The sequence below is a fragment of the Malus sylvestris genome, chromosome 14 (genome assembly GCF_916048215.2).
Source record: "Malus sylvestris chromosome 14, drMalSylv7.2, whole genome shotgun sequence".
NCBI lineage: Eukaryota > Viridiplantae > Streptophyta > Magnoliopsida > Rosales > Rosaceae > Malus > Malus sylvestris.
Genome location: NC_062273.1, coordinates 6657355 through 6729443, shown reverse-complemented (window position 1 = coordinate 6729443; position 72089 = coordinate 6657355). Strand labels below are relative to the sequence as shown.

Sequence of the window (72089 nt, the reverse complement as noted above, 5' to 3'; positions counted from 1 at the left end):
AAGCTTCTCCGGTGATATCATGCAACCTATGGGGAGTATACATTTACCTTTCACCATTGGTACATGCCCTTACACAGCTACCATTATCACTAACTTCCTGGTGGTTGATTGCCCAACGACATACAATGTTATCTTCGGACGCACAGACATCAATGATCTCAAGGCCATGGTATCCACACATATGTTGTTGATGAAATTTCCAACCCCTTATCGCAATGGTTACATCATAGGAGATTAACTTAGTGCACGATCATGTTACAACACTTCGGTCAAGCAACAACACTTGCCTGTGCACAAGGAAACTCTTTCCATACATGACCAAGTCATAAAGACCAGCCCAGACGAAGCCAACTTGGATCTTCATGGTGGCAACAGTCAACCCGACGATCCTCGAGATGACTCTTTCACCCAGCAAACACAAGCTGCTGAAGAGTTGGAGAAGATCTCTATCTCAAAAGATTATCCGGATTGCATGGTGAAGATTGGCACCACCTTGTCACCACCCATTCGGTTGGCATTGATCTCTTTTTTGCAAGAGAACACTGAGGTCTTCGCCTGGTCATACGAGGACATGCCAGGCATATCTCTCGATATCATCTGTCATCACTTAAGTATTAACCCCAAGACCAAGCCAATGAGACAGAAGCGAAGATCCTATGATGTTGAACGGTACGAGGCAATGAAGGCAGAAGTTGAAAAACTCAAAGGCATAGGCTTTGTCCACGAAGTCAATTATCCAACGTGGGTAGCAAATGTTGTCGTTGTTAAGAATAATCCGACCAAGGAAAGTCTCCTGCTTCAAAAGGTCTTGTGGAGAATGTATGTCGATTACACCGACCTAAATAAAGGATAACTTTCCTCTTCCTCTCATAGACAGACTTATAGACTCTACGGTAGGGTGTGAATTCCTGAGCTTCATGGATGCTTACTTAGGATACAACCAAATCCTCATGAACCCTCTAAACCAAGAACACACAGCCTTCACTATTGACAAAGGACTATATTGTTATAAAGTCATGCCCTTCGGCCTAAAGAATGCAGGAGCGACTTATCAGAGATTGGTCAATTCAATGTTCGCCGAACAGATTGGGAAGAGCATAGAAGTTTACGTTGATGATATGCTAATTAAGAGTAAACATGCTGACCAACACATCACCAACCTATCTGAAACTTTCACCATTCTGAAGAGGTATTGAATGAGGTTGAACCCCAACAAATGTGTCTTCGGCGTAGGCTCTGGCAAATTCTTAGGCTTTATGATAAGCCAACGAGGCACTGAGGCTAATCCCGAGAAGATTAAAGTAATCCTCGACATGAAGGAACTGGTAACTTCAAAAGACATCTAAAGCCTTACTGGCAAGGTGGCAGCCTTAACTAGGTTCATCTCTAAGGCCACAGACAGATATGCTCATTTCTTCAAAGCACTTAAGGGAAGTAAGAAGTACATTACATTGACTGATGAATATGCTGATGCATTCAAGAACCTCAAAGATTACATGAATAAAGCCCATCTGCTCTCCAAACCTGAGGTTGGTGACACTCTCATTATCTATCTGTCAGTATCGGCTTCAACAGTAAGTTCCGTTCTTATTCGAAATGATGGTAATGTCGAATGGCCTGTCTACTACGCTAGCAAAACTTTACAAGATGTAGAGACATGATACTCCAACATTGAGATATTGTCTCTAGCATTAGTCATGTCTGCTAAAAAACTTCACCCTTACTTCCAAGCATACTCCATCATCGTGCTTACCAATCATCATCTTCGACAGATACTCCAAAGTCTTGACACTTCCGGGCGAATGATCAAATAGGCGATAGCATTGGGTGAGTTTGACATCTCCTACCAACCAAAGCCAGCTGAGAAGGGCCAAGCAGTGGTAGACTTCATCGCCGACTTCACATATCCTGTTGACATTGTTTCTACGCCTAAAGAAATGGTTTCATTACCCTCGGAAGCTCAGAAAATAGAACCAATAGGCCCAGCATGGAGTCTATATGTTGATGGCTCGTCCAACCAATAGGGTTGTGGAACAGGACTAGTCCTTACGACCCTTGACAAAGTGGCGATGGAGTATGCTCTTCGTTTTAAATTCAAGGCGTCGAACAATGAGGCCGAATATGAAGCCCTCTTAGCAGGCTTACGTTTGGCCAAACACCTTGGGGTTAAACAAATTGATATCTTCAGTGACTCCCAATTTGTGGTTAACTAGGTCACCAACAACTTTGACGCTAATGATAGCTCCATGGCAGCATATCTGACACAAACACAATTGTTGCTCAAGCACTTCCACTACCAGATCACCCAAATTCCTCGAGCGGTAAACAGTCATGCAGATGCTTTGGCTCGCTTCGCCTCAGCGGTGAAAGACAAGATTAGGAGAAAAATTCAGGTCGAATTGTTGGCAGCACCAAGCACCATGGCTGCGGAAGTGTGTAACTTACAATAGGGGGATAGTTGGATTACCCCAATTTATAGATTCCTTGCTCATGGCACCCTTCCAAATGACAAAGTCCAAGCTAAGCAGACTCGATACAAGGCTACCCGTTACTTGATCATTAATGACCAACCCTACAAGTGGGGTTTTAACCTACCATACCTAAGATGCTTTACGCCCGCAGAGGCGGAAACTGTCATTCGGGAAATACATGAAAGAGTCTGCAGAGATCATGCTGGATCTCGATCCCTAGCACACAAGGCTTTTTGCCAAGGATATTACTGGCCAACATTCCACCAAGATGCCATCAGAATATCCCACTCATGTGATAAGTGTCAACGCTACGCAACTATTGCTCACTCCCCTCCCGAGCTGCTCACTCCTATGATCAGCCCTTGGCCCTTCGCCCAATGGGGACTTGATTTGATCGGCCTAATGCCTACAGGGAAGGGCAAGGTTCGCTATGCAATCGTTGCAGTTGACTACTTCACAAAGTGGGCCGAAGTAGAACCCTTGGCAACCATTACTGAGGCAAAAATAGAAGACTTCGTATGGAATAACATCCTTTGCAGATTCGGCATTCCCAATGCGATAGTCACTGATAACGGGCGACAGTTCAACAACAATAAGTTCAGGATGTTCTGCTCTAAGTTCAACATCAACTTATGTTTTGCCTCCCCAGCTCATCCCGAGTCTAATGGATAAGTTGAAGCCATCAACAAAATAATCAAGCGAACTTTGAAAACCAACTTGGACAAGGCTAAAGGTTGTTGGTCAGAATTTGTACCCCAAATTCTTTGGTCATACTACACTTCATATCGGACATCAACAGGAGAAACCCCATTCTCACTTGCCTTTGGTACAGAGGCAGTTGTCCCAATTGAGCTTGAGCAAGTAACGTTTCTAGTCCAGAACTATATGCAAAGCGAAAACGACAAACAACTTACCCTCAACTTAGATCTAGTCGAGGAACACAGAAACCAGGCTTACTTGAGGAATGTCGCCTACAAGCAGCGCATCTCCAACTACTATGACTCAAGGGTCAAACCTCGTTCTTTCAAAGTGGGGGACTGGGTATTGAAGAAAAGATTACTCTGCGACAAAGTCCCGAGTGAAGGAATACTTAGTCCAAACTGGGATGGACCGTTTGAAGTTGTTGGCATTAGTCGCCCTGGCTCCTACAAGCTTAGAAGCTTCGATGGCAAAACCCTTGGCCATCCATAGAATGCTGATCACTTAAAGTACTATTACAAGTAAACTCATATTGTACAAGTGTTAAGCTTCAGCCGTTCGGCATCCTATGTAACGAAGACTATTTGGCATGAATTTAATAAATAGGTGATTTAGACAACTCGGTCCTAATCTTCTTACATTCCTAGCAATAAAACACTCGGGTTCAAAGCTTCAACATGAATGCTTCCAACATGAAACAAAGTCTAGGTATATGTCAACAAGACTATACAAATAAACGAAGAGCTTCACAGTATATTCGTTCAATCATACATTCCAACACATTCATACATAAGCCAACTATGCTTTGAAAGGGTTCAACATACTTTGTGTCATTCGACACTTGCTACAATGTGCCTAGACACCTTGCCCTTATTCTCACCAACTAGGTGATGAAATGTGAAAAAGGAACTCATCTTCATGCCACCAACCGGGTGATGAAATGTACAACCCGTACTCTTCTTCATGCCACCAACCATGTGATGAAATGTACAACCCGTACTCTAATATCATTTGGCAACTTGCCACTCATGCCACCAACTAGGTGAAAAATGAACTCATCTTCATGCCACCAACCAAGTGATGAAATGTATAACCCGTACTCTAATATCATTTGGCAACTTGCCATTCATGCCACCAACCAGGTGAAGAAGGAACTCATCCTCGTGCCACCAACCAGGTGATGAAATGTGATGAAAGGTGATGAAGGAACTCACCTTCGTACCACCAACCAAGTGATGAAAGCAACTCACCATTCATTCTACCTACCAAAAGACGAGTGCTACAACTTGTACATGTGAACTCCTAGCATTCACAAATAATCAAAAACCCTCAAGCTTGACAACTCAACTAGGGAAGCACTTATGCCCAACAAGAGTTATAGTCACCAACAAAGTCTTATTGCAAGCCAACAACAACTTCAGTGCATGGCATAAGAAGATCAAGCTATTCAGCCAATAAGAGCTTCATCAAAGGAGTTCAACCAACAGCTTCACACACTCTTGATCAAGACAGTGTGAAGCAAAACCAATTTATGGTGCCAACAAGAGCTTCATCAAAGGAGTTCAACCACAATTCTCAAAAGCTTCACACACTCTTGATCAAGACAGTGTGAAGCAAAAAACAATTTATGGTGCCAACAAAAGCTTCATCAATGAAAGGTAACTACAATTCTCAAACCTTCGAAGCAAATTCATCCAAACCTTCGACTACTGCAAGATGTGGCTTGCATCATAATCTCTTGCTCAACAGTGTGGAAGCAAAATTTGTACATGTTGTCTCTCCCACATTTTCAAATTTCTAGTTTCCAAAAAAAAAAAAAGGAAATTCAACAAAGCTTCATCAATGGAGGACAACTACAAATTCTCAAAAGCTTCATACTATCTTGATCAAGATAGTGTGAAGCAAAATCAATTCGTGGTACCCAACAAAGCTTCACCACAAAAGCTTCACCAATAAAAGCTTCATCAATGGAGGACAACTACAAATTCTCAAAAGCTTCACACTATCTTGATCAAGATAGTGTGAAGCAAAATCAATTCATGGTACCCAACAAAAGCTTCAACTCCAAAGCTTCACCTACAAAAGTCTCACCCACAATAGCTTCACCTACAAAAGCTTCACCCATAAAAACTTCACTAACAAAAGCTTCACCCATAAAAACTTCATCAACAAAAACTTCACCCACAAAAGCTTCACCCACCACAAAAGCTTCACCCACAAAAGCTTCACCAACAAAAGGTTTACCCACAAAAGCTTCTCCCACCACAAAAGCTTCACCCACTAAAGCTTCACTCATAAAAGCTTCACCAACAAAAGCTTCATCTACAAAGCTTCAACACAAAAGTTCACCTACAAAAGCTTCACACTATCTTGATCAAGATAATGTGAAGCAAAATCAATTCATGGTACCTAACAAAACTTCAACCTTAAAGCTTCACTTATAAAGCTTTAAATATATATATTCGAAAATTCGAAAATTCAAAAATTCGGAAATTTGAAAACTCAGAAATTCGGAAATTCGGAAATTCAAAAATTAAAAGAAAAATAAAAAATTAAAAAAAAACATTGCCTAAGCCTCATCTTCTTTGGACCTAACAACTTTCATAACAAATATATATGAAGGAGACCTTTGGGCTACCACTTAGAAAGGAAAATGGTGAAGTTTTGTTACTTTGGAAACTTGGCTACTAGTAAGACACCTCCTTCGTCAACTCCCTCGACCGGAGACTTGGGGGACTCCTACCATATGCTACTGCACCTTGATACTCGGAAGTCTCACAACCACTCAGTGACTTGGATTTTTTCAAGTCTCCAATCGAGAAGTTTTCCTCACTCGGGAAATTAAGGGAGCACTACCTCAACATACATGCTTCACTCACAAAGCTTCAACATACAAGCTTCAACAAAAGGAAAAATTCAAAGAACTTAGTGAAGAAGGCCTTGGTGTATTTAACACAATACGTTGAAATGAAGCAAAGCTTGTTTATTGATATCTCCTATAAGTTACAAGTATGTACATATACATGAATCAAAATAAACAAACAAGAGGGAGCCTTCACAAAGGTTGCTCAGGAGAAGTCTCAGCAGTCGGCAGAGCCCCAGAAAGAGGAGGCACCAGAAGGTGATTATTCGGAGCCTCAGTACTAGGCAGAACTCCAGAAGGAAGAGGCACCGAAGGTTGATCATTTGGAGCTTCATTATGCGATACAGCCCCAGAAGACAAAGGCAATAAATGTCTTTGGAACAAACCCACAAACCTCTGATGATCAAGTAAAATCTGACCATCAGATTCCTGCAGCTGGTCGAGCTTCCTCTTCATGTTTGTAGTATAGTCATGTGCGAGCCTGTGCAACTGTTTATTCTCATGCTTGAGCCCTCTGATCTCCTGTTTGAGACTTATCACTTTAGCCGCAAATGATTCAACGTGACAAGTTTGAGCAAATAGGTGTTAGGCCATATTAGACATAGAACCTGCACATTGAACACTGAGAGCCAGAGAATCCTTAACAGCTAACTCATCAGACCGTTTAGAAAGTAGTCTGTTATCTTTGGGAGTGAGAAGGTTCCTGACCACCACTGCAACGGTCATATCATTCTTCATCATAGAGCCCCAACGGTAAGAGGATCAGTATGGGATAAGAAGGATGGCCACCATATGTTGTCTTGAGAAGGCATGGCTGCCTTTTCACCAAAGTTCAAGTCAAAACGACGGTCGGATGGGCCAGATATTCTCAGAAATGATGAAAAAGAAGTGAGGTGCAGTAAATCTCTGAAGTAAGGGGAAAATTCCTACAAGCAATAACTTTCTGAATGTACTTTTTGCACATAATTGGTGTCCTTATAAAAGAAAGGGCAACAGGGTCGTTGGTTCAAAAATCGAAGAGGCACCACTCTTCGGATTCCGAAGAGGCACCACTTTCCACATGCGACATCAACTCCTCGGGTACCACATATAACTTTGCCAAATATCTCTGACAAAGTTTAGAAACATAAATTTTGAAGGTCCAGCTACCCTACTATTACCCACAAGGGTAAATGAACATCACCACTGCTTGATAACTAGAAAGTCCCTATGTGTGTCAACCTTCGTGCTCCGTGGCAAGACAGACTGGCAAAAATGTCCAACCTTTACTCACATTCTAGAAAACACTCCCAACAAGATTGCTTGCTCAAAAATCGAAGGGGCACCGCTCTCCGAATCTCGAGAGCCATACTCTCAACAGGATTACGTGCTCAAAAATCGAAGAGGCATCGCCCTCCGAATCTCGAGAGCTAGACTCCCAATAGGATTAATTTCTTAAAAATTGAAGAGACACTGCTCTCCGAATCTTAAGAGTCAGACTCCCAACAGGATTGCTTTCTTAAAAATCGAAGAGACACCGTTCTCTGAATCTCAAAAGCCAGATCCCTAACAGGATTGCTTGTTCGAAAATCGAAGAGGCACCGCTCTCCGAACTTCGAAAGCCAGATTTCCTTGGATAAAGCTTGTCTACAATCTTCACACGTAACATCAGCTTTCCAGTTACTACATACCACTTTTTCAAAGTGCTCTGACAAAGTTAAAACACATGAAACTTGAAGCTCCCACTACATTGCTATGACCAAAAAGGGTAAAGGAATAGCACTACTACTTGTTGTTAGGGAGACTCCTATATATGTCGACCTCCATCCTCTACAGCCAGGCAGACCTGCAAATAAAAAAAATGCTCAACTTTTCTTCACATCGAAGAGGGCACTCTCAGCAGAGTCTTTCGAAATACTCAGCTTCCCCCCCCCCCGATAATACCTCTGCAAACAAGTCACACCAGAACAAGAGTATCTCATATCATCAGGGTTAAAAGCAAGAATATCCCATATCATGCTTTTTCCCTATCTTTTCCTTTGGCCTTGTTCTTACCTGCAAGACAAGGAGAAAGAGAGCAATTAGTCAGCACTTTGAATCAAGCTTCCAGTCAGGAACTGACTACCTAGAACCCCTTGCCTGATTACTTACCTGACATTGCTCTCGAGTACTCATCTTCAACATCTTATGCTTCAAAAAAAGATACCACATCTGCCTGAGGAACATATAGGGCAAGTGAGAATGATACAAGGAAGCATGTGGAGACAAGCGTAACAAAACACATGCCGATACATCCACTACTTTGTCAACATAAAAAGTATCTCATATCATTAGGGTTGAATGTACTCTAGATTTGATGGACTTGTTTTGACCTTCAAATTCTTGAGTCGGCCTTATACTATAGAGGAAACCAGAAAACCTTCCAGCCCAGTTCAAGAATAAGCCTGTGGAAAGTTACTTCTTCAAAAGCAAAAGTATCTCATATCATCTCTTCTCCATTTGCTTCTCCTTATCCTTGTTGCTGTTTACGACACAAGGAAAAGGAAAACAATCAATCGGAAGCCGAAGTCGAACCTCTGATCCAGGTTGATTGCTTGGAAGTCTGATTGCTTACCTTGTCTGTTACCTCATTCGAAAAATCTCCTAGCTCGGCGACTTGGGAGACTCCTACTACATGGTTTGTATCGCGCTTGACCAAGCCTGAAACTACAAGTAAGCTTCAAGTCAAATTGATACATTACCTTGTGCATCTCCACCGGTTAAAGATATCACCCCTGGATGGAGGAAAAGTACTTCCAGAGAAAATGCCACATCTACCTATAAGACAAATAAGGCAAGTGAAAACGATACCACACTTCGGTACTTAGAAGTTTCGTGATTACTCAGCGGCTTGGATGTTGCAAGTCCCTAACCGAGGAGCTTCCCTCACTCGGGAACTTAGGGGAGCACTGTTTGTACCATACTTGAACAATCCTGAAACTACTGAGCACCGATCAACGTTATACCGTCAAGGATCCAGAAAAGTTTCCCTCCAACCAGGAGGCCAATCATAGAGCTACAATGTCGACATCAGAAGCCAATCATAGCGCGACACGTGTCAACATCAGAAGCCAATCACAAATGTCATAATGAAACTAGAAACTCTCTTCTATAAATAGAGATCATTTTCTCACAATATTTCCAAATGTCATTTGTACTAAATCATTCACTAGTACTCACAAAAGGAGAGCTTGAACCTATGTACTTGTGTAAACCCTTCACAACTAATGAGAACTCCTCTACTGCGTGGACGTAGCCAATCTGGGCGAACCACGTACATCTTGTGTTTGATTCCCTGTCTCTATCCATTTACATACTTATCCACACTAGTTACCGGAGCAATCTAGTGAAGGTCACAAACTTAACACTTTCTGTTGTACCAAAGTCCTCACTGATTTTGTGCATCAACAACACTCAACCAATCAATCAAAAGACATCCCACTTTGCTCTCAGACAAGCAGAAACCAGAAAGCTTTAGTTTGTCTATACTCTGTTCTTTTTGTCGTAGATTCACAATAGAAAGCAATCTTTTGTCAAAGTTTTAGAAGCTCTGCTACCTTTCCCCAATATTGTAGTATCTAATCCCTTTAGGAAACTTGTTTTACCTTTCATCTTCCAAAGATCTCGACTGATGTGAAAATTACTTGACACACAAATTAAACCCTATTGATGACAATTGTAGTAATGATGTAAGTAGGGATCGTTCTAGACCGGGGATTAACTAGGGATGCTAATCAACAAATATAAGACTCAAAAACACTAAACTAGACTCTATAAACTCAAAACTAACTTAAAATACTCAAAACAGCAAATAACAATAAAAAAGATTCAATTCTAGACCTAACAAGTGATTTGGACGAAAATATAACTTTAAAAGACTCAAAAGATTTAAAGGAAACAAGTTTTGACTCTAAAAGCAAGACTTAAAAGCAAGGGGTTTTGTTTTGACGAAAATTGAACTTTAAAACTTTAAACTTTGAAAATAAACTTAAAACAAAACAGATTGTGATGAAATAGAATGATGAGAAACTAGTTAGAGGGTTCCTTATCCACACATGATCATATGCATATAATTTGATTCCCAGTTATGACTTCAACAAACGATGAATGACAATGTTCCAAGTTAATTAGGTCCGCTTAAATTAACTCTTAGATTTCCCTAGATTCATTGGATTGAATGGAATACGCATTACAACCAAATTATTCCTCATCAAAGTCCCTAACTATGGAATACGCATGATAGAGACATTCAACAAAGATCATTAAGTTCAACGGAAATCATAAACATTGACTAGGCATTCATAACTATGGAATACACATGTTAATCCAGCCTAGGGTTTACTTAAACACAATCGTGACTAGCGATCTTTACTACTCATGAATATAAGTTCATAACGATTAGGTGAAATTCCCTTATATCCTAGCATCAAGTTTAGGCATGCAAATTAAGTGTCGACCCTCAACCCACTTACATAAACAAGTTCTTAATCAAAACAGAAAAGTAAACCACATCTAAAGTTCATGAATTCATAACTGGAGTAAAACAAATCATAACCAACATATGTCCATGGCTTCAAATTTGCCTCTAACTAAAAAGAAATTAGTTTCACATGTTTAACATAATTGAACAGCAAGTTAAATTAAACATGAACATAGAATTAAAAGAAGAAAGAATTCCAAACACTCTAATAGTTGCAGATTGCATAAGCACGGCACTACTCCTCCTCTCCTTCAATGGTGTCGGCACAAGGTGGTTATGGTGGTTGAATGGTTGGTTATATGGAGGAATGGATGGGGAAGGTTTAGATATGTAGGGAGAGGCAAGGGAAGGCTTGGAGAATGGTTAATTTCTGGATCATTTGAATGAGGTTGCTGCCATGGTATTTATAGGAAAAGGATGGACTTGTTTAACACAAAATTCTGGTGGAATTGAGTAGGTGAGCAAGGCAAAGAGTGGGAATTGTTGGTGGGTTAGGTATTGAGTCATCCATTCACATGTCATGGTGAGTTAAGCATTGCATCATCCACTCACATGTCATGGTGATTTAAGCATTGCATCATCCACTCACATGTCATGGTGATTTAAGCATTGCATCATCACTCAAATTTCTGGTGAAAGTGAATCAATGCCCACGGCATTGAAGAATTTCTTGGTTTTGAGTGAAGTTTTGGTCAATCCTTCTAGAAATTTATCCCTTCTTGCAACTTGTATTTGTTTCACCAGATTTTTAGCATGTTCATAGCCTCTTTTGTCTTCAAATTCGTCCATCCTCATGCCTCCATGCTTGCACAATCCAATCTTGGCCCAAAAATGCTCTAGAATGTTCCAAATTGCTTCTTTTTGCATACTTTGACACTAAAACCTGAAATTGCACGAAAATAACTTTAAACACTATAATTATCATAGTTTAGCTAATTAAAAGCAAGAAAACAAGCTAACTAAGTCGTATAAATATGCTCCTATCATCGACCCTTGTAAAACACAAAGAGAATTGGTCGCAAGAAGTTGAACCTTGCCCAAGTCTCTTTTGTTTGTGCTTACATAAAGTAGATATGTTGTTTAGTGTATCTTCCATTGTGTTTTAAACCATTTTCAACTGCCTTTCGTTCAAAGTTATGATTAATCTGGCTAAACTAATTAACCTTGCTTCTTTAGTGTTAACTGTAATCAAAGAAATGGTTGGAAGCCCTGAACTCCCTTTATTTGGACATGTAATATCATGAGTAAAAGTCCTTATTTACAAGGCAAGAAAAAGAACTTTATACAGACTTAACCTATATGTAACAATCCAATAAGATCAAGAAGTCTCAGTAACTTGTGGCACAAATAATCAACCCAGTTCATAACTAAAAAAGAACAATTTGTTATACAAAGATAACAGTGGCACACTTAGATCCATGTTAGTTTTGATTGTGAGCCTCAAGGCTTAACAAAGGCTCCACAAAGGTACCATTCAAACTAACAGCAAACTCAAATTGCAGCACACCAAGCAACAAACTTTACTTGATGGGCAATACCCCATGGAGCTGTGTGAGGGACAGATTTAGCCCAAACACCCCGATTCCTTGGTTGCTCGCATCTTGAAGGTGAAGTATTTTTTGAATAAAACCTTTTAAGAGGCAGTGGAAACTTCTAATGCTTCGTATTGTAGGAAAAGTATTCTCAAATCTCGTTTGGTGCTAGAACATGGCACTCGGTGGGGTATTAGTGATGGGATTCTATGAATGTATGGTAGGACCATTGGCTGCCAAGGCCTAATACCTTTAAAGTTCCTACTCCTGCTCCTCCACCTATCCAAGATCTTATGGTGAAATATTTGATTGTGCATGAAGCTATGGTTTGGCAAATTGAATTATTAAATCAGCTTTCATGAGGACGAGGTTCATTTTATAAGATCCATTCCTCTTAGTTTACGTTGACCTCCTGACAGACTAATGTGGCATTATGACAAGAAAGGTTGTTCTCTATGAAGAGTGCTTCTAAGGTGGCTAGGGTATGTTGTGCACCTTCTGCTCTATTAACCACATCGTCGACAAGTGTGGGATGAGCTATCGACGACTTTGGCAGGCTATATGGAGGGCTCGGGTGTCGCCGAAAGTTAAGGTATGTGGGTGGCGGATCTACTCGAACATCCTTCCAACTAGGACCAATCTCATTAAAAATGGGGTAAGACTTGATGTTTCGTGCCCCAGATGTGATGGTCCCTTTGAGTCGGCTAATCATATTTTACGGGACTGTGGTTTTTCTCTTGCGGTGTGGTTTACTGCACCAATTGGGCTGGGGGGCAGCTTAGTTCTGATTATTCTATGAATGGATGGCTGCTTTGCTTAGTGGAGGAGAGAGAGGTGGATTTTGATATGGTGTTTATGCTGCTATGGGCTCTGTGGAAGGCACATAATACCGTGGTCTAGGAAGGGAAGCTCTTTGATCCAATTGAAGTTATCCAAAGTACTTTGAGATGGTTGCATGAATTTCAGGCTTCCAATCTTCTACCTGCCCGAGTGAATTGCCGAAGCTACAGAAGTGGGTGGCACTGAGTGATGGTTGTTTCAAGTTAATTGTTAATGGTGTCGCTAAGGTGGCAGATGGGTTTGGAGGTGCTGGTGGTGTGATTCGAGGCGGGGATGGAGTATTTAAGGTTGCTAGTGCATGAAGGTTTCAATGATGCATGTCTATCAAGCAAGTGGAGCTATTGGCAATCCGTGAAGGGTTGAAGCTCGCAAGCAAAGTGGGCTGTTTTCATCTGCAGGTGGAAATGGACTCACTGGAAGATGTGGCTGCGTGTGCTGGAGGTTTGGTGGATCTTTTCATTCTCGACTTCATTGTTGCTGATATTAAGGAACTATTGGTGAAGTTTCCCGGGTGTATGATTTTTTATATTCTCTGGAATTGTAATGGTGTGTCGAATCGCCTTACCAAGCTAAGTTTATCTCGTAGTGACTCAATTGTTTGGTTTGAGGAACCCCTAGATTCTATTTAGGATGTGCTCAACCAAGACTTTTGTTCTATTTGATCTTTCAATAAAACTATAGATTCTTCTTAAAAAAAATTTAGAAAGAGACTAATTAAATATAATAACATAAACTACAAAGTTACTCTAAGAATTAGTTAAATTAATATTTTTAATAAAGTCACCAATTTAAATCTCCTAGATAGTAGAAAATTAGTTGTTAGTTAGCTAAAGTGGATATATATTAAATAAATAGAAAAATGCCGAGTTAGCAATTGATTAAACCATCTTAATCAAATTTTGTAAAAGATCAAATGTTTAGTCAAAACAAGTTGAAAAAAATATAGGCAAATTATCTTTAGAAAGGAAATCAAAAGAGCTAGATTCCAGATAGTTTATTTCAATCCAAAAGAATATATGTGCATTTTTAGTTTCGAACGTGAAGAATTCAGGTAGGATAGTGATAACTCCTATAATTTTGGAGGAAAAGTGTTTAATCAAATATCTAAAAGGATAGGTGTTTAGTCTAAAATATTCAAATCTCACAAGAAAATAATTTACACACATCCATTTTTTTCTTGCCAAGAAAAGTAATGCATAGGAATAAAACAAAAACATGCATGAGGAGAAAGAAATGTGTGAAAATTATTTCTCTTGTGCAACAAGGCATTAACTCACTCACAAATATATTGTTCCACAACTTGACACCAAACGCCCTGTAAATATATATATTATCCTCACATTTGTGTGGGTTGAACTTGAGACTTACATTTTTATTTTTAACAAACGATATTATCTACACTAAAAGGGTAGGGTGAGTGGGTTAAGCCTCACAATGAGCTAGCAATAATGTAGTTTAAATTCTCATTTGACGAGAATCGAACTTAATAACTCTTACTTACAAGTGAATGAATACTACTATACATTTTAATTTATTTATATGATTGGCAATGATAGCTAAAGATTGCCAAAAGTGGAGGTAGCATAGAATCTGAGGATGTCACCAAATATTTTGGATTCCCTAAATAGAAGTTGCTTTATATGTGTATGTATCCTCAACAAGATTTGGGAATCACTGAATCAAAGTGGGGTTTTTAGTGATTTTAATCTCTACTGTTCATGCCTCTTTTGGGTCCCCACCACACCATTCTCTCCTCCCAGAAGCAGAAACAGAAAAAAGTGATTTTCCAGCAACCACATATGCAAACTCTGCCTAAATTAAAAGCCCTTTTTAAGATATAGTTTATGATTTTCTCACCTCTTTTTTTCATCAATTTCTATCTTCTTTTTTCACATTCTCTATTTTGTCATTTTCTTTTTATAAAAAAAAAATTAATATAAAATATTAACGTGGTTTAACCGTGACCCTTCAAATAAGAGAGGAGAGAAGATGAGGAAAAAAGAAAAAAAAAAAAAAAGGAAAGAGATTCCTACTCCCTAAGATATTGGCTGTTTCTATGCGGTGGGGTGTTTCTTTATAGATTTTTTTTAGCTATCCAAAAAACTGAGCAAATACAATATATATTATAAGATCAAGTAAGAAAGAGAACCGGATCAACTGATGCCACTTAATTGATTTGATTCGTGATTTATGAATATTTAATTACGGATTTTAAAGAATTTTTTCAAAAAATTTTCTAATATTTTAAATTGAACGCATAGAAAATTAAAGAGTCAAGTAAGTTTTCATGCAAGTATATAACACAAGATGTATCTAAGGACGGATAGAAGTAGGGACCATGGTTACATAATCACTCGAGTTTGGAAAATATACATGTAAAAGTCTTTGAGGACCTTCTGAATATTTGGTATGTGTTTCTTTTGTGTACCAAATATTTGATGTAATACATGTTAAACATATTTCAACATGTTACGTTGGCAACACTCAGTAAGTTCTATTTATATCACTCATCAGATTGCCTCGAAATACCTATATTTATTGATAAGTACATAACAAGCCCATCAAATAAATAAACTGATTTTTTTTCACGTTTCGCGTTCTATTTTTATCTTAAAAAAACTTGTATTTAACACCGACTCTCAAGAGTTTAAATCCTGGATCCGGGTGTTTTTGCTGTGTGCTAAAAAATTACGAAGGAATAGGCAGGCAAATGCTGCCTCACGTGGCCTTGTTGCCCACCACACAAACATTTAACCTTTGGCTCCCTCGAGGCAACGGCTTGCACCTCTCACTATCATTTATCATTTTTTAATTGACCTTTTTATTTTCTAGGCTTACTTTCTATACTTTTATAATGATTTTATATCACAGGTACCACGAGACAATGAGAAGGGGGACCACAAATAAATTCACAAAAAGTTTGATGGCTTAATTCAACTTTAATAAGTTACGTTTGGTAAATCTATGATCTTGATTCCATCCATGAAATTGTGGTCCTTCATAGCATATGATCTAGATTCTTCTACTTATCTTAGTTTTAATTCCTTTTTTAGATAGGCTTTAGGGAGTTTTAACATAACATTTTTGTTACTGTTCACTTTTAACGAAAATGATATTTTTATTCTAAAAATTCACTCTTGGTACTATTCACTTACAACACATTTTTATCATTTTGATTAAAACTCAAAGTTTTCAAGATATTTTCATTAATTTTCCTTAGATTTTATTTGTTTAATAAAAAAAAAATAAGAAAGTTACTCTGTACATTGGAATTTTACCAGCACAAAGTGAAGCAAGTTTCGATGTGACTACCGCATGATCTTATGAATGAACTAATGTTATAACATGTAGTGTTATGAATCAGTTACCGTAAGACATTTATTCATTAGTCTTAACTCCATGAAGTATTAATTGTTGACTTCTCATTGAGGAAAGGAGGACCTTAGACCATCTCTAACCGAATGAGGGCAGATGGTTCATTTTAGCCTTATGCCTCTCTAAGAAATTAATATTTTAATGAACAGTGCAGTGCTATATTTCTTATTATTTCCAACCGAGGGCCAAAGGGCTATATGACTCGTTTTAGCCCTATCACAAAAAACCGTCTCCAACCGAGGGCTAAATGGTCATAGAGCCAAACATAATTTATTATTTAAATTTAAAAACTACAACAACTTAAATTTAAAAACTACAAATTAAATTTAATGTTATTTAATATTGTTTCATGTTACTTAATTTAATTTAACGTTTTTTAATGGCTTAGGAAGTTATAGGAAAAAAAATTTAAAAATTTTGTAAAAAAAAAAGTATAAAAAAAAATTAATGGCTAGCTGACGTCAGCTAGCTAGCCGTTACAATTTGAATTCTGGATGGTTGCTTTGGGCTAACCGGTTGGCCCTTTGACTATTTTTTGTCTAGTGAAGCCCACGAGCCATTTGGCCTGGCCCTCGATTGGAGACGGTTTTCGAGCTATTTTTAGTCTTCTGGCCCTCTAGACCTTCGGTTGGAGATAACCTTACATGTGTTTCTAGGTAATTAAGCAACTCCTATATTGACAATTGGTTTAATATTGGAGCCTCAACTTTCTTCATAGTATATGACCAGATTGTCTCATGTGTGAACCCTAGCTGCACACGTGCATTACACAATTTGTGTTGTCTATGTGCTAGCTTGAAAATTCGTCACATGTGAGGGGGGCATTGAGAGTGAATCCCACATTAGGGAAAAGGGGGACCTTGCATGTGTTTATAATTGGGTTACTTCTCATGTTGCCAATTAATTTTATAGTAGAACCTCAACTTTTTTTAATTTTTTTTATCAATTATATATAGTTCATTCACGTTATAGCATATAATTACGTCGCCTGGAGCATGAAACTTACTTTGTATATTGGAAATTTACGAGAAAAAATTGTGTAATTTTTCATAATGATGGGTCTGTGGCGTTCCAAATCCAGTTTTGTAATAAGATATGCATCTACTTGTTAATATTATACTTCTAAGACTATAAAATATAGCTCTATTGTTCATTCATATTAAAATCAATAAGAATTTGGTTCATCCCCACCTACAAATAATCTTTTATATATTATATATAAACGTGTATATAACTATAGAGAGTTACATGACTATTCTACTCAAAAATTTGATTTTAGTTCACAATGATCAAACATAAAATTTGATTTTGGTTCAGAATGATCAAACATAAGATCAAAACAAGTGATTGATGAGATTTGACCGATAACATACCGTTTAAACTTTAAAGAGAGGATTTCAAAACGTATAACATTACATGTAGTAAATGATAGGATAATCATTATTGTCACATCCCGACCCGGGTCTCCACCACATTCCGGGCTCAACTTCACCATAACACGATATTATCCACTTTGGGCCCCGACCATGCACTCACGGTTTTGTTTCTAGGAACTCACACGAGAACTTCCCGGTGGATCATCCATCATGGGATTGCTTTTGCGTGAACTCGCTTAACTTCGGAGTTCCAATGGAACCCGAAGCCAGTGAGTTCCCAAAATGCCTCGTGCTAGGTAGAAATGAGAATATACATATAAGACTTACAGGATCCACTCTCTGACGATGTGGGATGTTACATTTATACTCTAGGTCTATAGAATATAACCATGTCATTCATTCAAATCATAAGATGTAGCAATATTTAAATGATAGGATAATCATTATACTCTACGTCTATAGAATATAACCATGTCATTCATTCAAATCATAAGATGTAGTAACATTACGCGAATAATATGAATGTCATCACACCCAAAGTCTATAAAATATAGCTACATCGTTCATTCTTATCATAACACATAATAATATCATTGAAAGAATAATATTTAGAGTTAAAAATTCTTCAAAAGAGGAAGTACACAGAATAACAAGTAGATTTGTAGTAGACTACTCTTTTATTAAAAAAATACAGAATTCAATACCTATATCCGAATTACCTAAAAATTGATGACTCATTTATAAAGAATTTGATACTTATATCTGCACTACCTAAAATTTGAAAATGTTACTTTCATATATTCATTACATCATTGGTGGAATAATATATGTAATGTTGCTTGCAATTCTAGGTGGTTAGTCACTTTTCTAAGCACATATTCGATTTTACATATAGTATCCATCTCGATTGCCTTTTATTTTTACAATAATTCTTGCTTAATCAATAATTAAAATACCATACATATGACATGATAATATTCTTGTGCTAATCTACATTTTATTGGTATTTATTTTCATTTGTAAGTGAGATATCTTGATTTGACTCATAGACGACGAATTTGTTACAATTAATTAAAGGAGAAATTAGGTTCACATTCTTATTTTTACTACTCCATTGATTAAAATCATATTCATTATCAATTTTTGATCAAGGTCCTTGGATATTAATAACATCATTAATTATTTGAATAATAAAATATTTTTATTTTTAAATATATTCCTTTAGTGTTAAAAATGTTACAATTAGTATATTTATATTTATGGCTAAATTTTTTATCATATATTTTTATTTTTAGTTTGTACCTATTTTTAATTTGTACCCATATATTAGTTTCTTTTTGTGCCCATATTTTTTAAATTTTTATTTGTGTTTGTGTATACTGTTATGTGACATTGTATATTTAATCAATGATAGAAAAATTACATATGGTATATTTATGTTTTATGCCTAAACTTTGTATCATATATTTATATTTTTAGTTTGTACCCACTTTTAATTTGCAACATTTTTTTTTAATTTGTAGTATTTTCTTTTTAGATTTATTTTGTACCCATATATTAATTTCTTTTAGCGCCTATATTTTTAAAAAATTCATTTGTACTCATAATTTTTTAATCTTTTATCTGTACCCTAATTTATTTATAATTTACCCATTCTTCTTTATTAATGTACCACTTTGTTATATGTGAAATGTACCAATTTTTTAACACTATGGATACATTCTTTTGCCATTTATTATTTCTTATTTTTACATAGTTTTTATCCATTTATTCAATCAAAATGCTTGAATTTTTTTATTGTAAACGTTTCTAATAGTATTATAATTAGGGATTATAAATCTCATAAAATATCAAATAATTAATGTCAAAACTATAAAACTATAAATATTAATTGTAATATAATGAGGTGTACAAAGTCAAGGGACTTTGATCAAACTTTGAATATCATTAAGGTTTTAGTCAAAGAATGTTAAGGATAAGGGACCGCATCCAAAGTATCCCTTAATTAAACTTAACTTATTGTGTGGTCTAACTCATAACCCCAAGATTTTCCCTCTCTCTATCATTATCTAGTGATTTTTAGCAGAGCATATGCTTTTCCTATATAGCAGTTTAAGTGAAGTTTTAAGTGCTTTCATACGTAAACTCTTGATAACATCCTACTTTGGAGAAGGTCACTTCAAGCACAATAGTTTTACATACTAAGATTAGTTTATGCTTATCTCGTCATCTAGCAATTAACAATCTAGGAATAACTAAAAATTCACAAAAATAGAAAGAATATAAGTAAAATTCATACTAAGAGTAGTTTATGCTTATGTCGTCATCTAGGAATAACTAAAAATTCACAAAAATAGAAAGAATATAAGCAAATTCATACCAAGAGTAGTTTATGCTTATGTCGTCAAGAATAAATTCCGACTTTTTTTTTTTTTAACAAGAAACAAGATATCTATAACATAAGAGCTAAGTCATATATAACAAAGCTAAGCCACCACAAATTGGCTATTCTTAATTAGGCATTACTGTATTGAACTCGCAACTAGTTACCATTTTAGTATTCACATGAGTCATTGATTTCACGTAGATCAAGTTTGAAATCTCTATCTAATTTTAAAACAACTACACAACATTCATGTACTTAATATTACCCAAAAAAATAAAAAAAACATTCATGTACTTAATACAGTCATTCATTGACGATCATATATTGCAATTAGATGTTATTATAGTATATCTAATTGTTAATGCCACTTAGTTCTATGGTTTAGTGATATTTCTATTCACTTGTAAATGAGAGGTCTTATGTTCGATTCTCACCAAAGACGAATTTGAACCATATTGGAGCTAAGTTCACCCCTCTCTCTTTCTCTTAGTGTAGATAATATCGTATGTTAAAAAAAATCGTTAATAAGTGATGTACTAAGAAAATAGATGTATTATAATGGACAAATTGAAAATATTCCAAATTATGAGCATCAAGATCTAGAATCATTATATTATATTTTAAGCAAACAAGAAGATATAAACGAAGAAATACAAAAGAAAGAGAGAGCGTGCATTTACCAGACAACAGAGGTTTCTGGGGAAAGGCGGCGCCTGCAATTTTAGAGGCAAAAGCCAAGCCAAAGCCAAAGCCAAAACTGAAAACGACGACAGGAATCAGATGCAGCGCGGAATTTGGTGCTCACGGGATGGGACTAATGTTGACGTCACAGTTATGCCCCTTTATCCGTGCCAAATGCCAATCCCATCTCTCCCAGGCGGCCTTACGGACCAGGATCCTCTCCTGAGCTAAGGATGAGGATCCTCGTCATCAAGGGGTGTAGACCGTTGGATGAAAATCTAACAGCTATAAACAAAGGATTTCTGTAAAGTTATAATAATTGTAGCCGTTGAATTTTTATCCAACAACCCACACCTCTTGATGAGAAGGATCCTCATCCTTAGCTCAGGAGAGGATCTTGGTCCCGGCCTTACCTCACAAACTAACAACCTAAATTGACAAAAAAATACAAAAAATAAACTAACAACCTATCACTCCCTTTTTTATGTTCTTGCAACGTTGCTCAGTGATCACAACTGTTTATATTCAAGCAATCATTTAGAGATTTATCTTGCAATAAATTTATTGAGTTAAAAAAATTATTTAATCAACTATCACAAGATGATCTAGTTGTTGGGGATGAATTACAGGTCTGTATTCCACATGACACGTCCTGTGTTCGATTCTTAGCATTGGTGAATCACAAAATAGTGGCTAGGGAAGGCTAAAATGGCTCCATAAGTCATCCCGGCCCCAGAGGGTGGACTATCGTAGCGAAGCCACCAGTTGGTCCTTAAAAAAAAAATTAATCATTTAATTAACGTCGTTATAGTTTTAGTGATTAATTGAAAAATATTGTTCATTTATTTGATGGATGACCATTAGATTACTAACTAATTTTGAATTTAGTTAATTTTCGGTAGAGATGTCTTTAATGTGTTCCTTTGGAAATAGATAATTTCAATCATTGTTCAACAATAAGAGATGAGAAGGAGAAGGTTCACATAAGAAGACTGTTACCATTCTCCAATTATTTTTCTTAATTGCTATATTAGCCAAGCATGCCCATGACTGATTTTAGCATTTCTCATGGAAGAATATGTGGTCGATCAAGCATATGAAAAAGCTTAACTATCTTGTGACACATGATTTTTTTTTTCTCTTGTAAATTATAACATCATTAATTGAGTTTTAAAAAGATGAAACTGTACATAGTCAGATATATAAACAAGTCTTTTTTTGTAGATGAATAAGTAAGTGAAAGGATATTCTCTTAGATATTTTTTCAATTGGTTTACTCGCCTTATAATAAAACTACAAACCATCATGTGCTAGCTATAATTAAGTATCGAACTTATAAAAATAAATATTGTGAACCTATGTATGTTTATTTGAAGATAAATTAATTGAGCACTCTTTCTCTCATTTTGCATAATCCCATTTATTTTTGTCTTTAATATATAAATATTTTTTACTTGATTCGATATGAACTAAAGACCATAAATAAAAATGTGCATCGAGAAAAATCATTGTTAAAAAATTATATTGCTTATTCAAAATGAAAATTATAAGGTTACTTAGTATTACGGTTTGTGATATTTATCTTCACTTGTAAGTGAGAGATTTTATATTGATTCTCACCAACGAATTTGAACCATATTATTGTTAGCGCATTGTAAGGTTTGATTCACTCTTATACATCTTTAATGAAGATAATATTGTTTGTTAAAAAAAATAAAAAAAATAAATCAAACAAAAACAAAAAACAAAAAACAACCCTAGAAGATACGCAGGCGTAAAAGGAAGTAGTAAATGGGCAGTTTAGCAAAAGAAGCACAAAAGAAGAAAGTTAGGCGGTGAGACTTGGGGACACCAGATATTGATAGCTCTCTGTACTTTTCCATTGGCCGCACCCCAACTCGTAAACCACATGCACCAAGCAACATCTCTCTCTCTCTCTCATCAGCTCAAGATCTTCCTTGAAGCTAATCTGAGGCTCGCAGTCAATCTCTCTCTACAGCTTCTGCAAGTCTGCATTTTTCTCTCTCTACTTCCATTGCACACAGACCTCAAGGGTCCGTTTAATTACGGGGTCCCTGTTTATCTTCTACTTCCAGCTAAGCTTGCTCTTCTCTGTCTCTCTGGGCTTACGCTTTGGTCAAGCTTGGCTTTTTCACTTCCGGTTGCTTCTTCCACAAGATCTTATCCCACTCTGCTTAAAAACCAAGCTTAAAATTTTCTCTGAGAAAGTGAAAGAAAAAAAGAAGAAATTCCCAGAATTTTCCCGAAAAGCTACGTTAGCACTGAGAGCTGCAGCGTATGTATAATGGTCCGCCAGCATCAAATTCTACCACGAGCCCATTAATTCAAATACCCTACAGTAGCAAGCAGTGCACCGCCATTCATGGATTCAAATACCCACCAACCCAATTCTGGGATGCTCAGATTTCGCTCCGCCCCGAGCTCCCTCCTCGCCAATTTGGCCGACGGCGGCGATTCGGGCCTTCACAGTAAAAACCCAGTTGAGGGTTCTTTGGAGTCCGAGAGATTGTTCTCCAGATTCGCGAATTACAGCCATACCAACGACTCGGATTCTTGGCCGTCGAGTTTTCAAGAATTAGACGATAAATCCGTGGTGACGGTGACGAAGGCGGCTGTGCCGGCGAGCCGGGTGAGTTCACAGGGAGGGTATTCAGGGATGCTGCCACCTCATTATCCGAGGCAGAGCTCGTTTAATGGCGGATATGGGTTGGCGGGTTCGGGTGCAATGGAGCATCATCACACTGCGGCCAACAAGTCACTTCATTCAACTTCAAATCTTGTCAGACAAAGTAGCTCCCCAGCCGGCCTTTTCTCCAACACCTCTGTTCAAAACGGTATTGTGTTTTCTCCTCTCTTTCATTAGCTTATGGCTTTTCTAACGGGAACGATATTCTAATCTAATCTAATAACTACGAGGACGGAGATTTGAACTTAGATTATCATTTGTTTAGTTTTTTTTAATATCTGTAATCATTTATTTATTTATTTTTCACCATGTCATTGTATATGTTTCCTGTTGTTTGCATCGTAGATTCGATATTCGAGTATGTTAGCTTGAAGATTTTTCTTTCGTTTTTTGGTCGTAGATAAGAGATACGTTGATTTGAGAAGCTCATTTGCAATTTGTTAGGAGTTAACAAAAAGAGAATGAGTTCGTCTCTCTCTATAGATAGTTGTATAATAGGATCCCGAGCCTCTACATTAAGCCTGTACTATTTATAGGCTACTTTCAATGAGGAAGGTGGGAGATTTGAGTTTCGGCAGTCAAACAAATGTGTTCTGGATACATTGGTTTTCCTCTGTGGTTGTGTAGGATATGGTTGGTATAGAAAATTTAGATGATAATCTGTGAGATGTTCGATTTCTAACTTCGTACATTTAGTTGTCAAGAGCATCAACTATCAACAAGTATAATATATTTCGGAAAGAACGAATTGATACTGTGTTTTCTTACTTAGGAAATTGATCCGGAATCCGGATTAATTGCTGATAGATTAGGATTAGAATCTTTCAGTAAATTGCAGATGCCACCGTTAAAAAGTTACACTGCATCATACTAATGGAGATTGCAGTGTTGATATACTCGGTTTTATGTTACAGGTTTCCCAATCGGAAATTGGAACGACTCATCAAATTTTCCAGAGAATTTAGGTGGCATGAAAAGTGACCAAGATCATGATGGGAAATTATTTTCTGTTGATCAGGTACGTCCTTATGGTGTATGTGGTTGAATTGCCTCAAATTTTTGTTGCATATTTAACCCATTCTGAATAAACTTCATGGTTAGAGCGGAGAGCTTGAAAACCGGATTCATGTATTATCCCATCACCTGAGTTTACCAAAAACTTCAGCAGAAATGGCCATGGAAAAGTTCTTGCAACTTCAAGATTCTGTACCTTGCAAAGTTAGAGCAAAGCGAGGTTGTGCCACTCATCCTCGAAGCATTGCCGAAAGAGTAAATATTTTTCTATATCCTATAATTAGTACATCCACCATGCAACTTCATTGTTGTTTTTTCCTTTTAGTCTTTTGCTCGAACATAGATGACGCTAAGGCGTAGTTTATTTACAGGTGAGAAGAACACGGATCAGTGAACGAATGAGGAAACTACAAGAACTTGTCCCGAACATGGACAAGGTAGAATTTCACATAAGCATTTTAATTAGCCTCAGATTTATTGTCACATAATTGTGTTCGGAAACTCTTTATATTCTTTAAATTCTTGGCAGCAAACCAACACGGCAGACATGCTAGATTTGGCGGTTGATTATATTAAGGATCTTCAGAAACAGTTCAAGGTATCAAACAAATTAAATCAACAAACATTGCACTGGGGACAAGCATCATCAGTTGTTACTCACAAAAGTTTATTGTTTTGCAGACACTTAGCGATGTTCGAGCAAACTGCAAGTGTTTAAACATGCAGAAGCAGGTTTCGAATCGGACCGTTTGACGTTCTTTTCTGTACAGGAAATCAGGAAAGTGATGGGGGAAGTGGGTTGAAACCACATAAAATATTTTCCTGTATGCAGTGAAGAACAAGTATAAACTACAGCAACAAAAGAGGGAAAAAACAAGTAGAGGGAGCTATTAGGTAATGTAGTTTTTGATGGGGTGTGATGTAGAAGGTTGCTAGATTTTCCACCACAAACGTGGAGGGGACCAGGTCTTGTGTCCTAAACAAGCAGCTTGAGTTCCCAGTACACAATATATGAAATAAACATAAAAAAAACGTACAGGAGATGTTCTAATAATGTACTCCCTTAATTTCATTTTTTTTGTTTGCATGTCATTTTATGTAAGGATATTGACAGATTCTTTATGAAATTATCAAAATGATTTATGGTGGATAAACTTAGAAATCGATTTTATTAATTTTTATTGACAGAAACCAAGTAAAGAGTTATGACAATCTTAGAAATAATTGACTAAATTATTGATGCCAACCTCAATTATAATATGAAATGCTTTAATGGCATTGTTTGTCTCTCTTTTGGTTACAGACTTGTTTTGTCATTTGCCACTGAGCCTTATCCTGTTTTGTAATGGACTATCAGATTGGAAGAGTTTGCTTGTCCTTATTTGGAAGACAAACAGTAACGTTTCTGTGTAGCTAGGTTTCCCTTTTCTTTTCTTTTTTTTAATAATCCAGCCACAACTTAATTCGTTATATTCAACCTATGTTCAATGCCCTCCATTTTTAGGGCTGGTTTGATGCTTAGAATTGTATATATAATTCGTTATATTCAACTTATGTTCAAGGAAGATTGGTTTTTGAATTTTTATCCAACTGAACGTAGAATGTTGAATATTGGTTACGAAAGAAACTTATCACTTCACAACAAATTATCACTTAAATTTTTTTAAAGTTCTATCATTTATAATGTTGATATACATTATCGATTTGTTATCCAATTCAATAGATACCAAGGGTGATCATAGTTTTGAGAAGTTTCACTCGTAGAACATACTACATAGGTCGCCAAACTTGTAATTTGTAGAGCACGGACCATATCCGTTATAGGAAGGCTTTTTGACTCATAAATATTTGTATTTATGATTGCAACCGTTCATATTATAATATTTTATGTAAAGATCATTTATGTACAAATTTAATAAAATATAAAATCATTTAGTGATCGAATTGTATAGTCTCCCGTCCTACCAAAAAAACCACTCCAAGAATTATGTTGACAGACAAAAGTCTCCCGAACTAAGGATCGGGATCCCACCATGTGTACCAAAACTAATGTACCAGAAAGTACACCAAAAAAACTGTTTTCGCAGTGAACTTGAAAAACCGTTAATGGGACCCGCACTAGCCGAAGGTTTCCCCGCCTCTAACTCCTCGTTCCCTCTCTTTCTCCAACAGACTCCTCTTCCTCTCAAACCCTAATTTTACCACAATTCCCATTCTCTCCCCCTCTCTTTCTCTAATTTTCCGAACCCACCCCAACCCCGGCCGCTGCAGGCAGCACAAGCTTTTCATCTTCTAGTCGATCTAATAAAATGTACCCACATGATTGATCTGAGAAGTTTACCATCATTATTTCATGTAATTTTGGTATTTTATGTTCCAGATTGTGGGGTTGAGAATCAATCGGTTTGGGGTCCGGTCGCGGCGAGGATGTCGAATTTATACGGAGATTACAATCAGAAGATAGATTATGTGTTCAAAGTGGTGTTGATTGGAGACTCGGCGGTGGGGAAAACACAGCTGCTCGCGCGGTTTGCTAGGAATGAATTCAGTGTGGACTCAAAAGCCACTATCGGTGTCGAATTTCAGACGAAAACCCTTGTTCTCGATCACAAGACCGTCAAGGCGCAAATTTGGGACACGGCTGGCCAAGAAAGGTGCGACATTGCTTGCCTTAACGATCATTTCTTTTGTTACAATCACAAGATCTTACTTTTTATTTTACTATAGATGATGATGATGATGATGATGATGGAAAAACTGTAATGTGATTGTTGTTTATAGATCATACTGTATGCATGCTTGTTAAATGGATGGTAACAATAAAGGAATATAATAAGGATCCAATAGTGTTTGCTTTCGGATTTTCCGTTCAATTGTAACCTTAAATTTTCTTAAACAAAATTACGATTGACCAAGAAAATATGGTGTTCGATGGTCACAGATTTGTAAAGATTTGATCTAATGCCTGGTATGAAAAATAGGAATGATCTCACTGAGTGATATATCGTTGTTTGCTTATCTAGGATCAATTTGTTGTTACGATCAGGTGTGACTGGATTTCGATGTAGAAACATATTTATTGCTTTATCTCCTATGAAGGAAGATAAATGACAACTGCAAATGAAGATCAACATACCTTATGATTCAGTGAAAGTTATGGAATTCATGATAGCTGAAGCTGCTTTTGCAATGAAAGGGATAAGAAAAATAAATAAAACTTAGACGCTTTTGTTTTTCGGTTTCTTTGATACTGTGCTGCTTTCCAATATTGGAAAGCATAGTTTGTGTTTATATATTTCCTTGCGATTTCCATTTTGCATGCAATGTCATACTCCTAAACTCATCCGCTTTAGTCTCTCTTCAGGTACAGAGCAGTCACGAGCGCATACTACCGGGGAGCAGTAGGAGCAATGTTGGTTTATGATATGACTAAGCGTCAATCGTTTGATCACATGGCACGGTGGTTGGAGGAATTGAGGGGGCATGCTGATAAGAACATTGTTATAATGCTCATCGGCAACAAATGTGACTTGGGTAGTCTTCGAGCAGTGCCAATTGAGGATGCACAGGAGTTTGCTCAAAGAGAAAACCTATTTTTTATGGAAACATCTGCTCTTGAGGCCACCAACGTGGAAACCGCATTTTTGATGATCTTAATGGAGATATACCGGATAATGAGCAAGAAGCCGCTTGCTGCTGGTGACCTAAACAGTGGAGATTCAGGGCTTCTAAAAGGAACAACAATTATTGTTCCCGGCCCGGATGGGGATGGTGCTAGGAAGGGTGGCTGCTGCTTCTCCTCCACCTAATTTCATTGAACTTCACTTTCTCTTTGCAATTTATTTTTCGGGGAAATATTGCTTCATTCGGGCTCCTCCGTCCATTTCATCAAAGCATATACTTTGTAGGAGAAGAGATTGTAGTTTATATATGGCAGTGTTTGATTGTATTGAACAGATGAGGTACCTACAAGCCTAATTTACCGGGAAAAAAAGCCTCCAATTGTATCTGGAATTGGAAAGCTGTTTCTTCTATTTAGAATATAGGAGTTTTTGTACAAAATTTCTCAGAATTAAAGTTTAATTTGTATTTTGGTCGCTTTCAAGGGCAGAATTCGAGTATTTACGTTTTATATTTTCTGTTTTCATGCATTTCCATATGCTGCAGTTCTTAATTAACTGTGTGCTTGAAGCATAGTACATGATACGACATCATTGAAACATACCTTGCACTTGAAGCTACTGTTATCACTACAGAAGAGTAATTAACAGCACTAACAGTTTGCAACGCAACCAAAATCATCGGCCTACGTCAATTCGGAATTCTTGGTGTGTCTTGGTGGTTTCCTCAACTCAGTAGAGAGTTCATATACATATGAAAATCGTCTACGTCAATTGTGAGTGAAACACTGAACAAAATCATGATCGCAATGTAACTATTTATAGAGTTACGGATAAAGGTGTTCCTCGTAACCAATACAGAATCAATCAGAAAGATGAGTACCAAAATACGGACAAAGGACGATGACCTTGAGTACCAAAGTCAGAATTTGGGCAAGAACGAGGGCTCCCCTCTGTGCCCTGAAAGCAAAAACAATTAGAACGATGCGTACCAACAGTGAGGTTTCAGAGCCTTAGAAATGCAGTTAACGTTGCAATGAGTTTGTAATAATTTTCTAATTACTTTCCAATGTATAACGAATTATTACGAATAGTGAATAGAGATTTTTCAAAATGTGCTAAATTTTAAAATGAGACATGGAAGCACCAAGAATACAAAAGCTGCTCATTAGACCTACTCCAATCCTTGAATTAAAACTCAAATGTTAGATTCTAAACTTACCCCAACTTGTTCCAACCTTGGGGTAAATATGAGTTAAAACCTAAAACTCATTTATGGGATAAATTTAGCCCGGGTTACCCCCTGGGTTAGTAGGGCTAGCCCACCATATATGTGTATTTTTTTTAGTTTTATATTTATAAATTTAATGAATCCAACAGCTAAAATGTAATTTGATCAAATCTAACGGTAAAAAAAAAAAAATGTAACGGTCCAAATTTAAAAAAAAAATTGTTTCATGAGTTTCATATTCTTTCGTAGTGTTCCATGAGTTTCATGGTGCTGGTTTAATGATTTTTCAATATTTATTTGAATCTAAATATTTTTTTGTTAAAATGTTCATAAAATTAAATTAAGATAGTATGCATTTTTTTTAAGTTACCTTAAGAAAAAAATAATCCTAAATTCATTCTTTAATAATCTCAGACTAAAAATTTAACCCAAAAGGGTTGGAGGAGAAAAACTGTTCCTAAGTTAAAACCTAAATTTTTTGGGTTAAAAATTATAAGTTTTAACCCAGTAAATTAACGACCCAAAAGTAAATCTTCCTTCCTAAAGCTATGAAATGAAGGAAGAAAACAATGGTGGTCTACAAAATCTCAAAAGGAAAAGTGCTGAGTTGGAATTCCATTCTAACTAAGGATTCTTGTGGTTTCGGAGCCCTGGCTTTCTCCAACGCATACTACCTTAGCTGTGCTTAAAAGGCCGATTTGGCTTCCTCTCTAGCGGCCAACTTAGCACTTTTGAGTCTAGTCTTGTCACTCACTTTATACTCATTAGCCCTCTTTGTTTTCTATGGTTTTCTCATGTTACAACTTTCGTACCAATTCAGTCGATGCCAATGGGTTTGAGTCAATGATTGGAAAACTTCATTTTCTCAATCTTGATTCGTGCTTAAAGACGTAAAACAGTTACTTTGAAACTCTTTGAAGCAAATGCGCACACGAAACTAAATATGGGATTGAAAGCTGCCATACGAGGCAAAGGAGCTGTTTTCAACAAATTAATATATGGCTGCCTGGTGAAGCATAGCAGCTCGAGCCCAAAAAGGTCTAACCTCTACATATCGCCCACTTCCTTGACTTGCTCAGTGGCCAATCTTACAACTAGAAGCCCTCTTTTTTCCGATCCAGTTCCTCCACCACTGCGAACCCTTGTTAGATTCAGGCATGACACACTTTTTAGTTATTGGGAGAAAATTTGAGTTCCAACAAAATAAGTTATGATGATAAAAGATTGGAATCACACATTAATTGAAAGTGACACGCCCCCCCGTTGTTGAAGTTTCTTTCGGGTATTGTTTGATCTCTGGTTGTGACTCCTAAGCGGAACATGTTGCTCAGTCTCCACATCACAAGAAGAGGTTCCGTTTAGTTAGAAAGATATCGGGTGTGAATCTATAGGTTTATCTATATATATATAGTATCTTGCTTAACAAAGAAACCTATCATTCCATGCTGTACATTTCATTCCCAGTGAGCAAGCAAGAACAGAAGAAAGGGCGCAACAGTTGACTGGAATCTAAGGGTAAAGCACTATTTAGGTGCAGGTTACGAGAGCGGTACCAAATTGAGGCAAACTTTGAATACTAGATATGACCTCAAAATAACAAGGGTCAAGGTAGGCCAGTGAAAGGCCAGTTCCAACCCATGGTATAAAGCCCAAAGTTCTATTAAAGGGTTAGAGATGGTCTTCACACAATTTGAAATTTCAACATATTTGGAAATTTGGGGCAAAATATAAAAAAAGAACTGAAATTTTTTCTAACACGTGCGAAAGTTTTCAAACTCGTGTGAAAATTTTGGGGATTTTGTTTGTAGGTTTATATTACCGCCCATTTTTCCAGTTTGAAATTTGCCATTCGCTCTCTCTCACAGGGCCAAATCTTCTTCTTCTTCTTCTTCAACTTTCAGATCAGAGACCTCCCACTCTACGCTCCCAAACGCAAACCTCCCGAAACCCTAGTTTACATCCAGGTAAAATCACTGGTTTCTTCTCTCTGATCGATTATTACCCTGTAATCGCACATCTGGGTTGCTATTAGATTTATCATTTCTGATAAGAATGTCGTCTGGGTTAGGTTAATTTCGCGTTTTCTTGAGACGATTGCCCTTGATTTTCCGAGAAAATGGAATATTTTTCTAGGAAAGTGAGAGCTCTTATATTCTTTGTGCAGATTTTAAACACACTACTGGTGGAAATATCCTCAGGAACTTGTTACGTTTTATTATGGATTTTCTGGGAAAAGAAGACCTGTGATAAAAATTTATGGATTGTGATACAAGTGTTTCCTGGGTCGGGGAATTATGCGTTTTCTTGCGATACTTTTCTTTTATTTTCCCGAGAGAATGTTCCGTTTTCTGGGAAAGTGAGAGTTCCCCTCTTCTTTCTTTTTGAACTTCATGTGAAAATTCTGGATCTAAGTTTCTACTTTGCCGTTTCAGTTGAATCGTGAAAATGCCTGAAGCGAGAGATCGATTGTCAAGACCAGTTGACCCGGCCGCAGCCTATGCTCAGAGGCTGGCCAGCAACCGGAGAGTCTATATTGATCCGCCAGAGCAGACTATTCTACCCTTTTCTCCTCCGGTGAGACGACCAACAGGCTTGGGGATTGGGGCTACCGGAATTTTTGGTGGTGGACGGCTCCCAAGGAGCAGTTTGAGGACTCCCAGAACCGTGACTGGGCGTGGTCGGATCCCATTTAGGTTGTCAACGGTGGACAGAGAGAATACGCCCAGAGGGAGTTCTCACCAGAGAGGGGGCCGAGCTAGTAACAGCGTGTTGCCTTATTGGTACCCAAGATCCCCTCTCCAGGATATCACTGCTGTGGTTAGGGTATGCTCACTTTCTTAACCCTTTGTTATGCATTGAGGATATAATTCATTTGACTTATCTTTATGTTTTGGTCTTCATGGTTTATGATTAACTTCTTCCAATTGTTTGAGTAAATCTTATTGTCTATTGGCCTGGGCTTGATTCTAAATCTATAGCAGTTGATGAGTATCTGTTTGTTGCAGTAAGAAGTTGAACATATAGCAATTGATGAACGCTATTGGTATCTCCTTGCATACTTCAACTGTTTCTGTTCAAAATTTTAAACCTCATTTGACAACCCTGATAGTTTTTTTCCCATATCGTGTCTCTTTCCTTGTTTACACTTGATATGAATTGTCACTTATATCGTGTCTCTTGGTCTTTGAATGGTGCTCAATTATAATCTTCAAACTTTTGCATACTGTTGCCTCTGTTTCCCATGTTTTTATTTGCAACTTCAAATTATTTTAATGGCGGTTATCAACTGGAATATTTAGCTCAGGATTCTGCCTCTGAGTCCGTCGTGGAATTGTTAATGATATTCATTGATGTTCTTGAATAGTCTCTTAATTTTTTTTGAATCTTTAGCATATAATTAATAGGTGGTTGACTTGTGTAATTTGTATACTTTTGATTAGGCTATTGAAAGTAGAAGAGCTCGCTTGATTGAGAGCGATGGCCAAAACACTGAGGGTCAAGTTCCACAAGACCAGAATGCCCTTGATCAGTCTCTTCCTGTGTCAGGTGCTCAATTTGATCATGGAGTACCTATGACTCCGTATTCAGCTGTTCGGACCAAGCACTGTCTGCCCCCTTCTGTTGGTAAAGTTCAACAAATTTTAAGGGACGTCAGTAATCAGCCATCTGAAGGAGAATTTCTTACACCACAGAAGAAACTAATGAACTCAATTGACATGGTGGAGAAAGTGGTCAGGAAAGAACTTGAGAGGCTGAAGAGAACGCCTAGCTCAAAGAAGGCTGAGAGGGAGCAAAAAGTCCGAACTCTGATGTCAATGCGCTGATCTGTTTTGATGAAGGAACATTACCAACATAGCACATAGGAGTTTGGACAAGGACCCAAGCAGGTGAAGGTGTATCGCCTTCTTGTGATACCTACATCGTGAGACATATCACCTTCTAGTGATACCTAGATCGCGAGACATATCACCTTCTAGTGATACCTATCTGACCCTCAGTGTGACCTCTATCATCTTCCGTTGATATTGCTTATCATCTACTGATGACACATAACATTCAATCATCTTCTGGTGGTAACTTTACACTGACTGAGCACCGTCATTTTTTAGTCTGAAGCTTCATGTCTCGCTGAAGGTCATAGTAAAGTGTTGAGTTATCACTCTGAAAACTCTTTTTTCAGACAGTACAGTAGAATGTGTGTCTAGTTGCCATCATTCTTTGATGGTTTTAGCCTTAGATATATTGTAGGAGCTGACGGATATAGAGGCCATAGCACTACCCTTTTTGTATCTGATGGGATAATTTCTCGTGTCCGACCCTTTACTTTTCATGGATGATGATTGATATGAAAAAGCCTTGGTCTTTATATTGCTGTTTAATTCTCTAATGCTTCTGGAATCTGATGTTCATATTACAGTATGATGCAGATGACTTGTTGCTTGTTGGAAGCAGTCTTACCGGATGCTTCTGATTGCTAATTCCCTTGAACTTGTTAATATATAACCGCAGAATTTGTTATGCAGTTGTCTCTAATTGCTGGTTAGTGAAACATTCACAATATTTTTCGGTTGTATAGAAATACAAGAAATTGACAGGGTTGAACTTAGAACAATTAACAAGAAGTTGATCACAAAGTAAATGTAAGAAATGAAATTAACTAACAGAGGAGAAATGCCTGGACATCAAATGCTGTTACTTGAGTTGTGCTTGATAGAAAACTCATTTCGCCTTCTCTGCATCTTTAGTCTTGCAATTTGAAGGTCGTATATGATGTAGGACGAGACAAGGTCCAATTAAATTGGACATCGTCTTACATCATTAACATAGCCGAGCGGAAAAAGGGAAACATTGGAGCTGGGATTGTTCGATCCAAACAGCGTGTTAGCAATGGAATAATGCGAGGAGAGTGTAAGTTTGCCGTTTGCAAATTGCAATTCAAGTGATTGCAGAAACCAAACAGCAAGAATCAAGATGGAACAGTATTGTGGTATGGAGATTCACCATTAAGAAAAGGTAAGAACCAAACCAAAGGAAGAACTAAAAGTAGTAGTAGCAGCAGCAGCAGCAGCAAGAGAGTGAATTTTATGAGAAAATAAGACTTAGTCTCATGACAATTTTTAAATTTTATAGGCTTTGAATATGAATTTTATGTTTATAAGTTTTTCTTCTGCAATAAATATTTGAAAATTATTTTTGACTGGAACTTCGAGTGAGGAATTAAAATACTTAAATCACATCCCTTAATTTATTTCAGAGTAAACCGTCAATTTTGTCTTCAATAATTGGCCAATAAATATTAAGTTCCTAGATTACTTTTACGAGAAAATAAGACCATAAGCTGGAATTCGAATTCATATCCATAAATTAGACAGTTTTATTATAATTATCTAATTGTGTTGTCCTTATACCGAACAAGAAATATTGATTCAGAGAATGACAAGTATTGAATATTCAATTCCATGATAAAGACTTAAACCAAGCCCAAATATAAAAAAATATGTCGCGTGTTTTGTCCCTTAACCCCAATCTGATGGACTAAGTTAACTTCATACCACCTCTGAAAGTGCAAAAGAAAATCTTCATATACCACCTGCGAAAACCTGCGAAAAGAAATCTTGTAAATGACGAGTTTAAAACTACTCCTTAATCTAAATATGTTGTTATATAAAAAGAAAAACATTTAAAAAGGAAACAATTAGCTAAATGATAAAAAAATAAGTCATGATTGTTAAACTAATTAGACGCTGTTATCGACCCCATCGTATCCAGCTTCATGGACACAGGTATACGAGTAATCCTCGGTACTCCTAACCTGCTAGCTGTTTGCAGTACCATTTTATGGTTCTTCCCATTATCTTCTCATTCGACTTGGCTTCTATATATTCACCAAAATTCATTAAAACCAAATATGCTACCATTTGGCATACCGTTCTGGCATTGCTTCCACATCCTTCTGGCCCCAAATTTACCTAACAATTTCCTTATTAGCATTAATTAAATTACATGCTAATTGGGTGCATAAAAAATATTCACACCTCTAATTGGTAGATATATAAAATAGAGGAAATTTTCATTTCCAACCCTAGAAAAATGATTATGTGATCCATAAGAATGATTTTCATTTATGGAAAAAGCATTTAAGATACGTGTATTAAATTTTTTTTTAAAAGCCGTACACCCATGGAGTGATGCAAGAATTGTACTTTGAAAAAACCGTTGGTCGTTATTAACCGTTACTCAAATAATGTAAAAGAAGACTTTGTTGAAGTTGTTGCTAACTATGCTAGTTGACATCTCCTACCTCCCTTCTTTTATTCCTCCTTAAACTTAACAAATTCCGATATGATTTACAACATCGCCTAATATAATCACGTCAACGCTCGAAAAGATTAATCATGGAGCAAAGGTTCTTCAACCGTCACTCACCAGTTTATTTCCTTAACGAAAATATTACTTAGTTTTGAGAGCTTTCGCGCGCGCGCGCGTGTGTGTATATATGATCTTGTACTAGATTAATTTGTTGGCTTTTATGGATCCTTCGTATCTTTAAGTTTCTTGAAACACCTGGGATTATCATGTTATGTTTTCAGATTTTTGTTTCTATAGGGGTCATGTTCTTGTATTAAATTTTGTATCTGCCCGTTCCATGAATGAAATATATCGTATATTCTTTAAAAAAAAAAAAGAGATTACATATAGTTTAATTATGTACTCTGTAATAATAATGTTGCTTTTTGTTATTTTTAGTTACTTCTCACACAATATCATTGAAAGGCAAAGCAGCTGGGAAATACAAAACTTGACAGTATATATATTCAACTAATATACAGAATTACATATTGATTAGAACAAAGTAAAAAGGTAATGTTAAGCTACATGTAGTAATACAGAAAGCACGAGCTATGCCTGATTCAAAATTCAAGTCTCTTGCTTCATTTCTTTTGTTTGCATGATTGCATCGTCTCATTTCCCTTATGACTAGACGATTCGGAACATTGGAAGGTCACCTGGTATAAAATCATTAAAATTGCCAAATAGTAAATATGTTGTTCTGGTTTATTTATCAAACAACACAAGAATATTAGAGAAAACTAATAAATAAAGAAATGAAAAAGAACTTGTGCATGGTGATGTATGAACCTTGTTTACATGCTCATCATGATCAGCAGTATTTTTGTGTTCTCATCACAAGTCTTAGGGTTGAAGGGAGGTGATGAGCTTTCGAATTTTTGGAACGCACTCCGTCGTTCCGATTGATGATCTCTGAGCTTTGATATCTCGTCCTTGAGGATATATATATATGATAGTAAAGACCATCTAATTAAGCCCATTGGAATTGAGTACGTAGCGATTAAGGAACCAAAGGTTTACACACCTCAAGCACAAAGCAATAAACATTAAGATTAAGAAAACTAGAAAGCACAAAAAATACCAGACGGAGAGAAGAGAAAGAGAATGTACTTTCTGAGAGAGACATCATAGTTTGTTCTGGTAAATCATGGATCCGATAAACTCTTAGTAGGTTTTGAACCAACGAATATTTTTTCACTCTCTTTCTAGTTACAAATGTAAAAGTAATGGGGATATTTCTTCCATCTTATAATGCACTTTTTATTCTCTTGCAGTATGAAATTGAAAAGGTGGTAATTATATTCAGGACGATATATTCCTTTGGGACTCTAGAAAAGACGACCTACTACAGGATAGCTAGGGTTTTTATGAAGTTTGCAACAATATTGTAGTATTAGCTAGGTTCCAATTTATAACGTTTGGAAAGGTACCCTTGTGTGAATGTGTTGGCATATACCATCTTAGCATTCTCCACATCCTATTCACCAAGAAATTTACCTAACGTTTTCCCATATAAAGCTAGATTTGGATGGGATACAAGTGGTAAGTACACACATTGCATGAAATATTGACAGAAAAATAGTTAAGTTATTTCTATAACGATAATTTTGTTTTCTAGGAAAGAAAAATTTAATGACCATCTATGACCTTCTGACACACCCCGACCCGGAATGTCCATTAGGACTCCGAATCGAGTTGTGCTGGCCGACACCTGGAAGGTGACGAAGCCATAAAGTATAGTGATGTGGAAAATATGAATAAATTTAAACTTAAAAGTACTTAAAGACAAGAGTGCGCTGTGAGCAGGAATGAGCCCATTTCACACGCAATGCCAGAGCATAAGTAAAGTACAGTAGTGTGAGTAAGGATCATACCCTCAGAGGTAGCCACCTAAACTGAGATTTTCCAAGAATCCTCGTCAATACGAACTTTTAGCAGCTAAAACCTGGAGGGGCGCAAAACAAGGGTGAGTGGCCTTAAAAATAAAGTTTTTAATAAAAACCTTTTGAAAACGTTATAACCCTTCGCCGTAAAACCCGTATAATTTCCCAGAAAATAATAATACATACGTATATAGAAATCATGCTCGAGAGTAGTGAAAACTGAGTATATGCCATGTCAAGTATCTCAGCAATGAAATAAGCAAGCCATGTGAAATAAATCAATGTAAAATGATATGCCAATTACCTAATATGACCTGTACGGTTGAACCTATAGCTCATTAACCAATTCCTACACACGAGTCGGAACCACCTAATGTGGTTTGGACGACAGGGTTGGGTGTATATAAGTACGCTTAAGTGCTACGATCACGTGAAGGCTGTGCAAATAATCGCGGGTCACCTACGAGTCGGAACCACCTAATGTGGTTTGTACAACAGGACTGTGCACCAAACTTGGATCCAAGGTGAGCGTGCAGTGTGGGAGGTGAACTTCACGTGAAGGGCTGTGCCTTAGCCATGGGCAGGAGCACTAACACTGGGGTGTAGAATAATAAGCACTAAATGCATCTAAACATAACCATACACACCGAAATCACTGTCATCAATACGCACTCACCTGAAGCTTACCCGGGCGTCCGCAACGTCAAGCAATAATGTGCATATCTATATTAATGCATATACTAAAATGTAATGCAATTGACATGACATTTAAAAACGTAAATCCATTTAAAAAAAATTCTGGGAAAATAGAAAACATATATACGTATATATAGAAAACCAAAAGCCCATTCACTTGGAGTCCGCATTACAACTCCCTAGCACCAACATCAAGGTGTCATGAATGATCGACGCCTAAAACAATTATCAAATCATGTCTTAGATTTCTTACTAATAGAACATGTAACATACATATCCTATTTGGGAAGATCTGCACATTGGATTCCCAATCCGTAAGTTTCTAATATTCTCAAATATTACATATTATAACGTATCAAAGTTTGGTGACAATCCAACGGTCGGATCATCGATTACTATAATAATCAAGCAATGGACCTAAATGGAACTACGTTCAAATGACGAAAATTCGTCAATCAGACTTCACCAATGGAATCAAGGTATTCAAATTTAACCTAAGAAGGTTAGGGGACGTCTTGGCCCACGCGCCGCTGCAAGTGGCGGTCGGCCGTCCCAACTCGCTGAAAAATCCAACTATTTCTAAAAATTACCAAATTTTACAGGAATGAAGATCTCAATGAGTAGATTAACTTTCAAACATATGACTAAGACCAATTTGGCCAGAAAAAGCTCTAATTTCACTAAAACCCGCCATAAACCCTAAGATTAGGTGTTCGTCGATTCGCCGTCATCGGTGTTCTGCCACCTCGAACGTGGTTTGGGCTTTGTTCCTAGGCTCCAGAGAAGGGTTTTGGTGGTGGTGGTAGAAGTTGAAGCATGCCGGAATCAGAGTCGAAAATTATGAAGGAACCATGTTGGAGAACTGGGTTGTCGGGTCAAGGAAGGGGGGTCCCGGTTTGTGATAACCTGTCCCTAATTTTACAATTTTATAAATTTGAAAAGCGTGATTTTATGAAAATGCCCTTAGAGGCGAGGGTATTGACTTTTGTTGATCAACATCTAGTGAGATGTATGAAATATTCCTTTAGCGTATTTATGAAGTACTCGACAATACGAGCTCGTAGGCGCAAGCAGAAGAGGATTCGGAGTCATGGTTAAAATTTTATGGAACTGTAAACCCGAGAAGTACTTTTGTATTGGTTACTATTTATATATATATATATATATTTTAATAATCTTTATATTAAATTCTTTTAGTTGTTTTAAAGTGGGAAAAAAGAAAAAAAAAGAAAAAAAAAGAAGGGAAATTGCCTGATGGCAATGGGAGAGAGGGGAAGAAAGCTTCAGGTGGAAAGAAAAAAGGGGAGGGTGCAGCGAATTGGGAGAGGAGAGAAGGCGAGGATGGCCAATCGGAGAGGCAGAAAGGAGGGATCGGAGAGAATAGAGAATGAGGGGAAAACCTAGATTCCCCTTTGACCCGCAACATGGACCCGACTTCTCCATGATTTCCGACGCCTTTTCAGGCGATTTTCTGGCGAATTGCAACCATCCACTACCTGGAACTAACTTAGCATCATCTTCTTTTCCATTTTCATTCAAAAATTTACATGAATTGACCTCGAATTCATGTAATAGCACCGATGGGTTCATGGGTGCATAGTGGTGGAATCCGCCATTTGTGAAATGATTTCCACCAATCCTCACCATCAAAGTACCTCCCCTGAGCTCAAGAACAATGCCCACTCATTGGTTGGGGCGTTGGAATCGATTTGAGGACGAATCAAGGAACACCCATTTCTAGGGTTCCATCGGGTTTGAGAGAAACTGGGGCTTTTCCTGGCCAAATTGGCCTTGTTCACAGGTATAAAGTTTACTCTACTCATTGAGATCTTCATTCCTGTAAATTTTGATAATTTTTTGAAATAGTTGGATTTTCGAACGAGTCGGGGTGGCCGACCGCCACCCGCGGCGGCGCGTGGCCAGGGGACCATCGATGTTATCCTTAGGCTAAATTAGATGTCTTGAGTTTAGTTTTGGAAATTTTATATCGTAGGTTGATCGTTTAGACCTAAACTCATTAGGATACGTTACTTGGTAAAGACATGAATCGATAATCTGACTGTTGGATCGTCACCAAACTTTAATATGTTATTGTGCATAATATTTGAGGACCATAGAAACTTACGGATCGGGAATCCGATATACGGATCTTCCTGAATTAGATTTGTAAATTCATAAAATAAAAGGTTGACCGCCACTTGATTTTTGGCAATTGACCGAGATCCGACCGTTGGATCGTAATGAAATTTTAGAATGTTGTTCTAGAAGCATAATGTGGATCTTTGGAAGTAACGGATCGGGAATCCATGGTGTGGATCTTCCGGATCAAATCTTAAGGATGTGTTTTATGTAAATTATGTATTCTATCGATAAGAATTCTGAGATGTGATTTGATAATTGTTCTAGGCACCGATCATTCGTGATGCCTCAATGTGTGTGCTAGGGAGTTGTAGTGTAAACTCCAGGTGAGTGAGTCTTTTCCTTTCTATCGTATATACATTATATATATATATATATATGATTGATAAGTCCATAAACGTTTATGTAGACATCGAAATTTCGGTAAATAAATGTTGACCGATAAATCAAAGTTTCAACGCTCATGTATTACATAAATTTTACACGTAGCGTGTGTCTAAACAAAAAATCGAGAATCATCAGAAAAGTCATCAAACAGGACACGTGTCAACACATGGTAAAAACGATTTATTTCATCTGAATAATATATTCAAAATTAGGCCTTGGAAAATTCTATAAATAGAAGCCATTTCATTCATTTTGGAGGAATTCAGAACCAATTCAAAACCAATTCATATGACACCAAAACCTTGAAGCTCTGAAGCTCTGAAACTCCGAAGCTCTCAAGCATCCAGGTTCCAGAAGAATCAAGAAAGCCCTCTTCGTTCTTCATTCATCGTTCTTCCAAGATCAAGCCCTGACGACCCTTGGATCAACAATCATCCACCAATTCAAGATCAAGCCCCAAAGGCCCATTGAAGAACTTCCACCAATTCAAGATCAAGCCCCGACGGCCCTTGAAGAAAGTGTTCATCGTTCATCATCCGTTCATCCTAAGATCAAGCCCCAACGGCCCCTTTGGATCAACAACGTCGACAAATCCACACATCCAACCGTCCTTCAAGATTAAAGCCCAAAAGCCCTTGAAGATCCGTTCATCACCGTTATTTAAGATCAAGCCTCAACGACCCTTGAAGAAACGCTCATCCTCAAGATCAAGCCCCAACGGCTCCTTGAAGATCCGCTCAAATCCACCTTCAAGATCAAGCCCACGCCCCTTGAAGAACATTCATCCTTAGATCAAGCCCAACGGCCCTTTGGATCAATCGCACATCCATAAATCAACACCTTACGGAGATCGAATCAGATGATCAAATTTGAGAGAGATTGTAACCCAAAATCATCAAATACAAAATATTATTTTGTGCATGTGTTCTTGTCTCGTTCGTTTCAGGAAAATTTCGTGTTCACATTTTATAAATTGATTATTGCTTACGATTACTGTGAATATTTTGAAATAATTATTGCGAACTACGAATGGCTGGATCCCTATTTAGGGTACGTAGGTAGTCTAACGAAACGTTAAATGCAACCATAACATAAATGAGATCAAATAATTGAGACAATAGCCTTGTTTGGGAAATTGTGCAAGGTGAGGGTCATTGTTCAAAAAAAGAAGAAGATATATATATATATATATATATATTTGGCAACACTATGATATGGTTAAGTTTTGAATTGCATCAAGGCATGTCCATAAGTATATTATTGAGCACAATTATTATGAACGCTTTGAAGTGCAAGGTGAACGCATGATACCCAGGTAAGTTAAGGTAAGTTTATGGTATTAGTTGAAATGATGAAGTTATAACATGACTACATGCATGTTTTAAGCAACTCCGACACTATCGTACGGGTTGCCCATGAGTCGTACATGTTATGTTGAGATACATTGACAGCTCATAAACCAGCACCCCGGTGTTAATGCTCCCGCCCGTAGCCAGGGCACATTCCTTCACGTGATGTTCACCTCTCGCACCTTACGCTCACCTTGGCTCCAAGGTAGGTGCACAGTTCTGTTGTACATACCACTATAGGTGGTTCCGACTTGTAGGTGACCTACGATTATTCGCATAATCTTCACGTGATCGTAGCACTTGAGCGTATTTATTTACACCCAGTCCTGTTGTACATATCACTTTAGGTGGTTCCGACTCGTGTGCAGGTATACTTATTGAACTATGTATAAGTCGTACAGGTCACTATAGGTGACTCCGACTGATGAGCTAGCATATGTGATGAAAATGTTATGAGCTAGCATATGTGATGAAAAATGAGATAAGCTAGCATGGGTGATGAAAATGTTATGAGCTGGCATATGTGATGAATATGTGATAAGCTAGCATATGTGATAAAATATATGATGAGCTAGCATATGTGATGAAATATATGATGAGCTAGCATATGTGATGAAATATATGATGAGCTAGCATATGTGATGAAAATGTGATAAGCTAACATATGTGATGAAATATGTGATGAGCTAGCATATGTGATGAAATATGTGATGAGCTAGCATATGTGATGAAAATGTTATGAGCTAGCATATATGATGAATATGTGATAAGCTAGCATATGTGATGAAAAATGAGATGAGCTAGCATAGGTGATGAAAATGTTATGAGCTGGCATATGTGATGAATATGTGATAAGCTAGCATATATGATGAAATATGTGATGAGTTAGCATGTGTGATGAAAATGTTATAAGCTAGCATATGTGATGAAATATGTGATGACATATGGGTAAGTTGTATAGGTCACCATAGGTGACTTCGACTTGCGTACTAGTATGAGTTATTAATCACATGATTAATTGATATTACTGACGAGATGCTGTGTTGTGGCATATTTATGATTTTTCTGGAAATTATACAAATGTTGTAGCAAAGGGGTTATAATGGTTTATATGGTTTCTATTAAAATTTTATCTCTAGGTCCACTTACCCTTGTTTTGTTTTCACCCTCCAGGTTTTATTAGCTGAGCTTTCTTATCGTCGAAGATTTGTGGTGATTCGTAGTATTGGAGATTCTTTCGAGGGTACGATTCTTAATCCTCTACTGTACTTACTTATGCTCTAACGTCACGTGTGAAGTGGGTTCCTTCTCGCTCACCAGCACACTCTGGTATTTAGGCACTCTTAGGTTTAAATTTATTCATATTTTCCCACATCATCACACTTTATGGCTTCGTCACCTTCCAGGTGTCAGCCAGCATAGCTCGATTCGGAGTCCTAGTGGACATTCCGGGTTGGGGTGTGTCACGGTTCCCCTTATTCTTGCCCCTTTCCTTTCCCCTCATTTCTTCTGTTTCTGATCGGTCACCCTCTCTTCCTTTTCTTTCTCATTCGCCGGTTCCTCCTTCCTTTCCCTCCTTTATACTCTATCTCCACCGCCAATCACCATCTTTTTTTTAAAACTAGGCCACACACGTGGCATTCCAGATTTGTCTCAAAAAAATTGGTGTTTTCCTGAAACTAATTAATTTACTAAAATGCCCCCGCCTTTAAACGTTAATATCTCCTTCGTTATAACTCCAAATTGCGCTCCGTTTATGCCTACGCGTCCGTAGCGACGAGTACTACAAGGAAATACCAAGAAAATGAGTCTTACATGAAATGACACGGCAGTCAACAAAAGTCAAAGCGTTTGCCTTGAAGGGCATTTTCGTAAATTCACTTTTTAACATTATAAAAATCATAATAATTGGGGACGGGTCATTACACCTCCCTTTTTATTTTCTTTGGTTAATAACAGGGCTAAATGCTCAACAAAAAAATAAAAAAAGTAAAACATCACAAGGTCTGCCACTACGAGATGTCGACAATAGTATATATTGTAATTGGTAATATTATGTCATTTCCATAGGAATGATTTTCTTTTATGTAAAACGCCTTTAGGCGTATCAATTTTTTCAAGAAAGGTTGTACACCCATAGAGTGACGCAAGTTATGTACTTTCAAAAACCGTTAGTCGTTATTGACCGATATTGAATAAAACGACCAACGGTTTTTTTTTTGAATTATTAGCACTCTCATTTTTCCTTTATAAGTGAAGTTGAATACGATATAAATTAAAAGAATATTGACGCACCCATAAGTTAATATATCTCCTTTCGAAATTCATTGTTAGAAATAACGAAATAATTTTCCAAATTGAGTATGGCGTATTCACCACCTAATTCAACTCTATGGAAATTGTTAGGTAAAATATTCCATTCAGTGGATATGGACAATGCTAGTACCGTATGCCAACACAAAGGGCACTCAACACCATGTTATAAATACGGACCCAATTCTTGTCATCCTTCATAGACGCCATAGCCGCATTCTTTATTATTTCTTGTCCTCCATGATTTTCTTGTTATTCTCCTGCTCCTGCAATGGTGTCATCTTTCAAATTCTCTCATTTTCTAAAATTTCAATTCACTATTTTTTTTTTTACATGGATTTTATACTATAGGGGACTACAGTGAGTTAGAAAATAATGGAGGAAAAAGCCTTCATTCTTCAGTTTCCTACACAATCTAGCTAGTTCTTTAGTTGATAGTAATTAGGTATGCTAGTTTTAATTTTTGTGGTATGTGCTTCAACATCCTTAATATCTGGATGAAGGGATTTTAGCCATGATACAACGTAAAGAAGAGGTCGCGTGAGGGGAGGGTTTGATTACTAGGTAGGGTGGATTGATAAATTTTGGTCTTAGTTTTATTATATCTTGTTCTTAACGGTACACTAGCATAGAAAAGACAATTCATATTTAAGTTTTGAGTTAGTTGCAGAGATACAGATAATGAATTTCAATAAAATTCCCTTTTTTATTTTTCTCTTTTACCTAGTTAACTGGATTTGGTATTATTGTGAATATGATCTTCTACATTAATTGCCATTGATTTCCTTATGTTTCTATGTTTTATGTGTCACATGCATTAGTTGGTCAATGGATCCTTTGAGGGGAGTAGTTGTTATGTTATCAATTGGTAGCACAATTAGCGTGCATGTTTCAAAAAATCAATATTCTGTTTCATTTGAATATTGTTACGGAATGGAATTTGATAATGTGATGACCGATATGTACATGATTGTTCATGTTTTTGGATATAAGATTGTTAATTTTGATGGATAACCCGAATACGAGTATTTGTTTCTCATCTTCATTAGTTGGGAACAAGCTCTTGGAAGGAGATCAAATCAGTTCCTTCTTGTAAAGTAACCGATATGAATGTATTTGTATATTGAGACACATATTGGTTAGGTATTCGGTCTAGAAGAGTTCGAGAAAAAATTTTATCTTCCATGTAAGCATATTGAATTTCGACTTCAAGAATAAGAAGTTTTGTGGGAACAAGCACTTGATATGGGAATGTTCCACAAAACTTCTCTTTCTTGAAGCTCAAAGTCCATATGCTTATATGGAAGATAATATTTTCTCGAACTCTTGTTGAGTAAATAGTTAACCAATGCATGTCTCCATATGCAGATACCTTCTTATGGGTTTACAAGGAGGAACTGATTCTCTCTCCTTCCATGAGCTTGTTCCCAACACATGAAGATGAGAAACCAAATACTTGTACTCGGGTAATCCATCAAAAGGAACAATCTTATATCCAAAAATACGAACAATCTTGTACATAATAGTCACATTATCAAATCCGACGCCGTACCAATATTCAAATGAAACAGGATTTAGATTTGCCGAAACATGGACGCCAATCGTGCTATCAGTTGGGAGCATAACAACTTCTCCATTCAAATGATTTATTGGTCAACTTCTGCATGTGACACATAAAACATTGAAGGATCAGAAAACTAATGACAATTAAAGTAGGAGATCATATACACAATAAAACCCAAATACAGTAAGCTAGGTAAAAGAGTGCATTTTATCATGGCTAAAACACCCTCATCCAGATACTCAGGATGTTGAAACACAAACAAGAAAAATCAAAATCAATTAACTATCAACTGAACAACTAGCTATGATTGTGAAGATATTCAAGCTGAGCTAAACAAAATCACAAAAACATATTTCTGTCATTTGTGTGCCAATTCGCAGTAAAAGGGTTCTCCCAGAATGTGAATCTCCTCATACTTCTCCTTCGATGGAATGAGTCTCCATTTGATGCAATTGGTGCCCTGCACAGGGAAAGCCCCAATGCCAAAACCCTAGTTGGATGATTGAATAAAAATGATGTACGGGTCATCAAATGGGTGTGTTTGCATTCCCAACATAACGATTAATATTCAATGTTCAAGAGAGTACTCTGGGTGTAGATCTACAAATGAAATATGAGTTTTCTTTTTTTGTTTTTTTTGTTTTTTTTCTTCAAACAAATGATATTATCAACACTAAAGGAGGGGGGGGTGAGTTTAGCCTAACAATAATATAGTTCAAATTTGCATTTGGCGAGAATCAAACCTAAGACTTCTCACTTACGAGTAAAGAGTACCACTAGACTTCAGTACTAAGTGGCGAATGAAATATGAGTTTAAATAGAAAAAAAAAAAGGCACACCTCATTAACAGAAACATTGTCACTTAGTACTACAGTCTAGTGATATTCCTCACTTGTAAGTGAAAGGTCTTAGGTTCAATTCTTGCTAAAGGCGAACTTGAACCACATTATTGCTAGCCCATTGTGAGACTAAGCCCATCCTCCCTAATGTAGATAATATCTTTTGTTCAAAAAGAAAGAAAATACACATTGCAGAGATTAAGTACACATAATGATTTTGTATGGTAAATTATTATTCGATAATATATCAATGGATTTTGGACAAATACTTGTTCTTGGACTAGAAAACCTAAGAATGGAGGGGTTTGTTCAATTATTTTCTAACTCACTTTTATTCCCGTGTAGTCTAAAATTAATGGGAAAAAGTGGAGAAAAGAGAATTTGCAAGATAGCACTATTGCAGGAAAAATCCTAGAGATAAAAGAAAAACTAAAGATGTGTTTGTGATTTCTATGAAGGATGACAAGAATTATAGTGCTGGGTCTGTATTCATAACATGGTGTTGATTGCCCTTTCTGTTGGCATACAATACTAGCATTATCCACATCCACTGAAGGACATATTTTACCTAATAATTTCCCATATAAAGTTGAATCAGGTGGTCAATATACCCTGCTAATTGTGGAAAATAATATAGTTATTCTTCGCAATGAATTTCGAAAAGAAATTAACTTTTGAGTTCGTCAATATTCTTTTAGTTTATACTGTGTTCAACTTCACCTATAAAGGGAAAAGAGTACTACTTATTAGAAAATTGTTGGTCTTTATTTACTAATTATGTAATTTTGAAACCAAGGACACTCGCCCACGCGTACTTTTTCTTTTCCCTTTCACAAGACCACTAATGAGTGTTAGGCACAATTACAAATTATACAAAAGTTGATTTTAGCTCAATTCTCATAGAGTATTTGATTTTCTTTATATTGGATTAAAATAAGTTGCATTTTGGCTGGGTGTATATTAAAATGCTTCTCTTTAGTATAAATAGAATATTTCTTTTTTTATATTTCTTTTGAATTCCTCGTCTTGCAACCCCTCTTTTAACCAATTATATTTTGAGTTCAAACTCTTTCTTCTCCTTAGTTTACGTTAATATAGAATATTGCTTGTATGAAAAGAAGAAAAAGGGAATTATTATTATTATTTTCCTATTTTGAAATTCGAATCTGGAACCATGATGCCCGTGCAACATAAAATTAGAAAATGAGATGAAAAATTAACAAAAATTTCATACGAATAAATAATGTAAAACGCAAATTTCTATGTTGTCTTACACTACTACAAGAAAAATTGCCAATAGCTATGGAGCAATCGTGGCTGTTGTTAGAGACTTAGAGTAGCTATCACATGTTTTTGTGTCGTAGTCCTACTGATGATTATCTCTAAGCTGCAGATGGCAACTAGCTAGCATAGCAAGAATGACCAAATCAACTAGTGCAGTTCTTTGACCCAATCAGCTGCAGATAGCAACTAGCAAGAACGACCAAATGCTTGCATTCAAAACTTGGAAGATAATGTAAGGATGTCGCCGGCTCTAACCAATTGAAAATGTGAAACAAACAAGTTAGGACAAAGAATATAGCCTTGAGAATAAGATGCCGGTCATTTATACATAGAGTAATACACACTTGTGGTTTTTTAAACTCAAGTTTTGCACCAAAGACGGCTGCATGCTGACCCAGTCTCTACCCTCCACCCTAAAAACACTACATCAGGCTTTCTAATGATTTCAGTGCTGTTTTTTAGTACAAAGATATTCATTAGATAAATTTAACTATTAACGATACAATAAAGACGTGTATTAAGACATGAATCTCAATTGGAATTCTAAAACAACTCGAAGGCATTATACTAAAGCTGACAAAATTCGCACAGAAATAACTAAAAATACACAGATACAAAATTTAGTATAACACGTATCCAAGCTCATGCACCCCAAAACAATTAATTAGACCACAATGCTGAATCATAACTATAACCACAAATCGAAACTGTACCATTATATAACCCAACACATGTAACCAAGAAGTACCTGTGGAACAATGAGTGAATGTAAAAAGGAATCAGTCTTCAACAATCTCTGTGTGCATAAGAAATAGGAGTCGCTTTAAAGTTAAACAAGAAACCAACCACTTCAAATATAAACAAATACTCAGCCAAATAAAAATGTAAAACAAATAGATATTAGTTTTTTAACATGTCTCAGCAGAATAGACAAACTCTCAAATGAAGGGATATTGAATTCCTTGTCTGAGGACTATAAAATTCCTAGGAAAATGAATTAGGGTTTGAGGTCCTTAAATAAGAAACCATCGGAACAACATCTTTTTGACGAGAATAATACAAAGATCAATCAACCATGGAAGTAGATTTCCAAGGATACATCATACTTTTCCTCGTGTGGCTAGTCTCCACAGTTTTGGTCCGAATCATGCTCACCAAATTTCGGACCAAGCCTCGCCTTCCACCAAGTCCGATGGCCTTGCCGATCCTCGGACACCTCCACCTCCTTGCTCCAATACCTCACCAAGCTCTTCACAAGCTATCCAACCGATATGGGTCTCTGATTCACCTCTTTCTTGGTTCCGTCCCCTGCGTAGTTGCTTCCACGCCAGAGATGGCGAAAGAGTTCCTCAAAACTCATGAGGGTTCTTTCTCCAACAGGCCCTATATTTCTGCTGTTGATTACCTCACTTACGGATCAGCTGATTTTTCATTTGCTCCTTATGGTCCTTATTGGAAGTTCATGAAGAAACTATGCATGTCCGAGCTTCTTGGTGGAAGGACACTCGATCAGCTCCTTCCAGTCCGTCGTGAAGAGTTGGCGAGTTTCGTGCAACTGCTTCTGAACAAGGCCAAGGCAGCCGAGCCAGTTGATGTTGGCGCAGAGCTTATGACGGTGACAAATAACGTCATATCGAGAATGATTATGGGGCAGAGTTGCTCTTCGAACGAAAAAGAGGCTGATGAGATCAGAAAGCAGGTGAAAGCTATTGCTGAGTTGACGGGGAAGTTTAATTTGTCGGACTTCATATGGTTTTGTAAGAATTTGGATTTGCAAGGGTTTGGGAAACAGCTTAAGGAAGTGCGTGACAGGTTTGACGTTATGATGGAGAGGATTATCAAGGAGCACCAAGAGGAAAGGAAGAAGAAGGAAGTTAGCGAAGGTGGCGGTGATGCAGTTAAGGATTTACTTGACATTTTACTCGACATAGCTGAAGATGAAACCTCGGAGTTTAGATTGACAAGAGAAAACATAAAGGCATTCATCCTGGTAAATAGTTCTGAATTAATTTGACTCAAATCTTACACTGCCTATTAGTAATTTATTGCTCATTCACTGATAGCTATAATGCCTCTAATTGTGAAGGATTTCATTAATAACTAATATGTATTTGTTAAATGACAACTATAATGATCTAAACATGAGGTCATGCAATCGAAATTTTTTTACATTCATCCATATTGAGTATACATTTGCTGAATTTAACGGTTGAATGTACGTTCACGAATCTAAGGGACGGAATTTAATGAGTGGATCGAGCCACTTAAATGGCAATGTATATACTTTACCTTGTCGTATGGTAGAAGGACTCATGTGCACATATTCTTTTCCGTATGGTTGGATGTTATAAGCCAAAATCACTATGAGTTTCTAAATGCTATGTGCATATGTAAATTAATGAAGCGATTGTTGATATATATTTGTTACATATTCGCAGGATATATTTTCTGCTGGAACCGACACATCTGCAATCACGACAGAATGGGCACTAGCAGAACTAATCAACCATCCAGATGTGATGCAGAAAGCAAGACAAGAAATTGACACCATAATTGGAACAAACAGGCTCGTACAAGAATCAGACATTGCCAACCTTCCCTACCTACAAGCCATAGTGAAAGAAACCCTAAGGCTTCACCCAACCGGCCCATTAATCGTGAGAGAGTCCTCCGAATTTTGCACCATCGGCGGCTATGACATTCCCGCGAAAACAAGATTATTTGTGAATGTGTGGGCTATCAACAGAGACCCTAACCACTGGGAGAAGCCATTGGAGTTTGAGCCGGAGAGGTTTGTGACCGAAGAGGGAAGTGGGAAGAGCCAGTTAGATGTGAGGGGGCAGCATTTTCATCTGTTGCCATTTGGGAGTGGACGAAGAGGATGTCCCGGAACCTCGCTTGCAATGCAGGTTGTGCAGACAACACTTGCAGCTATGGTTCAGTGCTTTGAGTGGAAAGTTGAAGGAACTGTTGACATGGAAGAGGCAGCTGGATTAACACTTCCGAGGGCTCATCCTTTGGTTTGTGTTCCAGTGGCTAGGTTCAATCCCGTTCCATCTTCCTGAATGATCATTCATAGAGAACCTTGTGTGTTTTACAAGCTGTCACTGAAAGAATTCAAATGTATTATTAAATACTCTATCAAATACTGTGGTTCTTCCTTTTGCACCTTTCCTTCCCTTCTGAGAATTTGACTTCTCAGTTGCATTCATCTGCTCTATCATCAAGTCAATGGATTCACCTCATACATGTTGCCTTCCTATCTCCTTCTGAAAAGAAGAATTTTTCCACAGTTACCTCTTCTAACAGTAAAAGGCACACATTGTATCCTTTGTTTACACATGGAGAAAATCTTATGTACCGCAGCCGTAGTGGCTACTAGGACAACTCTTACATTGAACTGTCGTAAAATCAGATGAGACAAAAATATAAGCATCTATGTTTTATGGAGATGCGTCTTACATATAACGTGTTCAAACACCCTATTAAAAAGTTTCTCTCAGATATGCGGTTGCGGTCTTTATAGTAGCAGACTCACTAACATATATAGCATAATCAAATGCAAGATGAGTATAGATATGAAAAAATACAAAAACTACACGAATATCTACAAATCGTTGTGTATTTTTGCATTTAAAACAAGTTTGAAAGATCAGATTTTATATCTTTATCTACACATTAATATCTTGATGCGCTTAAAGTCAAGTGGTAACCACACCCGAATACATAAATTTATGAAAATGTCAATAACAGTTGAACAAAACATATCAACAGATAGAAACCATATTCCAGGTGCAAGAATAATCGGTGGATTACAAAAAAAGATTATGAAAGTAAAAAAGTGTTATTTCACATTCCATTAGCCTTATAAAAGTGGAATTTAAGATTTGTGGTAGTCTGTGGGCCAAATTTAAGATTATGTAAACCCCAACAAGAAATTGACAACCTCATACTTGATCATGACAAGTTGACAGCGAGAGGAGGTCGAATTCATTAACAAATTTTGGGGGTTTTCCACTGCCAAACGCAATTAAACTTTTACGAAAGAAGAAAATAAACGCGTGCTTGGATTTGGATGGAAACTGCTTTAATTTCTTATCTATAAATTATCTTGGTGCTTCACCCATAAGAATTTGCTCGTTGGGTTTTCCCTCCACTGACTGTATTTTGAACTCGACATGTGTTTATGGAGTTCGTCTTATTTTAGTTTATTTGACAAATGATTATTTTTAACCTGAAACTATCTTATCAATTAGTAAGCTCACGAGAAAAATGACTAGTTTTTCGAGCGTAAATTTTTTTATTTACAAGCTGATATTCTAATATACTGTATAACTAAGTGGTTGTAACCTTTAAATGAGAAAACTTGAAATTAAATTGAAAAAAAAATTGCAAGTGAATTTCCCTAATTTTTTGGTAACTGAAAATTATTGATCATCATTTACTTAAGAGATCTTAAGTTCGAGACGAATTTGAACAATATTATTGCTAACTCATTTTGAAGCACGTTTGTGCAAAGTAAGAAAAAAAAAAAAAACTAATGCCGAACCAAGGAATATTCCCATGACAAAAAACACTCCCAGCTTAATTTTGTCTAATTTTGTTTTGTAAATTTTAACACAATAATGTGATGAAGCCGTTGGCGTTGCATGTAAAACAGTAAATCCTTCTCCTTGAAGCTCTTGCCATCACAAAAAGCACTGTCCCCAACCCACCGTCTCAATCCCATGTTTACTCTCAGCCCACATTTTTTGTTTTTGTTTTTGGTTTTGGTTTGATAGGCCTCCCTCTCTTGCTTCCCCCTCTCCCCTTTCGCTTTCGGATTTTGGATCCCCTCCACTCTCTCACCACCCCTTCTTCTCCCATCTCCTTTGGTCTCACCAATTCCTTCCAGTTTCCCATTGATTTTTCACCATCCGTGCCTCTCGATTCACAGTCGCCATAGTTCTTGAGTATTTATTTCAATTGTTAAGTAATCCCTAATCTGTTCATCCCCAAATCATGTTTTTCAGATGATGAAATCCACAAATACTTATTCCCCAACATTCTGGATTCTTCTCTGTTTCTGAAAGTGTGCATATAATTTCATCTGGGTTTTGTTCAAATTGATAAAAAAACCGAACTTTTGTGAAAATTTTGGTGTTTGAATTTCTGCTTTTCTCTCAAAAATGGTGACTGTGAATCTGGGAATGCTTCATTATGTTCTGGACCAGTACGGTGCGTTCATGCACAGAACAAAGATTAGCCCTCAATTTTTTTCGAGAGGGTGGGGCGGCACAAAGCTTGAGCTGCTTGAGAGGATGATAAATCAGCTTTTTCCAGAAGCAGCTGGCCAGAATTGGCCTCCTGCTGTGATCCAACCAACTTGGAAAACTGTTTGGGAGAGCAAGACGGCTTCTCTCAGAGAAGGGGTTTTCCGGACGCCTTGTGATGAGCAGCTTCTCAGTGCATTGCCTCCTGAGAGTCACAGTGCAAGAGTTGCGTTTCTTGTTCCAAAATCGGTTCCTCCTCAGAGGATGGCCTGTGTCGTTCATCTTGCAGGTATAATTACGGTTCATATTTATTCACCGTGTGATAAATTAGGAATGAGGATATCCGGGGTAAAGTAGGAGTAGCCGAAATTGAAGGAAAGATGAGAGAAAATCAGTTACGGTGGTTTGGACATGTGCAAAGAAGGCCTACTGACGCTCCGATTAGAAGATGCGACTATGGGACAGAGGTTCAGGGCCGAAGGGGCAGAGGAAGACCTAGGAAAACTTTGGAAGAGACCCTAAGAAAAGACTTAGAGTACTTGGATCTAACGGAGGACATGACACAGGACAGAACACAATGGCGTTCTAAGATTCATATAGCCGATCCCACTCAGTGACTTGGATTTTCCAAGTCTCCAACCGAGAAGTTTTTCCTCATTCGGGAAATTAAGGGAACACTACCTCAACCTATATGCTCCACTCACAAAGCTTCAACATACAAGCTTCAACAAAAGAAAATTCAAAGAACTTAGCGAAGAAGGCTTTGGTGTATTTAACACAATACGTTGAAATGAAGGAAAGCTTATTTATTGATATCCCCGATAAGTTACAAATATGTACATATACTTGAGTCAAAATAAACAAACAAGAGGGAGCCTTCACAAAGGTTGCTTAGGAGAAGTCTCAGCAGTCGGTAGAGCCCCAGAAAGAGAAGGCACCGGAGGGGGATCATTCGGAGCCTCAGTCCTGGACAAAACCCTAGAAGGAGGAGGCATCAGAGATTGATCATTTGGAGCTTCATTACGCGGTACAGCCCCAGAAGACGAAGGCAATAAATGCCTTTGGAACAAACCCACAAATCTCTGATGATCAAGTAAAACCTGACCATCAGATTCCTTCATCTGGTCAAGCTTCCTCTTCATGTTTGTAGCATAGTCATGTGTGAGCCGGTGCAACTGTTTATTCTCATGCTTGAGCCCTCTAATCTCCTGTTTGAGACTCATCACTTCAGCCGCCAATGATTCAACTTGGCGGGTTCGAGCAAATAGGCGTTGGGCCATATTAGACACAGAACCTGCACACTGAACACTGAGAGCCAGAGAATCCTTAACAGACAACTCATCAGACCGTTTGGAAAGTAGTCTGTTATATTTGGGAGTGAGAAGGTTCCTGGCCACTACCGCAGCGGTCATATCATTCTTCATCACAGAATCCCCAACGGTAAGAGGACCAGTAGGGGAGACGAAGGATGGGCGCCATATGTTGTCTGGAGAAGGCGGGGCTGCCTCTTCAACAAGGTTCAAGTCAAAACGACGGTCGGAGGGGCCAGACATTTTCAAAGGTGTTGAAGAGAGAAGAGGTCGGACAAATCAAGATCTTAGAAGTGCAAGAATGGAGCTTCTACTGGTGGATATTCAAGTGTGCTTTGGAACTTAATGTCAGCCCCTATAAAAATCTGCACTCGACGAAGCTTCAGAAATCGAAGAGGCGCCTGCTCAGAAATCGAAGAGGCGTTTGCTTTCTCAAAAGCTGGGCTGCTCAGAGACCACGAGGGTCGATCTCAGAAATCGAAGAGGTGTTTGCTTTCTCAAAAGCTGGGCTGCTCAAAGACCACAAAGGCCGATCCCAGAAATCGAAGAGCCTTGCTTTCTCAAAAGCTGGGCTGATCAGAGACCACGAGGGCCGATTTCAGAAATCGAAGAGGCACCTACTTTTCCAGCCTTGTCAGCACCTGTCACACGCACACTCAGCTTTGCGGAAATTATGGGCATTTTTTCGAAGATTTCTGGCGAAGTAGAAAGCAGATGAATCGTACTGTTCAATCACCCACTTCCCACACGCAACAGTAGCTCATGGGTACCACAGATAACTTTGCCAAAGTTCTCTGACAAAGTTGAGACACGTGAAGCTTGCAGCTCCCACTACATCGCTCTGACCAAGAAGGGTAAAAGAATTGCAAAGAAACAACACTAACAAAGTTTAGACACATAAATTTTGAAGGTCTAGCTACCATATTATTACCCACAAGGGTAAAGGAACAGTACCACCGCTGGATAATTGGAAAGTCCCGGTGTGTCAACCTCTGTGCTTCGTGGCAAGGTAGACTAGCAAACATGCCCAACCTTTACTCACATTCGAGAAAACACTCCTAACAAGATTGCTTGCTTCAAAATCGAAGAGGCACCGCCCTCCGAATCTCGAGAGCCAGACTCCCAACATGATTACTTTCTCAAAAATCGAAGAGAGGGTAAAGGAACAGTACCACTGCTGGATAATTGGAAAGTCCCGGTATGTCAACCTTTGTGCTTCGTGGCAAGGTAGACTAGCAAACATGCCCAACCTTTACTCACATTCGAGAAAACACTCCCAACAAGATTGCTTGCTCCAAAATCGAAGAGGCACTGCCCTCCGAATCTCGAGAGCCAGACTCCCAACATGATTACTTTCTCAAAATCGAAGAGAGGGTAAAGGAACAGTACCACTGCTGGATAATTGGAAAGTCCCTGTGTGTCAACCTCTGTGCTTTGTGGCAAGGTAGACTAGCAAACATGCCCAACCTTTACTCACTTTCGAGAAAACACTCCCAACAAGATTGCTTGCTCCAAAATCGAAGAGGCACGGCCCTCCGAATCTCGAGAGCCAGACTCCCAACATGATTACTTTCTCAAAAATCGAAGAGACACCGCTCTACGAATCTCGAGAGCCAGACCCCCAACAGGATTGTTTTCTCAAAAATCGAAGAGGCATCGTTCTCCGAATCTCGAGAGCCAGACCCCCGACAGGTTTGTAATCTTCACACGCAACATCAGCTTTCCAGATACCACAAACCACTTTTTCAAAGTGCTCTGACAAAGTTAAAACATGTGAAGCTGGCAGCTCCCACTACCGTGCTATAACCAAGCAGGGTAAAGGAATAGCATTATTACTTGATGTTAGGGAGACTCCTATATATGTCGACTTCCATCCCTAACGGACAGGCAGACCTGCAAAAATGCTCAACCCTTTCTCTTATCTGAGAGGGCACTCCCAACAAAGCCTTTCGAAATATTCAGCTTTCTTTCCCCCCGATAATACCTCTGTAAACAAGCTATACTAGAGCAAGAATATCTCATATCATCAGGGTTAAAAGCAAGAGTATCCCATATCATGCTTTTTCCCTGTCTTTTCCTTTGGCCTTGTTCTTACCTGCAAGACAAGGAGAAAGAGAGCAATCAGTCAGCACTTGGCATCAAGCTTCCAGCCAGGAATTGACTGCCTGGAACCCCTTACCTGATTACTTACCTGGCATTGCTCTCGAGTACTCATCTTCAACATCTTATGCTTCCAGGGAAGATACCGCATCTGCCTGAGGAACAGATAGGGCAAGTGAGAAGGATACAAGGAAGCATGTGGAGACAAGCGTAACAGCACACGTGCCGATACATCCATTACTCTATCAAAAGCAAAAGTATCCCATATCAGCAGGGTCGAACGTACTCTAGATTTGATGGACTTGTTTTGACCCTCAAATTCTTCAGTCGGCCTTATACTCTGGAGGAAACCAGAAAACCCTCCAGCCCAGTTCAAGAATAAGCCTGTGGAAAGTTACTTCTTCAAAAGCAAAAGTATCCCATATCATCTCTCCTCATTTTTCTTCTCTTTATCCTTCATGCTGCTTGCAAGATAGGGAGAATGTGAACAATCAGCCGGAGCTCTGATTGCTTACCTTGTCTGTCACCTCTTTCAGCAGATCCCCCAGCTCGGCGACTTGGGGGACTCCTACTACATGGTTTGTATCTCGCTTGACCAAGCATGAAACTACAAGTAAGCTTCAAGTGAAATTGATACATTACCTTGTGCATCTCCACCAGTTACAGATACCACTCCTGGATGGAGGAAGAGTACTTCCAGAGAAGATGCCACATCTACCTATGAGACAGATAAAGGCAAGTCAAGACGATACCACACTCCGGTACTTAGAAGTTTCGTGGCTACGAGATCATTCTCCCACAATATTTCCTAATGTCATTTGTACTAAATCATTCACTTGTACTCACTAAAGGAGAGCTTGAACCTATGTACTTGTGTAAACCCTTCACAATTAATGAGAACTCCTCTATTCCGTGGACGTAGCCAATCTGGGTGAACCACGTACATCTTGTGTTTGCTTTCCTATCTCTATCCATTTATATACTTATCCACACTAATGACCGGAGCAATCTAGCGAAGATCACAAAAAGTGACCGTTTTCGCTACCTAGGATCTATCTTGCAAGAGAACGGAGAATTAGATGGAGATCTCAACCATAGAATACAAGCTGGATGGATGAAGTGTAAGAGTGCATCCGGCGTGTTGTGTGACCGTCGTAGGCCACTAAAGCTCAAGGGAAAATTTTATAGGACGGCAATAAGGCCAGCGATGTTGTATGGCACAGAATGTTGGGCGGTGAAGCATCAACGTACACAAAATGGGTGTAGCGGAGATGAGGATGCTTCGTGGGATGTATGGGCACACGAGAAAGGATAAGATTGGGAATTAGGATATCCGAGGTAAAGTAGGAGTAGCCAAAATTGAAGGAAATATGAGAGAAAATCGGTTCCGGTGGTTTGGACATGTGCAAAGAAGGCCTACTGACGCTCCGGTTCGAAAATGTGACTACGGGACAGAGGTTCGGGGCCGAAGGAGTAGAGGAAGACCTAGGAAAACTTTGGAAGAGACCCTAAGAAAAGACTTGAGTACTTAGATCTAACGGAGGACATGACACAAATGAGCGCAATGGCGTTCTAGGATTCATATAGCCGACCCCACTTAGTGGGAAAAGGCTTTGTTGTTGTTGTTGTTGTATTCGTGTTTGATTTGGTTATTTACACCAATGTAGTATGGCAAATCATTAGTAAACTATTGGGAGGTTGGATTTACATTTACCGCTTCGATTTATCTCTAGCAATATGAACTTTGAGCCTTGCTTATTGATGAAATGTTCTGAAATATAATTTCAACCTGTTTTCTGCCTTTTGATTACAGTAGCAAAGGTTGGCAAATAGCGGTAACTTGGTACACCATGCATTGTGTTGAGCATTGAAATTTTAGAATTAGAAATCAAATGCTAGAAATACGTTTTGTTTATTTATTTTAAAATGTTTACAATTCAATTGGGTCTTTGTCTTCGACTTGTATACTTCTCTCAAAGAGTCTAATATTGAGTTTAAAGTGTTAACTAGTTTTGGGAAACTATACTTGGAACTGTTCTTGTTCCCTTGGAAGATTGAGGAACATGGCCGTCGAATGTACTTGGTTTGGTTCTCTCAACTATATTATTGCTGCAAAGTATATGATTGTGTGCGAAGTAATTTGTTCTTCTTTGGTTGGCTTTGTTAAGGAACACTGGGAGGAATTTCTTTGCTGATTTTCCATTTTGCAGGAACTGGGGACCATACATTTGAATGAACGTTACGTCTTGGTGGACCTTTGCTGAAGGAAAACATTGCTACTATGGTGCTTGAGAGGTAAATTATTCTGCGCAGCCAGACACCTTTTGTAACTGAAATCAGAGTTCTACATGGTTACTATTCGTACCTTCCAGCTTTTTGATTGAGGTGGATATGTTATGCAGCCCTTTCTATGGACAAAGACGTCCGGTGATGCAGCGTGGGGCAAAACTCTTGTGTGTCAGTGACTTACTTTTATTAGGAAGGGCAACAATTCAAGAAGCTCGCAGTCTCTTGCATTGGCTAGACTGTGAAGCAGGGTTTGGAAAGATGGGTGTCTGTGGACTTAGCATGGGTAAAGACCCAAATCCATCTCTTGCTATAGCTTTAAGTGTTTGAAGTTATTAGAAGTCGTTGCCATCTTTCTTTGGTTTAAAATTTGAAGTTTTTTTCTTTTTTTTTGGTTAAAACTTGAACTAGTTTTACTTTGTTTCTACATGGTTGAAAGTCAAAACTAAAGTATTAGTTCTGACCTTTGGAATAAATCATGAACTTTTCCTAGAAGTGGAACACTGGCACCCTTCATTTAATCACATTTCTTTTGGCCGAAAATATAATGCTTCTGTGGAACCTAGGAGGAGTACATGCTGCAATGGTTAGATCACTGCACCCTACACCCATCGCAACCCTACCTTTTCTCTCTCCACACTCTGGTGTTGTGGCATTCTGTGAGGGAATATTAAAGCATGCAACTGCGTGGGAGGCCCTGAGAGAGGATCTTGCGTGCAGAAGGCTGCAATGACTCTCAAGGAGGTGAGAGAGCGGATGCGCAATGTCCTGTCCCTCACGGATGTCACACGCTTTCCGATTCCAAAAAATCCCAATGCCGTGATATTTGTTTCTGCCACTGTAAGTATTTATTGTTGGAAAATTAGTCTATTACTGTTTTTATTAGTTTACTTGGAGGATAAGGATTAGGATTCCTTGACCATTTAGGATTTCTTGCCTATTAGGACTAGGTTTACTTCACCATGTATAGGAGTGCTTGTATTTTATTATTTTATTATGGACAAGTCAGTCACAATGTAGTCCTCGGAGTTGTAGCCTTCTTGGCCAATCTTGTAGTGCTTCTTCGTTTTCTATAATATTCGTAGTTTTATAATCCGTTGTACTCTGATTTTCAACTTTTATGAGGTTACCTTTCTACTTATTTGTTATTAACCCATCTTTAAGATTCTATCAACGTTTTCCCATTTCCTGCTCTTAATAACAACTTGACCATTGCATGCTACTCCGAATAAGTCATTGTGGAATGTAAAGTCTTGATTTTTGTGACTTGCTAGCTTTACAAGTTTTTTCCTTTAATTACACTTAAAGTTTCAGGATGATGGGTACATCCCGAAACACTCTGCTGGAGCTTCAAAAAGCTTGGCCGGGTTCAGAAGTAAGATGGGTCACTGGTGGGCATGTCTCATCGTTCCTTCTCCACGACAGTGAGTTCCGCAGGGCGATTGTTGACGGACTTGACAGATTGCCATGGAAGGAGTCTCCATTGTGACATTGGCAACACAAGTGAAGAAGACCCTACACTTATTCTGATGTGGTAACCTTCGCCTCTAATTTACGCCAAACATGTAAAAAACTGGATATAGTTGATATCTGAAACACCAGCATAAATAATGGGAAAACGAGTCATGAAATATTATTTCCTTATTTGTATGACCAAACACCCGTTTAAACAGCAACTATTCGAAAATTGCTGGCCAAATGTGCAGTTGTGGCCATTACTTGCAGCTTGGGAGTGGAGCACCGCACAAGCATCGGTTATGGAAATAAGAATACTCGTCGAAGCTCTGCAACTTTCCACCCACCGGAATCTGACCACACAGCCTGTTGTAGCTCACGTTCAGGAACTGGAAATTCAGTTGGGTAAACTCCACTGGGATACTCCCGTAGATCTTATTGTGGTTGATATCCAGCGAGGTCAAGCTTGTCGGAAACTCCACCTTTGACAGATTAAATTCCAGCAAGTTCCTGGACAGATCCACAATCTGCGTTGTCTTGTTCAGCCCAAATATCACGGATGCGTCACCTTCGAGCTTGTTCCGTGATAAGTCTATGCTGCCGAAGTCCATCTGGGCGAATGAGGTTGGAATGTTGCCAGAGAGCTGGTTGTGGGAGAGATACAGGTCTGGAACGTTGCCAATGAACTGCCCAAGCGATATCGGAATATGACCTGTGAGCTTATTGCGGTCTAGATGAAGAGCGTTGAGGTTTGGGAGCTGAGAAAGCGAGCTGGGGATGGCGCCGGTGAGGTTGTTGAAGGAGAGGTCGAGGAATGTGAGGTTCTTGAGTTGGCTGAGGAAGTCAGGGACAGAGCCTGAGAGGTTGGTCCAGCTGAGCCTGAGACTCTTGAGTCCTTTGAGCTTGGCAATGGCGGGTTGGATTGGGCCAGTGAGATTGGGTTGCTTGTGGAATTCAAGGGTTTCAAGGTACGGTAAGTCTCCGACTAGGGCGGGGATTTGGCCGGAGACCTGGCCGGCGAAGATGGTGAGGGAGTTGATGCGGTTTGTGGTGGAGTCACAGGTGACGCAGTACCAATCACAACAGTCAGTGTCTGATTTCCATGAGGTCAAGACGTAGGGGTCGCCGAAGGCTTTCTTGATTTGCAGGAGGACTTTTTTGTCGTCGGGGTTGCAGAGATCGGAGAGAGCGGGGTTTAGGACGGAGGAGAAGAGTAGGGTTAGGGAGAGGAAGGTGGAGAACTTGAGCTCCATTGTTTTGGGTTTTGGTTGGGAGCCTGAGATAGTGAATTTGTGGTTGAAGGAAGTGTGGACAGGTCATAGATCTGGTGCGCATTTAATCGACATCAAAAAGTAACATGCTTTGCTCCTTATTTCATTCAAACATGTAGTGTCTTTTGTGAAATTTTTACATCTCCTAAAGTTTGAGATATTCCTAATCTTTGAACGGTCAGATTTTTAATTAAAAATACAAAAATCAAGATGTATCGGTTATAAACCTGAAGTATACTTCAAAGCATCGTAGAATTTTGAGTGGATTTGTTAGTTTAATAGCAAAAATTGTCTCATTTTCTGAAGGCCTATGCTTTAGGTCTCATGATTATCTGAGTTGTTTGGGAAAGTAAAAGCGTAGGAATAAACAAAATTAAAGAGAACAAATGGAGCATGGTTTGGGAACCATGGTCAGCCAAAGCTGGATTGATAGAGATGAGGACCTAAGAGTTTCTCAAGATTACTCAGCTTCTTTTGACTGAAATAAGCTATGTTTGGAGGAGCGATTTGCAAGTACTACTAGATTTAGGACAAAATAATTAGAAATAATTGACAAAGATGTGATAGAGGCATTGAAATGCCCTACATGATTATTAATAATACACAAACAAATCTATATCACTCATGTCAAGCAGTCATTTTCATATTCATCCGTTACTTTGTTTTATAATGCATTTCTAACTAATTAAAATTCATTGGTATTCACAAATTCCTCATCCAAACATAACCTCATAAACAAAGTGCTAGCCGACTAGCTATGTAGCAAGTTATTTTATTTTTTGCGGACAGTTGTTGGCCACTCTTAAAAGATCCAACCTTATTCATATTAGATTGTCGATTAAGTAGAATTGTTAAGAGTAATTTGTTATAAATAATTTTACGGTATTTGAAATCATATAATATCTAAGTTTTTGCTAGCGTTGTTAGAGATGCTCTAATCCAACATTTGCCAAAATTTCACGCTTCTATACTGTTATGACAACTTGAAAAGAAAAAAAAAAGTCAAAAACGAAGGGTGTCTGCTGAATCCTTGTGGTCTGCGTGCTGTGATCTGGCAAATGCAGATGAACCTCCACCACATTGTGCTTCACCAAGTGACTTCCACCCTTCCTCAATTGGCAACTGATGGCGGTGAATTGAGACTTAATTAAACCCAATAAACTTGTGCCTGTCACTGTTACTATTTGCTTTGCTTGTTAATTGCCTTGTGACTTCTTTTTAATACAACATTAGTCATACTAAAATACGGACATTTTAGATAATTAGAGGCCCTGCCGCTGCTCTATTACATAAAGATAAAATGAGAAAAATATCTTTATTTTTTGTCAAATTATTTTAACTCATTGTTTATTAAATTGAAGGTATGTTTGGCCTTTTATTCTTATTTAACAAAAATTTTTACGGAATGATCAAAATGATTGATGGTGGACAAACTCAAGAATTACTTCTATCGATTTCAAATCTTAGAAACTAAAGTAAGGAGTTATGTCAATTTCATGACCATTTTAGCTAAAAATCTTTTACTTATTTAGTTATTTTTTTTGTAGGTCATCTGGCCTCCACAAATAAAAAGAGGGCTTTTTTTTTTTTTTGCTAAATTCTTTAATTTAATATTTTATAAAAAAAATTATGTGCACAATGACATGAAAATATTCTCTAACGTAGAGAGAATTGCACGTATAGATATTAAAAAAGGAAAACTAGTAAAATGTGTTTGAAAATTTTGAGTTTTAAAGACAAAATAAAGGATAAAGTGAATAATAAAAATTAATTTTTTAATGTAAAAATATGATTTTTTTGTTAAAATTAATAATACCAGAACTTTTTGTTAAATTGACTATTAAAAAAGGAATCGATTTGATTCAGGTTTTATCAATGTGAATACAAAAGTTTGTCCTATTCGGTCTCTAGGTTCGGTTTTTGTTTGAAACTAAAAATCAAGCATAAATGATAGGTTCAATTCAATTTGATTTTGTAAAAGAAAATTGCTATATCAATTCAACCATACCAAAACTGACTCAAGTCGATTTGGTTGGTTCGGTTTTGTTTGTAATGACTCTGGAGGAAGTGAGAGAACGAATGCGCAATGTCCTGTCTCTCACGGATGTCACACGCTTTCCGATACAATGATTAGGATTCCTTGCCCTTTGACTTTAACTTTAAGAAATTTTAACGAAAAGTTCGCAGTACTGTTTATTTTAACAAAAAATTACATTTTTACACTAAAAAAACTATTTACTTTACCCTTTATTTTATCTTTATCGTTAAAACTCAAAGTTTTTAAGCTATTTTCATTAGTTTTTCTTTAACTTTAGGATTTCTTGTCTATTAGGATTAGGTTTAGTTCATTATAGAGTAAATTGTAGCTATAGTTCCTTAATTTTAAATCAATTGGAGCAATAATTTCTCAACTAAAAATTCATTACCATTAGTCCCTCAACTTTAATTCAACTAGAGAAATGATCTCTTAACTTTAACCCAATTGTAGCAATGATCCTTCTAACATAACTCGTTTTGACAAAAATTTTGAAGTAGTTGACAAAAAGAACCATAATTACACACTTTAATGAGCTAAGGGACCTTAATTATATAAATGGTTATTCCAACATAATTTATTTTGACAATTTTGACGAAATTGATGAAAATGACTATAGCTATACATTTTGATAAGTTGAGGGACAAATAGTAATGAATTTTTAGTTGAGAGACCATTGTTTTAATTTGATTAAAATTGATGAACCATTGCTACAATTTACTTTTCACTATATATAATAGTGCTTGTATTTTATTATAAACAAGTTAGTCACAATGCAGTTCTCTGAATTGTAGCTTTTTCGACGAATCTTGTAGTGTTTCTAATATTCGTAATTTTGCAATCCATTTATTCTTTTGTTGTTATGTGTACTATGATTTTCAACTTTTATGAAGTTACCTTTCTGCTCATTTGTTATTAACCAACCTTTATGACTATTAGCGTTTACCCATTTCCTGTTCTTGAAAATAACTTGACCATTGTATGCTACTCTGAATAAGTCGTCATGGAATGTAAAGTCTTGTTTTTTGGTTTTTATGACTAGCTAGCTTTCCAAGTTTCTTCCTTTAACCACAATTATGTTTCAGGATGATGGGTGCTGGAGCTTCAAAAAGCTTGGCCGGGTTAAGATGGGTCACTGGTGGGCATGACTCATCGTTCCTTCTCCACAACAGTGAGTTCCGCAGGGCTATTGGTGACGGACTTGACAGATTGCCATGGAAGGAGTCTCCATTGTGACGTTGGCAACACCAGTGAAGAAGACCCTACACTTATTCCGATGTGGTAACCTTTGCCTCTAATTTACGCCAAACTTGTTAAAAACTGGATATAGTTGATATCCGAAACACCCGCATAAATAATGCGAAAACGGGGTGGTTTCTTTCATGAAATATTATTTCCTGACTTATTTTCATTCATCCATTTCCTGTCGTATTCTAATTTCCGACTTCCCAAACAGTATCCTGGTTTAGGAACATTGAAGAGAAAAAAGATCGGCAAAGTTTATTATGTTTCTGTTTTTTGACAAGTAAATTATTGGCCAAGTTTATTCGCTATAATCTTTTCTTTTACATGGATTATTCGCTATAAATCTGTGTTCTATATGCAGTTGTAAAATGCATGAACAAATCTTATTAATTACTTTTAAATGAGCTACACTGCTGCCATGACTGGTCGCTTATTTGTATGACCAAACACCTGTTTAAACAGCAACTATTCGGAAAGTGCTGGCCAAATCTGCAGTTGTGGCCATTACTTGCAGCTTGGGAGTGGAGCACCGCACAAGCATCGGTTATGGAAATAAGAATACTCGTCGAAGCTCTGCAACTTTCCACCCACTGGAATCTGACCACACAGCCTGTTGTAGCTCACGTTCAGGAACTGGAAATTCAGTTGGGTAAACTCCACTGGGATACTCCCGTAGATCTTATTGTGGTTGATATCCAGCGAGGTCAAGCTTGTCGGAAACTCCACCTTTGACAGATTAAATTCCAGCAAGTTCCTGGACAGGTCCACAATCTGGGTTGTCTTGTTCAGCCCAAATATCACGGATGCGTCACCTTCGAGCTTGTTCCGTGATAAGTCTATGCTGGTGAAGTCCATCTGAGCGAATGAGGTTGGAATGTTGCCAGAGAGCTGGTTGTGGGAGAGATACAGGTCTGGAACGTTGCCAATGAACTGCCCAAGCGATTTCGGAATATGACCTGTGAGCTTATTGCGGTCTAGATGAAGAGCGTTGAGGTTTGGGAGCTGAGAAAGCGAGCTGGGGATGGCGCCGGTGAGGTTGTTGAAGGAGAGGTCGAGGAATGTGAGGTTCTTGAGTTGGCTGAGGAAGTCAGGGACAGAGCCTGAGAGGTTGGTCCAGCTGAGCCTGAGAAACTTGAGTCCTTTGAGCTTGGCAATGGCGGGTTGGATTGGGCCAGTGAGATTGGGTTGCTTGTGGAATTCAAGGGTTTCAAGGTATGGCAAGTCTCCGACTAGGGCTGGGATTTGGCCGGATACCTGGCCGGCGAAGATGGTGAGGGAGTTGATGCGGTTTGTGGTGGAGTCACAGGTGACGCAGTACCAATCACAGCAGTCAGTGTCTGATTTCCATGAGGTCAAGACGTAGGGGTCGCCGAAGGCTTTCTTGATTTGTAGGAGGACTTTTTTGTCGTCGGGGTTGCAGAGATCGGAGAGAGCGGGTTTTAGGACGGAGGAGAAGAGTAGGGTTAGGGAGAGGAAGATGGAGAACCTGAGTTCCATTGTTTTGGGTTTTGGTTGGGAGCCCGAGAGATGTGAATTTGTGGTTCAAAGAAGTGTGGAATTTATAGGTATTGCATTCGGCCATCGAAGTCAAAAGTGTTTTGGGATAATGGGTGATGCATGTACCGACTAAAGTTTGGACAAGTCAAAGATCTTGTGCACAATAAATCGACATAAAAAAAGTAAGCATGCTTTGCCCCGTATTTCGTTCAAACATCTAGTGTCTTTGTGAAACATTTACGTTTTTTAAGTTTGAGGTATTCTGAATTTTTTAACTAATAGATTTTTATTTAAAAATATAAAAATCAAGATGTATCGGTTATAATTTGGAGTATATTCCAAAGCATTGTAGAATTTTCATTATCCCTGTTAGTGTTTTTTTTTTTATTTTTTATTTTATGAAAGGGAATTATACCTGTTAGTTTAATAGCAAAAATTGTCTCATTTTCTAAAGGCCTAATGCTTTATCTCATGATTATCTGAGTTGTTTGCGAAAGTAAAACCATAGGAATTGACAAAATTAAAGATTGGTCGGCCATAGGTGGATTGATAGAGATGAGGACCTAAGAGTTTCTCAAGTTACTCCCAACTTCTTTGACTGAAATAAGCTATATTTGGAAGAGAGATTTGCAAGTACTACCAGATTAGAATAAAATAATTAGACATAAGCGACAAACATGTGACAGAGGCATTGAAATGTCCTACATCATCATTAATAGTTTGTAAATGACTCATGTCAAGCAGTCATTTTCAGATTCATCCGTCAATTTGTTTTAGAACAATACCTGACTATTCAAAGTTGAGTATAAAATCATACTTAAAATTTCTCAAAATGATTCGTTGTCAATTTACAAAATATTCATGTTTATAATCAAAATCGTTCATATTATAAATCACCCTATAAAGATCGCATTTGCAAAAAAATAATTAAAACTAAGGTCGTTTAGTCATCAAATTGTTTAAAAACAAATGAACGGTATTAGTAAAAATATTACGAACCGTCTACGTATTAGCTACAATATATTGACTAAACAATCTTAGTTTTAATTTAATTTTTACAGAGATGATCTTTACAGTGTGATTCATAATATAATATGAACAGTTATGATCATAAGCATAAAACTCTGTGATTAAAACACTAAGAGTTCTTAGTAGGAGCTCATACTTATCTTTGAGTAGCCAAATATTATTCTTTGTTTTATTATGCATTTCTAACTAATTGAAATTCATTGGTACCCACAAATTTCTCATCCAAACATAACCTTATAAACAAAGCGCTAGCCGACTAGCTATGTAGCAAGTCATTTCATTTTTTTGCGGACAGTTGTTGGCCACTCTTAAATGATTCAACTTTATTCAAATTAGAGTGTCGATGAAGTAGAATTGTTAAGAGTGATTTGTTGTAAATAATTTTACGTGATTTGAAATCATATAATAACCAAGTTTTTGCTAGTGTTGTTAGAGATGCTGTAATCCAACATTTGCCAAAATTTCACGCTTCTGTACTGTTATGACAACTTGAAAAAAAAATAACAAGTCAAAAATGAAGGTTGTCTGCTGAATCCCTTGGTCTGCCTGCTGTGATCTGGCAAATGCAGATGAACCTCCACCACGTTGTGCTTCACCAAGCGACTTCCACCCTTCCTTAATTGGCAACTGATGGCGGTGAATTGAGTCTTAATTAAACCCAATCAACTTGTGCCGAGTCAATGTCACTATTTGCCTTGCTTGTTCATTGCCCTATGACTTCTTATTAATACAAACATTATTCAAACTAAAATTGGGGAGATTTTAGATAATTAGAGAGCCGCTGCCGTTCCATTAAATAAAATTAAAATGACAAAAATACTTTTATTTTGTGTCAAATTATTTTAGTTTATTGTTTATTAAATTGAAGGTAGGTTTGGCCTTTTATCCTTATGTAACAAACATGTTCACGAAATGATCAAAATGATTGATGGTGGATAAACTCAAGAACTAGTTCTATCGATTTCGAATCTTAGATATTAAAGTAAGGAGTTATGGCAATTCATGACCATTTTAGCTAAAAAGTCTTTTACATATTTAGTTAATTTTTTCTATAGGTCATCTCGCCTCCACAAATAAAAAGAGGGCTTTTTTTGCTAATTTTTTAATTTTATATTGTATAAAAAATTATATTAAAAAATTATGTGCAAAATAACATGAAAATATCCTCTAACGTAGAAAGAATTGCATGTATAGAGATTAAAAAAGAAATCGATTTGATTCAGGTCTTGTCAATGTGGATAAAAAGTCTGTCCTATTCGGTCTCTCGGTTCGGTTTTTATTTGAAACTAAAAATCAAGCATAAATGATATGTTCAATTCAATTTGATTTTGTAAAAGAAAACTGCTATATCAATTCAACCATACCAAAACTGACTCAAGTTCAATTTGGTTGGTTCGGTTTTGTTTGTACTCGTCCCTAGTTGATTTTTTCCATTGTACTTTGGAGCATAAAAACCAACTTCAAGAGAGTGTATTCCAACCACGAAATCCATTGAACATGTGCACAATCAATTCTATACAACTATCATAACTTTTTTCTTTTTTTATTACAACAATATTTTATACTAAAGGAGGGGGAGTTCAGCTAAGCTACACGATAAAGAACCTAATTTGAAATTAAATTCGTCAGCTATGAAATTCAAACCTAAAACTTTTAACTTACAAATGTAGAGCAATACCATCAGATTGTATTACTGATTGGCTATACAACTATCATAAAATTACTCACTAAAAAAAAGACATATGAAAAGTAAATTAAGGGTAAAAATCGGTGGGTTTGGTTAGGAACAAATTAGACCGAGTATAACTGTATAAATGTCGAAAGGTCTTCAAATTTTTTATCAACCATTGGACCGACCCGATCGATTCAGACCAAATGTCGAACCGTAAAATTCTGGCTAACTTACATCGTCTTCTAGTCATCATTTGTCCTCCTTTAGGCCAAAGCCCAAACAAGTAGAGAAAGAAACTGGCAGACCCAATTGAATGCTATGGGCCAAATAGACGACATAATACTGTCCAGATATTCTCTTCCGTACATTTTGTTTTCACGAGTAAACATTTGGTGATCTAGGTGGTTTTTCGTTAAAGTGAACAGTACCAGGAGCTTTTCGTTAAAGTTCACTTATTATTATTATTATTATTTATAAAAAGAGAGTGAGAAAAGAAGGACTTCAACTTGAGATTTTTAGTGTAGGGATAAATGTCTATAATTACTTAAAATACAAGTCTCTTCAATATATTTGTTTTATATTATGAATTGTTGGCCTATCTAAATCAACCCTAGTTTTCTTGTTTTCGGTGCTATAACTCTAGTTTGTGCATAATCTTGAGGCTAAATTCTTATATTTTTTTGTTTAGTCTTCACCGATATATCCTCGTATTCCTATAGTGCACTCGTAACATAATTGTACATTTTTATCCTTCATGGTCAGTCTGAAGCCGCAGAGCTAATGTACATTACATTTTCTTGAAGATTAGCTGACCTACGTAAAAGGGTTGTCTTCTCCTTCTTCTTTTTTCCTTCTTTTTTTCTTCTTTCAGGTGTGTCTTCTAGTAGTCTAGTTTCGAAGGAATCAAAAGCTTTACTATTCTCTGGTGTATGGCATGCACTAGATAAACAGAGTGTTGGAGTTCAATCGAGGATCATCCAACCGCCATAAAATCTATATACTAACACATACTGGAAAATCTTTAAAAAAACATCCATTATTCTTCCAAGGAAAGGGAAAAACTAAAGGCAGCAGAAAATGAAGATTATTACTATAGTGCTCTCCCAAACAAGGCAGGCGTGGTTCTGCATTATTAATTCGCAAACTGAACTGATGAGAAATTCTTGCATGGAAAATGTGTATATAACATCTTTATCACAATAACCTATCTTCCGACCAGCACATGAGGAAGTTTCTATGAGAGAGAGTTACATATATGCACCCGTCGTATGCAAAAACGTATCCTAACCCGTAACTAGCTAAAAAATCCTCAATTTTTTGTTTCTTAGAGAAGAAAAGCTGCAGTTTTTTAGAGTAGCATTATTTGGTCCATTACAAAATTTTAAGCATATAAAGAGTAAAGAGGATCGCTATTCAGACTCTCTTAAGAACAAGTTTAAACGGAACTTATTAACATATGTATATAGTTGAAAATTTATGTTGCAGCTTTGGCTCATTATAACACAATATGATAATAAAGAAGAAATATTACGGGTGTCAATCTCGCTTGAACTTGAACTTGCTGTTAAAAGCGTCGTAATAGTGGTTCTAAGTAGTACATACCTTCAGTATCACACTTCCTCCATGCTACAGTCATTTTCAATCAAGGCTTTGATCATTCTTTATCCCAACAAATATAACAACAAATTACTTTTTAATTCACATGACAGCAACCAAAAAGGCAATTCCAAACTGGTAGTGGAGGTGGCAGATGCCCAAAAAGTTTGAACACATGAAAATGCAGGATTATGCGACTTGACTGTAAAAGGTGGCTCTTAATACCTGAGAAGCAGAATTTAAGGATACTGTACGTTAAGCATCAATAAACCCGGAACAGCTCAAATTCACGGTTGCGAATTTTTCACTAAAACGAGAATCCTGGCTGGATCGTACAAATCTAACAGAGAAGGTGAAGATGCTAGCTCAAAGTCAAGTTCAAGATGCTGCTCTCGAACACCATTACTGCCTGCAATATGCCTATTTCGGAACAAGTGATTTACGACATGAAACCGACAAGATGTAGCAGTAAACCAGTATACAGCTGCAACCCTTGCCCTTACTTGCGTCTACTGTTGATTATTTATACAAGTTTCAGGTAAAGTTTGTACTTAAAATCGTTTCCCATGTACCTGAAATGAGGATACTATAACAAAACATACTTCTCGTTGTGTCTCAACATGTTAATCATATTTGTTGCATATTGAAGCATATATTTCTTCAGTTCAACCCCACTAAAACATTGCATGTTACTCGATCACCCAATGTTGTGGCAAGCATTCTTCAAAAGCTTTTGTTCCAATCTTCTGGTCCAACTTTCCATTCTTCTGTAAACAATCCCACCCCCCCCCCTCCCCCGGGGCGCACGAAATCCATGCTTTGATCTTTCTATGGTGCTATAGGAATAGAAAGTGGGTCAAAATTCTTCATCCTTGATTAAGTCAAGAACCTGTTTAACTCATCATATTGTATTTCGTACTCTTCTATTCTTAGATTTGAATTCAGCTATTTTCGTTTAGTTTAATTTAGAAATTTCCTTCATCTTTCAGGTTACTAGAGCATCCCAAACTCCCACCACCACTTTGAGGATTCATTTAAGGACTTCAAGAAAACATTCAGGTCCCTAAAGAATTATTGTCTTCAATGGGGGATTCTAACACTATAATTCCTAAATGCAGGGACTAAATTATTGAAAAGTTGTTGTGCATTTTGTTAAGAGTGTTGTTGTCGTTGATAAAATTTAGAAAGCTATCTCTACCGTTTGTTTCCTAACGATTAAAGAAAAAGGAAAAAACCAAAAAGA

General features: G+C 37.6%; 6 protein-coding genes and 1 pseudogene across 7 annotated transcripts; 5 read left to right on the top strand and 2 right to left on the bottom strand.

Moving 5' to 3' along the window:
* Positions 1 to 22521: 22521 nt before the first annotated feature.
* LOC126598562 (transcription factor bHLH130-like) lies at positions 22522 to 25596 on the top strand. Its single transcript, XM_050264928.1, has 6 exons — positions 22522 to 23576; positions 24343 to 24446; positions 24530 to 24697; positions 24814 to 24879; positions 24972 to 25040; positions 25124 to 25596. Exons 1-6 carry the CDS (start codon positions 23105 to 23107, stop codon positions 25193 to 25195), a joined length of 951 nt encoding a protein of 316 aa, XP_050120885.1. The 5' UTR covers positions 22522 to 23104; the 3' UTR covers positions 25196 to 25596.
* A 974-nt stretch (positions 25597 to 26570) lies between these two features.
* LOC126600175 (ras-related protein RABA4d-like) lies at positions 26571 to 28535 on the top strand. Its single transcript, XM_050266732.1, has 2 exons — positions 26571 to 27096; positions 27807 to 28535. The coding sequence occupies exons 1-2, from the start codon at positions 26762 to 26764 to the stop codon at positions 28249 to 28251; spliced, it is 780 nt and encodes a 259-aa protein (XP_050122689.1). The 5' UTR covers positions 26571 to 26761; the 3' UTR covers positions 28252 to 28535.
* Positions 28536 to 31110: 2575 nt separating this feature from the next.
* LOC126598879 (protein POLYCHOME-like) lies at positions 31111 to 33659 on the top strand. Of its 2 annotated transcripts, XM_050265258.1 has the most exons (4): positions 31126 to 31257; positions 31458 to 31649; positions 31726 to 32116; positions 32734 to 33659. In XM_050265258.1, the coding sequence occupies exons 3-4, from the start codon at positions 31739 to 31741 to the stop codon at positions 33115 to 33117; spliced, it is 762 nt and encodes a 253-aa protein (XP_050121215.1). In that variant the 5' UTR covers positions 31126 to 31257; positions 31458 to 31649; positions 31726 to 31738; the 3' UTR covers positions 33118 to 33659. The 2 variants fall into 2 exon arrangements, with proteins under 2 accessions (XP_050121214.1, XP_050121215.1); XM_050265257.1 differs by lacking the exon at positions 31458 to 31649 and having other exon boundaries at positions 31111 to 31257.
* Positions 33660 to 49106: 15447 nt separating this feature from the next.
* LOC126598875 (cytochrome P450 93A3-like) lies at positions 49107 to 51163 on the top strand. The gene is made up of 2 exons (XM_050265253.1): positions 49107 to 50088; positions 50537 to 51163. The coding sequence occupies exons 1-2, from the start codon at positions 49174 to 49176 to the stop codon at positions 51161 to 51163; spliced, it is 1542 nt and encodes a 513-aa protein (XP_050121210.1). The 5' UTR covers positions 49107 to 49173.
* A 1464-nt stretch (positions 51164 to 52627) lies between these two features.
* LOC126598876 (uncharacterized) lies at positions 52628 to 60642 on the top strand (annotated as a pseudogene).
* A 12-nt stretch (positions 60643 to 60654) lies between these two features.
* LOC126598878 (polygalacturonase inhibitor) lies at positions 60655 to 61876 on the bottom strand. The gene has a single exon (XM_050265255.1). It carries the CDS (start codon positions 61752 to 61754, stop codon positions 60762 to 60764), a length of 993 nt encoding a protein of 330 aa, XP_050121212.1. The 5' UTR covers positions 61755 to 61876; the 3' UTR covers positions 60655 to 60761.
* A 3405-nt stretch (positions 61877 to 65281) lies between these two features.
* On the bottom strand, positions 65282 to 66601 carry LOC126598877 (polygalacturonase inhibitor-like). Its single transcript, XM_050265254.1, has one exon. It carries the CDS (start codon positions 66547 to 66549, stop codon positions 65557 to 65559), a length of 993 nt encoding a protein of 330 aa, XP_050121211.1. The 5' UTR covers positions 66550 to 66601; the 3' UTR covers positions 65282 to 65556.
* Between the last annotated feature and the right edge of the window lie 5488 nt (positions 66602 to 72089).

Bases quoted from the DNA above. Each gene is read 5' to 3' on its own strand.
- LOC126598562 (XM_050264928.1), top strand. From the start codon at position 23,105: ATGGATTCAAATACCCACCAACCCAATTCTGGGATGCTCAGATTTCGC. The intron at 24,698-24,813 runs GTAAATATTTTT...GTTTATTTACAG, and splicing joins CTCGAAGCATTGCCGAAAGA to GTGAGAAGAACACGGATCAG. The intron at 24,880-24,971 runs GTAGAATTTCAC...AATTCTTGGCAG, and splicing joins TTGTCCCGAACATGGACAAG to CAAACCAACACGGCAGACAT.
- LOC126600175 (XM_050266732.1), top strand. From the start codon at position 26,762: ATGATTGATCTGAGAAGTTTACCATCATTATTTCATGTAATTTTGGTA. The intron at 27,097-27,806 runs GTGCGACATTGC...GTCTCTCTTCAG, and splicing joins GACACGGCTGGCCAAGAAAG to GTACAGAGCAGTCACGAGCG.
- LOC126598879 (XM_050265257.1), top strand. From the start codon at position 31,739: ATGCCTGAAGCGAGAGATCGATTGTCAAGACCAGTTGACCCGGCCGCA. The intron at 32,117-32,733 runs GTATGCTCACTT...ACTTTTGATTAG, and splicing joins ATATCACTGCTGTGGTTAGG to GCTATTGAAAGTAGAAGAGC.
- LOC126598875 (XM_050265253.1), top strand. From the start codon at position 49,174: ATGGAAGTAGATTTCCAAGGATACATCATACTTTTCCTCGTGTGGCTA. The intron at 50,089-50,536 runs GTAAATAGTTCT...ACATATTCGCAG, and splicing joins ACATAAAGGCATTCATCCTG to GATATATTTTCTGCTGGAAC.
- LOC126598878 (XM_050265255.1), bottom strand. From the start codon at position 61,754: ATGGAGCTCAAGTTCTCCACCTTCCTCTCCCTAACCCTACTCTTCTCC.
- LOC126598877 (XM_050265254.1), bottom strand. From the start codon at position 66,549: ATGGAACTCAGGTTCTCCATCTTCCTCTCCCTAACCCTACTCTTCTCC.